Raw genomic sequence first — 64,583 nt, 5'->3', positions numbered from 1 at the left:
TGGGCTGCACTTTCGCCTTTGCTGCAGTGCCTGACATTTTAAACACTGTGAAAATGTCCAAAGTTGCAAGTTATTTCTGCTTTTCAGTCCTAACTTCTCTTCCCTTTTTCCAACAAAAGCAGGAAAAATTATCAGGCCAAGAAAATGATTAGAAATTAAAAATAATACAAAATAAATGAAATAAGCTTATACCTCAAAACGCTAGAAAAAGAAGAGCAAAACAAACCAGAAGTAAGAAGGAAAGAAATAATAAAGTTTAGAAAGGGAACCTAGGAAAGAGAAAAAAACAATAGAGAAGACCAACAAAACCAAAAACAAGTTTTTTAAACTCATGAATAATATTGATAAACCTCTATCAAGACTTAATTTAAAAATGAGAGGAAACACAATTGCTGAAATTAAGAGGAAAATTAGGGATAGCATCTCAGATCTACAGCAATTAAAAGAATAATTAAGGAGTATAATAAATGTCTTTTTTTCAATAAATTTGACAGCTTATAAAATTGACAAAATGAAAGATACAAACTTAACTAATATGTTAGGAAAAGTAATAAACACCTGAATCTCCTGATATTTTATAAAAAATTTTATTTGTAATTAAAAATTTTTCATCAAGAAAACTCTGCTCAGATAGCATTACGATGAATTTTATAGACACTTAAGAAAGACATAATTCCAAACTTGTATGAGTGGTATCAGCAAATAAAAGGCAGAACACCTCCCAGCTCATGAGTCTAGAATACCCTGCTTTTTTTTTTTTTTTTTTTTTTTTTTTTTTTTGAGATGGAGCCTTGCTCTGTTGCCCAGGCTGGAGTACAATGGCATGATCTAGGCTCACTGCAACCTCCCTCTTGCAGGTTCAAGCAATTCTCCTGCCTCAGTCTCCCAAGTAGCTGAGATTACAGGTGCATGCCACCACACCTGGCTAATTTTTGTATTTTTAGTAGAGACAGGTTCACCATGTTGACCAGGCTGGTCTCGAACTCCTGACCTCAAGTGATCCACCCGCCTTGGCCTCCCAAAGTGTTGTGATTACCAGGCATGACCCATCATGCCTGGCCTAGAATAACACTGCTTTCGACCCAAAGAGGACAATTACATTTTAAGAAAAGACAATTATAGGTCAATAGTACTCATTTAAATGTAGACAAAAAATTCTTAACCAAGTTATTAATATATATAATTTGTCAATAAATTAAAGGGATCATAAAAATCATAAAAGTTGGGTTTGTCTCAGGAATTCAAGGTTGAGTTAACATAAGGAAATCAATCAATGTCATTCTCCATATTATCCGAATGAAGAATAATAAAACAAATGATTGCCTAAATAAATTGGGGAAATGTGTTTGATGAAATTCAGCTCCTGTTCATGTTAAAAACTCTTAGCAAATAAGAACAAATAAAGAACTTCCTCAATTTGATTAGGAAACTTTACATCAAACTTACAGTAAATAGCATATTTAATGGTGAAGTAGTAAATGCTTTCCCTCTAAGATCAGGAAGGAGGCAAGGAAATGTACTCTTACCAGTTCTATTCACTATTGTACTAGAGATCCTACTTAGTGCAATAAATGATGAAAAATTACAAGGCATAAGAATTGGAAAGAAACAATGTGTTATTTGCAGATGATGTGATTATGAACATAGTACATTTTAAGAAAAAAACCCCAAACTACTAGAATCAGTAAGTTTCTTTGGTAAGGCCTAAGGATACAAAGTCAATTTTGGAAAAGAATCTGTATTTTATTTCTATTGCAATTTTTATAAACTTCAGTAAACATAAATACCTGTAGTAGACACATTCATCTTGGAAAAGAGGAAAAAGTTTGAAGACTTATATATAAAATCTGATTTAAAACTTCCTGATTTAAAAATTCCTGTAAAAGATATAATAATCAAGACATTATTATATTTGCTTAAGAATAATAAATAGTCAGTGACAGAGACTAGACAACCCAGAAGTAGATCCACACCTTACCAGTTAAATAAATTTCAACAGAGTGACCAATAGGAATCAATGGAGGAAAGGAATATCTTTTAAACATATGGCGCCAGACATTTATGTTGGTGAAAAAAACTCGCCTTGACTTCCATTTTAGTTCATATTTTAAAAAATAATATTTAAAGTAAATAATTATTCGTAATAAAATATGTACATGATTTTGAAACACACAACAATGTTGATAAATCTAGAAACATTATATTGAGAGAAAGAAATCAGACCCAAATGATTCTATTTATATGGATTTAAGAATAAGCAAATCAAATATATGATAATAATAACTGGAAGAGAGGTTGCTTGTGGAGTGAATTAGGAGATTTGAACTGTTGTGTTTTTTGGTAGACATTATTATGTCACATGCTTTTTTGAAATATAGCTTGTAGCACTTTTAGTATGAAGAAAGAATTGTGTTTGGCTGTATTCGTAATCTGAATTTTTTAGTAGGTAATTTAAGCTAGGTTTTTGTTTGTTTGTTTTTTGAGACATGGTCTCACTCCGTTGCCCAGCCTGAAGGGCAGTGGCAAGATCAAGGCTCACTGCAGCCTCCATCTCCTAGGCTCAGGCGATCTTCCCACCTCAGCCTCCCAAGTAGCTAGGATCACAGGTGCATGCCACCACACTCAGCTAATATTTTTATATGTATAATATATATTTTATTGTATATTTTATATATATTATATATTTATATGTATAATATATATTTTATTATATTATATAAAATTATTATATATAATATGTTTTATTTATTATATATAATATATATTTTATATATTATATTATATATTATATATATATATTTTTGTAGGATGGAGTTTCCCCATGTTGCTCTGGCTGGTCTCAAACCCTTGAGCTCAAGCAATCCACTTGCCTCAGCCTTCCCAAACTGCTGGGATTGCAGGTGTGAGCTACCAAGCCCAGCCAATTTTTAATCTAGTTTACATTTACTTAGTGATTTATATTTTTGGTCTCAGTTTGTTATTCTGTTTTACGATATATTTTCTATATGGCTCATTATTTCTACTTAAATTCTTTCAATTATGTGTTTGCCTTTGTTTCATCTTGCTATCAGTATTTCTTTTGGTGTTTAGGAAGTTTTGACTTTTAGATCTTGTAGTTTAATTTATACCGTTAAAAACGTTACTTAAACACCTCTTTTTAACGTACTCTGTGTTGACTTTCTTATTACAAATAAGACTAAAGTTAGTCCCTCACTTTTGCCCCTACCTTCCAAGTTTAATCACTAGCGTTATTTTAGTGTTCATCATTACATCACAAATTACTCATGCTTCTACCTCATTTATTAATTTACTATATATTGTTAACTGTTAGATGTATTTTAAGTCTTAAATATGCTTAAGCATGTACTACTTCATTTGTTAGCTTCAAGTAATATTTACCTCCCGTTAATGCACATGAGAAAAGTTTATTTCACTATCCATTATTCCTACCTTGTATTTTTGTTAGTGTTAATATTTGAACATATAAAAAGTACAGATTATTGTTTCACCAGTTTTCCATCTTATAACCTTAGTTCCACTAAGTTAAATATTTCCTAAACCTTTAACAGACGTGTGTTTGGTAGATTTTGGTTTTTTGGTAGATTTGTCAGGAAGTAATTATGAGAATGACATCCCTTGACGTCTTGCATATTTATAGCTGTTTGTCTGTGGCTTTTATTTTGAAGAAGACTTTGGCTGGACATAAAATTCTCATCTCATATTTTCTTCCCATTAAATTATTTTTTAAAAGGCTACATTCTTTTTCTAACAAATGTCGCTATTGAGAATTCTTACATCAATCTGATAGTTGTTTCCTCGTAAGTGATTTTAACTTCTTGTCTGGATACCACAGGGATTTTCCAACTCATTTTAAGAATATAATAATCATTGCTTAGAATATGACATGATGTTCATAATTTTGGTCAATTTTCTCAGGTACACAGTGTAAGGTACATGGATGTGCTTTGGTCAAGGAATAGGCCGAGGCGGATATCCAGGCCTACATGACTCAGCGAGTTTGGCGCACAGGCGCACACCTCCACTTGTTATATAACCTGTTTGTGTAAGTTCATACTTGGCTCTGAGCCACTGTTATACCTTATAAAAGGTATAATTGCCCTGCTAATGCTGTACAGGGGCTCTTCGGGCTCGGCTCAGCTCAACATGGCTTAACATGATGGGTGTGCTGGCATCCAGAGAAAGGGAGAGAGAGAACCAGAGCTGTCTGTCTTAGGGACAGAGGTGAGCCACAGCATGGCTTGCGCTGGTGCCAAGAGAGAGAAAGAGTGAAGCTGCTGACCCTGAAGGCGAGGGAGAGCTGGTCATGCAGCTGCAGGCGTGGGGGCAGCAGGTGCCACAGAGCCCGAGCAAACAGCCGAGATAAAGGCGAATAGTGTTGAGAGCTAGTGTGAGAAAGCTGCTGATGAGAGCTGCTGCTGAATAAAATCATCTTTTACCTGCCTACGGCCCCCAGAGTGTTCTTTCTGCTCATCCACCCGCTCCCCTCGGACTTCAGCATGGGCTGGACCTCGACCCTAGGATCTGACAATTGGCCATGAGGATGGGATGAGGTGAGTGGGTCTTCAGCCCCTGAGAGCTCCCGGGTCGGCTATGTGGCTGCAGTAGCCGGTGGTAGCCGGTAGCAGCGGAGCTGCTTGGATGGGCCCCAGTGGAAACGTGGGAGGTGGTGGAGCGGTCTCTCGTGAGTGTGGAGAAGGAGCTGAAGCACCTGGAAGTGCCCAGCACCGAGAAGTATGCCTTTGCCGCAGAGTCAGATGGGCGTTTGTGACTGTGCTGCGGGAAGTGCATGCCCAGTCCCCGCGGGACCCAGCACAGGAGGAAGAACCTCCGTTGCAGGCTCGCCCAGTGACCCGTCAGAAAGTAGAGCATGAGCAGCTGTTGGGCCCCAAGGGTGGGCCCAGAGCCCGTCTACTGTGGTGGAGCACACTTCCTATGATCCCTGTGCCCCCACTGAGTTGTAGGAGTGAAGTAAGTAACATCTGTAGTCATGTACAAACTTAATGCAAGTCATTGGGGAGGACATTGCTGAGCAACCCGGTCCTGCCCAAGAGTTCCAGTTCAAAAAGTACCTGCTGCAGTTGGCGGAAGTGTAAAGCCTTTTCTGGTTGATAAGAGAACTGGCCGAGATGCCTGGCTTGTGTGGGGAACCAGACAACCAGAGCCACATGCGGACTTCGCAATCTACTGGTCCCTGAATCTGGATAAGTTTTCAGGCGGAGCTGCGTTTATTAATGGCTATACAGGCTGGTCAGTGAAAGTGAAACCTACATCTCTGCATCTTGCCGTTGGCCGCTTGGCTCTCCGCTTACGCACTGTGTATGTCTCTCCCATAGCTGAGGACACTCTGGGGGCGGATGTTTTGCATGGCTTGGCAGCTGTGCTGTCTGTCAGGGACTTAATGGACCATTTGACAACTGAACTGAGACAATCCACCGAGTGCCTGAAACAGTTTGCCTTCATTTCAGGGCGTCTATGAACTTTTACAGTGTTGCTGCAGCAATGTGTAGCCCCATCATGTGTCATGATTTTGTTAATGACATTATGTTAACTTCTAATTCTCTTGCAGGTTGAGAAGTGGCAACACCTCTCTTGCCCGAGATTGGGATGATAAGGCTGAGACAGCCTTTCTAACCAAGGGTGCCCGTTTACACTAGAAGTACATGTAACCACAGATAGTTTGGGCTAGGGCCTACAGCAATGCATGGAACGCTTGGACGCTCCGGTGGGTTGTTAGTCCCCACTATGGAAGGGAGCTGAGCTCTGGTATTCCTTAAGAAAGAAACAGTTTAATAGCAGGATGGGTATGTTCATGGATAACCATCCCCTGGGACTGGGAACACGGTTAGTAACTGTATATGGTGCCTGTCAGTCTCATAAGAGTGTGGCGGGATGGGCTACAGTCGTCGTGCAGATGACTTACCTGACAGCAAGGTGGTGTGTTCACGGGTTACAACCCCTCAAACTGGGACGGTACAGACATCCACTTTAGCGAAGTGGGGCGCCTACTTAGAGCGGTAATGTACACTGAGTACAAGTCCCTTAGCAGCAGAGTTACAAGAGATTTTAGGGTCTATATCCTTAATGCAAGATAAGGCCATGGGGCCTGAGGCACCCCTAGACCCTGAGCCTTTACCGTAAGGAAGGGCATACCCTCACTCCTGGTGGGGCATGGTATACAGATAGAACTAGCCAGAGTACTTACTGCTGCTGCTGCAGTATTGACAACAGCCTAGTACTGACACCATATGGTTTAAAACCAGGTGTCGGCAAAGTAGCTAATAAGCTAAACTCAGGGCAGTGTGAATGGTAATCACCAAGCAGGTGACACCTATGGTAATCTGCATCAATAGCCGGACAGTTTATCAAAGCCTATGTATATGTATTGGGCCTGTGTGCCCAAACCTGTATATCAGGCTTGCATGCCCAGAGCTTATGTGTGAGGCTTATGTGTCAAGCCTATGTGTACGTATCAGGCCCAGAGTTTATATGTCAGGCCTTTGTGCCAAACCTGTGTATTAAACCTGTGTGTCCAAGGTCTATGTCTCCCTCGGCCTAGAGCGTGGAGTGTAAGGTACATGGATGTGCTTTGGTCAAGGAATAGGCCGAGGCAGATATCCAGGCTTGCCTGACTCAGTGAGTTTGGGGCACAGGTGCACACCTCCATTTGTTATATAACCTGTTTGTGTAAGTTCATACTTGGCTCTGAGCCACCATTGTCTGTAAAAGGTATAATTGCCTTGCTAACACCATACAGGGGCTCTTGAGGCTCGGCTTGGCTCAACATGGCTTAACATGGCAGGCTCACTGGCACCCAGAGAAAGAGAGAAAGAGAACCAGAGTTGTCCTTCTTGCAGATGGACAGAGGTGAGCCACAGCATGGCTTGTGCTGGTGCCCAGAGAGAGAAAGAGTGAAGCTGCTGACTCTGAAGGCAAGGGAGAGCTGGCCATGCCGCTGCAGGTGTGGGGGTGGCAGGAGCCACAGAGCCCGAGCAAACAGCCAAGATAAAGGCAGTGTAGAGAGCTAGTGTGAGAAAGCTGCTAATGAGAGCTGCTGCTGAATAAAATCATCTTTTACCTGCCTACGGCCCCCTGAGTGTTCTTGCTGCTCATCCACCCACTCCCCTCGGACTTCAGCATAGGCTGGACCCAGACCCCAAAATCTGACACACAGTGTGTTGTGCTTTTTAATATTTTATTTCAGGAAATATTTTTCAATTATAATTTTAAATATTTCTTTTTCATTATTTTTATTTTCTTCTTTGAAGACATCAATTTTATGTATGTTGGCCCTTAGGTTTCCTATGTCCTATGTCTCTCACATTGTATTCATTTCCTATTGCTGATGTTCGTAATAAATTATCACAAGCTTAGTGGCTTAAAACAACGCAAATTTATTTTCTTACAGTTCTGGAAGTCAGAAATCTAAAATGGGTTGGCAGCGCTGTGTTCCTTCTGCAGGCTCCAGGGAGAAATCAGTTTCATGCCTTTTCCAGCCTCTAGAAGCTGTCTCTATGACCTGACTCAAGGGCCTGTATTCCTAGAATCTTTCCTTCCATCGTCACCTCTCCTCTGACTCTAAACCTGCTGCCTCTAAGTACCCTGGTAATGATATTGCACCCACCTGGATAATCAAGAATAATCACTTCATTGGGACATCCTCAGTTTAACCACATAAAGTCCTTTTGCCTTCCAAGCAACTCTCATAGGCCTCAGGATTTAGGATGTAGACATCTTTGTGGGGTCATTATTCTGCCTATCAGGCAAATAATTCTCAAAACCTTTGTTTGAATCATTAAAAAAATGCGTTTCATTTCCCCTCAATTTTCTTCCTTCTTTGTTCTTATTTCCTTTACTGTACCTTTTATGGTGTCATTTTGCTTTTGTGTTTTTCTAATTTAGTCCTCTTTTGTGAAATTATTTTATTTTTTTCTTAATTTTTTTTTACTGATTATTCACTTGTTCTGAGCTTTTTCTATTGCTTGTTTGTGCTGTTTTTGTTAAAGCTCTCATTCTTCTCTAATACTTAAATGTTATATTACAGTTTTCATCTGTTTCATGACCTCATTTTACTGATGAATTCTTTCTTAATTTTATTAAGGCCTCATTTAACTTTTTATTGTAATAATTTGGTATGGTGCTAGAAAGTTTTTTTTTTTTTTTTCCCCACAATGTTTGAACGAGGAACAAAATAAGATGGAACTTTCTGGGTTAATAAGAGAAAGACAAGACAAGGTAGCTTTCTTTGTAGCACAGTTTAAGAATTTTTTTCTCTGTTTTTATCAGGGAAGGTTAAAAATATGTCCTCTCTCTACGAGTCGCTTTGTTTCTCTAAGCCGTATCTGGTTAAGAAAGGTTTCTCTGGCGGGGCGAGGTGGCTCATGCCTGTAATCCCAGCACTTTGGGAGGCTGAGGTGGGCAAATCATGAGGTCAGGGGTTCGAGACCAGCCTGGCCAACATGGTGAAACCCTGTCTCTACTAAAAATACAAAAAATTAACTGGGCGTTGTGGCCAGAGACTGTAATCCCAGCTACTCAGGAGGCTGAGGCAGGAGAATTGCTTGAATCCGGGAGGCGGAGTTTGCAGTGAGCCGAGATCGCGCCATTGCTGCACTCTAGCCCAGGCGACAGAGTGAGGCTCTGTCTCAAAAAAAAAAAAAAAAAAAAAAAAGAAAAGAAAAAAAAAAAAAGGAAAGAAAGGCTTCCCTGCCACTCATCTGTGAGGTCCACTGTCTTGTCATCCATGGCTGTGCTCTCAGCATCAGGTCTTGCATTTATTATTTTTGCTCTATTTTTATTTATCCATTAACAATGATAAATATTTTCCTATATGTTCTGAATTCTTTTTTAAAAAAATTGGATTGTGTATATTTGAAGATTACAGCATGATGTTATGTAGATAGTAAAATGGTTACTATAGTGAAGCAAATTAACATATCCATCATCTCACATAGCAACTTTTTTTTGTTGTTGTTGGCAAGAGCAGCTCAAAAGCATTTGCTCTTAAAGTAATTCCTGATACCTCCTTTCTCTGAGCTTCTCAAACATTCTCTCGTTCTGTCTCTCTCCTTTCATTCTCATGATTCTTTCCTTTTTCAGTTTTGCTATTTCCAGTGGAATGAGGCCTTGTCCTACTGGAGGGAAGTGTGTGAGATTTTATTGAAGGCCAGAACCACCATACCCATGTTAGTTTCCCCAACATCTGTGTCATTTTGGCGCTGATCTGCAATTCTGAGGCTGTGAGGACTTTTTCCAATATCATGAATTGTTTTTAGATATCTTTTTCTTCCCAGATTTCCTCTCAGGGCAAATTCTTTTTTTGTGTGTGTTTTGGGGGGGGGGGGGGGGGAGGGGGTCACATTTATTTCTTACCGACTTTTTGATTTTTATGACTTTTAAGCTATTTAGTGTCTTTCACTTCATGCTTTCTCACCACAACTGTTGATCGTGCATGTCCTGCGGCTGTAGCTACCTTGTCCCCAGGATATACCCACATTCTTGGGGCTGTTGTTCCCATCATCTCAGCTATACTAGCTTCTCTATTTGGTTTTCAAGACAAGTTTGGGACACTTAAAACAACTACACTGCTGACATAATCACGTTCCAGAAATTCCGCCATACATTACAAGAGAATCACTATGATTCCTGGGTTGAGATTAGACTATAGGAGAATGAGTAAGGAAGCAGGGAGAATAATTTTTAGACCATTGCAATAATCGAAGAGACAGATGATGACCACTTGGAAGATGTCTGTCAAAGTTAGATTCTGAATGTCTTCTGAAGGCAGAACCATAAGATTCTCTGATGGATTGGATGTTGGATGTTAAAGAAAAAGAGGAGGTGGAAAGAGCATCAAGTGTTTTATTTTAATATTTCAAGCGATGGAGTTGTCATTAGCTGGGATGTGGCCAATGTGGCTAAACCAGGTTGAGTGTCGTATTAGGTTAGGGTTAGCCTATACTGAGGTAACAAACACTAAACAATTTCTTGCATAACAAGTAAGAAGCAGGTGGGGAAGGGGTGGCCATCCTTTATCATTTAGCTCTGCCATCATGAATACATTTTCTTCGCTTTTGTTTTAGCAGAGGGAAAGCTAGCGGGAGGATCAGAGAGCGGAGTTGACAGTTGCTTCTACTTCTCTTCCTTCTTTTCCTTTCTGTTTTCCTCCTTCTCTTTGTCTACCCTCTCTTCTTCCTCTTACATTTTTTCTTTCTCCTCCTCCATTTTATTTCCTTCTTTTCCCAGAACCGTAAGTGGCATTCATCACTTCTGCCCATATCCCATTTTCCAAAACTCATTTATATGCACCCAATCTAATGGCCAATGAGATGGAAAATTTATTTGCTGCCCATTTGAGTTTCATTTTCAGTGAATTGCTGTTCAAATGCTCTACTAATTTTTCAATTTTTCATGTATGGGAGTTTTTTATATACTCTGAAAAAATTACTTATTGCATGTTATATATGTTTCAAACATCTTTATTGCTTATTTCTTAGCCTTGTTTATAATTATGTCATCATGGGGAATATGTTAATTTTGTAGTGTTTTCTTTATGATTTGAGTTTCCTACATCTTCTTTAAGAAATTTCTCCCTGTCTTAATGTCACAAAATATTCTTCTATTTTTTTTCTGAGTTTTGAACTACTGGCTTGTTTTATGTACTCGTTTATTTAATGCATGTAGGATTGTATTTTGTTTTATTTTTCCGTCTGACTTAATTCATGACGCTGTGCTTGTCATATATGGAGTTTTTGTTTATGTGCAAGTTTATTTTTGGTTCTTTGTTTCCATTGTTTCCAAAGTTGTCTCCATTGATATATTTGTTTCTCCCTGTGGAATAACAAAATGGTTTAGTTGCCATTATTATAAAATAAGTCTTGCTTCTTTATTTAGTATTTTGTCATTTAATTTATTGGTTATTCTTATACATGTACTTTTTCACATGCATTTTAGAATCAGCTTGTCAATGTTTAGCAAAAATGTTCTTGCTATGTTGATTTAGATTGCATTGAATTATATATATAAAGTTGGGGAGAAGTGAAATATGTATCATATTAAATTCTTTCTTCTAAGACATTGGCATATCTTGCCATTTGACCATTTATGTCTTTCAATGATATTTTCCAATTTTCTTCATATAGGCATTATCCATCATCTATTTGGTTATTCCTGGCTTTTTAATCCATTTATTTATTTTGGGAACTAGACTTTTTCTTTTAAAAAACGTTTTATTATTTAAAGGAACATTATTTTATTGTGTATGTTATGCACACATCCAAATACTTGCCAGACTTTAAAAAATTTACAATATTTTATCTAAAGAATCTATCTTTTTGATAAAAATGTAGTTTATGTTAATTTATTTTCATTAAGTTATTTAATATAGATAAACAGCTTAGTAAAGTGTCTGACATAATAAGGGCCTAATAAATGTTAAATGGTATTATAATTGTTTTCATTACTATTATTTTCTTGGTATGCAAATGTGTCACTTGAAAATGATGACACATTTTTTATTTAAATATTTATATCTCATTTCTTTTTCTTGATTTATTGTGTTAGTTTGGAATAGCATATATGATAATAGGAATGCCTTTATATTTCAACGTGAGGTGTGATTTTTTGCTACTGTGGTTGGTTAATTCTTCTATTGGGTTAGGGAAGTTAAATTCTATTTCTTGTTGGCTAAGAGCTTTTGAACAATCATGAATACAAGTTGGTTTTCACACAATGATACTGTTTGCATTTATTAAAATAAGGTTTATGCTCCTTTGGTATGTTAGTGTGCAAATTCCATTTCCAGTCACTGCAATATAGGAAGGAAAGCCCAAGAGAGGGATAGAATTGGTGTTGGGTGAGTCAATGTATCATCTGTGCCCCACTACATCCTTTGGACTTTGCAACATTTCATCCCTCTCCATCTTCTGATATTTGAAGTTCCAAATAAACTCATCATAACTTCAAAGTGCTACTGCCTAACATAATGCATCTATTCCTTGTACAAACAAAAACAAACCATCTCTTTGAAAGTGATGACACAGTCTCATCAGTTCTTGCATTAATTTCTGCTTTATGTGTATCCTCTTTTTAGTTTATAACTCAGCAGTATTTTGGTATCCTGTAATCTGTGCACTGAGATATTACCTACACATCCTGTATAAAATCACAGGTAGAAGGGAGAGTGGAAAATAAAAGGAATTATATAAAAATGAGAACATAACAGGCCAACGAAAAAGATAGGGGTCCTCATGATAGTTTTCATTTTTACAGCTTTTCATGAGGTCATGTTTGATATACAATAATTTCTGTTTTAACTACTCATTTCATATTTCCTTTGTTTTCAGCCAACACCTTTATTGGAAAGTTTCTTGAGCTGACAGTTCATTTGAAATTTATCCCTGAGAAGTTTGCACTGTGGATCCTGCCTTTATAAGATGCTGACTTATTTCCTTCACTCCTTCAACTGCATGTGGGCAGACTAGGAAGGAACTAGCAGGATTTCCTGAATGATAGACATTCTCCTCCTTATCTCCAGTCATACGTCAGCAATCCTACCTCTCTCCTTGATAGTAAGAATCATTTACCCTAGATAACACAATAGATAAGGAATATGGTAATTGAAGTTCTTCCCACTTGAAGGTGTTTCCATTCCCACTGACCTTCCAGACCACTCAAAATGGTAAAAGCAGAGCCGTAACGATCCAGTTTTGTGTAGTGCCAGGATGCCATGAAGAACCATCTGTAAGCCAGACTTGAGGTTTGTTTTTCATTTTTTTTCCTCAACTAGTCAGAGGGAATTCTGAATGAGGCCCAGGTATGTCCTGAGGGCTAACTATTAACATGCAGCAGGATTAGGCATTGACATGGTTTGGTTGTGTCTCCCCCCAAATCTCATCTTGAATTGTAGCTTCCATAATTCCCAGATGTTGTGGGAGGGTCCCGGTGGGAGATAACTGAATCACAGGAGGAGGGAGGGTGATTACCCCCATACTGTTCTTGTGGTAGTGAATAAGTCTCATGAGAGCTGATGGTTTTATAAGGGGAAAACCCTTTCGCTTGGTTCTCTCATTCTCTCTCTCGCCTGCTGCCATGTAAGACGTGCCTTTCACCTTCCACCATGATTGTGATGCCTTCCCAGCCATTTGGAACTGTGAGTCTATTAAACCTCTTTTTCTTTATAAATCACTCAGTCTCGGGTGTGTCTTTATTAGCAGCATGTAAATGGACTAATACAGACATTCTGGGAATGTGAAGATCCCACCCATGTTACTGTGAACACATTCAGGAGCTGCCAAAGCCTGATAAAGTACATATCTTTCCCACTTGGAAACAGAGGCTTATTTAGTCCTGCCTGTCTTCGGTAAGTCTATACTATATCAGATAACACCCACCTGATGTCATGCTCAGTTCACTTGATCACTTGGTGTCTGTATTCATGTGTTTCAACTGTATCGGGATTTTAACGACAAGCCAGGAGCTGTTTCTTCCATCCAAATACTAGCCAGGCCCCACCCTGCTTGGCTTCCAAGATCACATGAGTTCAGGTGTGTTCAGGGTGGTATGGCCATAGACAGGAACCATTTCTCAAAAAGAGAGCAGCTACTTGTTAAGGAGAGCCTGTAATCCCAGCACTTTGGGAGGCCAAGACCGGCTGATCATTTGAGCCCAGGAGTTCAAGACCAGCCTAGGCAACATGGTGGGACCCAATCTTCACAAAAAAATACAAAAATTAGCCGGGCCTGGTGACCCAGTGCCTGTAGTCCCAGCTATTCCAGAAGCTGAGGTGGGAGGATGGTGTGAGCCTGGGAGTTAGAGGCTACAGTGAGCCGAGATTGTGCCACTGCACTCCTGGCTAGGCAACAGAGCAAGACCCTGTCTTAAAAAAAAAAAAAAAAAAAAAAAAGGAGGCATGCCTTTGTCCACAGCTATGATTTTGAATTTAAGGCCTACCATAGGGTTGTTACAGAAACCTGTTCAGCCACAGGTAATTTGAGTGCTATTGGATCCATTGACTATCATAGATTAAAGATGGCTGCATAGTCTTTACAACACTCACTGAAAAGTTTCCTAATCCCTCTCTGCTTGAATCTGGTCTAGCTTATTAACTTGCTTAACCAATAAAGTATGGCAGAAGTGATGCATAGCCAGTTCTGAGGATAGCCTCTTAAAGGACCGGCAGATTCTACTTTTCCCGCTTAGAGCCCTGAGCATCCATATGGGAAATTCAAATATCCTAAAGGTGTCATGCTGTAGGGAAATGTAAGCAACATGGAAAGATCATAGGTAGAGACCACATGGAAAGATTCCAGTCCCCCAGCCATTTGAGTTAGCTCATCTGAGGCCCAGACATAGTAGAAGAGGAATGAGTCTTCTCCACAAAGCCCTGCCCAAATTTCAGATTTGTGAGTTAAAGACATGATTGTTGTGGTTTTAAATAATTATGATTTGGGGTTATTTGTTATGGCATAACAGATTACTGCACAATAGTTCATAGAGACTAGTTAACATGGCTTCTTACAATGGGGCCTGACCCAACTGAATCCAGTTTTAGTGTCTTTACTCGTACAGATTCCACTCAAAGCTGTCAGCCTCATGGGCTACCTGGTAAATAGAGCAGAATATCCAAATGCAGTATGGAGTGCCTCCAAAGTTCAAAGAGGCAACCAAGTGTTGTGACTTTCTCTTACAATGGGATGTACAAAATAAGGCAACATGCATTTCACTGTGGATCTGAGAGGAACAGTTCAAACATTAGATGCCTAAAATTTTGTTGTGGTTGCAGCTCCCTGGATTTCCTGGTACTTTATCATCTGTACTCTGGAATGCACATTTCTTAACAAGGTATTGAGGATACATACATGCTACTTCCTACTCACTAGGTCCCATCAGTGAGATGTCATAAATATGGTGAGCCGTGGTGATTTTCATAGACACCACACTGTTGTTCAGTGTTTAGTCAGCCTTCAATAAAGACAGAGGTCTAGGATAATTCCCTTTTCTGACCTAGACCCGGGGGAAGACAATGTTTATTTTGGTTTTGGATGGTCGTTAGGCATTTGTTTTGTGTTCCCTGGGCCATTCTTTGGGTTTGGAGATCACTGATTTTGCTAGAAAATAAGAGTAATAAAATTTTTTTGTTGAACGCCGCAGCCTTATTTTAACCATGCACTGAAGAATTAATAGCGTTGTTTATGCTCACTTGAGAAGTAAGAGTCTGGAAAAAGTTATTGTTAGACATTGGATGAAGACTTGAGAAAGGTGAAGCAGTGATTAAGTAGTCATTGTAGGTGAAAACTGGCTGCAAAGACAAATGTGAGATATCTCTTTTGAGTACCAGCAAGACTGTAGATTCCTAATGTGGAAAAAAATGGTCTTTGCATTTTTAATTTATATATTAAAAGGGAAGTTCTTTGCTCCTGAAACCTGGAGAAGATGGATTTAAATAAATCCTTGAATATTAGGTCTAGGGGTATTTATATGACAATATGGTTTAGGTCTGTATGCACCCAAATCTCACGTTGAATTGTAATAATCCTCAGATGTCAAGGTTGGGGCCAGGTGGAGATAATTGAATCATGGGGGAAGTTTCCCCCATACTGTTCTTGTGGTATCGAGTAAGTCTCACAAGATCTGATGGTTTTATAAATGGAAGTTCCCCGGCACACGCTCTCTTGCCTGGCACCATGTAAGACGTCCTTTTGCTCCTCCTTCACCTTCCTTCATGATTGTGAGGCCTCCCCAGCCATGTGGAACTGTGAGTCTATTAAACCTCTTTCCTTTATAATTGCCCAGTCTCAGGTATGTCTTTATTGGCGGCATGAGAACAGACTAATACCTATGAAATATAAAATTACAAAACTAAGTGTGGTATAGTAAAAGATATAGCATAGCATGCTCATTATTATACATGTTGTACCTAAAACAACTGAAAATACATTCCTGTTTGAGATATCTATGCCAGTTTATCAAGAGAAGATGGAAGTATTTGTGTATGTTTGATGTTTAGAAGCACCATTATTTTCATTTTCCTAATTACTGCAAATGAGAACTCCAGGTGATGTACTATGACTGATGAAAATATCCAAGCATTTCTTTTGGTCAAGATATTTAGCAGAGAACTAGTTCCTTATCTCACTCTCAGATATGCCTTTGAATATAGAGAGATAGGGAGAGAGAACTCATATATTCCTTAGGATTTCTCAGGTACTTAGCTAACAGCAGAACCCCTTTGATCACTTAAATGACCTCTTCTTTACAATTAAGAGAGAGTAAATTAGTGAAAAGCTCTTGCCTGAGAGTCTCCTGACTTCGCTCCTTAGGGCTTGTCCTGGAATTTGCAGTCATGTCTGAAAGAAAAACAAAGATGGAGCTCCCTCAATGACACATCCTTTTTTAAGCATTAGGGGGAATTGGGTGTTACAGTTCTCTTGGGCAAGCTGAAGTGCACCTGGTCAGTACTTTGCTCACTATGACCTTACAGAAACTTTGGGGCATTGCTGCAAGATGGTATTATGTTTTCTTATCCCACTTTGTAAGTTAAGTCCCTCAGAATCAGACATGATTTAGCAATTTCCTTTAGGAGCAAAGGCAAACATTCTAAGTTTATATTTTTGCCATTGGTTTTTTGTTTTATATATAATATATATTTATTTATTTTATTGTTGTTAAGATGACACATCCTAGCCAAGTGGTGAAGATGCTTACATACTGTCAAGATGTATTTTATCCTCTTTACTAGATGTAAGACTAGTTCAGACCAGTGTAAAACACTTGCCAGCTTTTTATTTTTAGGCCAGATCTTTCCATTTTCTGTCTTTTTGGTGAATATTCAGTCCATTGGTACACATTATTACTTAAAGAATTGCTAGTGAACGGCATTCATTAGGGGCTTCTGGACAATAGGTATTTTCAACTTACCAATAATCGTTTATGTTTTAAACTAGGATGATAGTAAGTAAAAGCCACCCTCCCCTTTTTAAAGTTAGGGCTGATAAAGGATCCTCCCCTGCTCACTACTACAATGATTTGTGTGTGAGCATATGTTTTGGGAAAGAAGCTTTTCTCTGTGTATTTTTCAGGATTAGTATCTGTTTAATCCTCCAGAAGGAGCGGGAAGTGAAGCAACCCACTCCTGTGTTCACATCATAGACCTACATCCTGCGCATTTGCAGCATGTCTATTTCAATGCTTTTGAGTGGGAGAGGTTTGTTGGTGAGTGTGGCTGTTGGAAACAGATAAAGAGGAAAACCTTAAAGATAAATTGGCAATCCTTTTCCTAAGTGAGTTTCATTTTTAAAAAGAGAAGACAGAAAAGCTTCCATTACTCCTTGCTTTAAAACTTTTAATGGAATGCCATTAAGAAATGAGATGTGTGTATTTCATAGTCACTGGACTACTGAATATAATTTAATCACAGTATGTTCAATCATTACTCATTTCTTTCTCCACACTAGTACAAATTAGGAAATTAGGAAATATTAAATTAATATGTACTTTAATGGAGAATAAATTATGAAAACAAAAAGTTCTTTGGAGGGAGCTATATGTTAATATCAGGAACGGGTAATCTGCATGTCTCTACACAGAGTACATAGTTTAATGCATTTAAATTACTGGATATCTAAATTATAGGTTAATTATGAAGTTATCTACATATCATAATCGTTGACTCACTTTGCTTATTTTAAAGTATGATAATTAATTCCGGGTTGTCATGCACAACAGTGCCTAAAAAATAAATTCCAATATTTACACTTCGAGAGAAATAAAATAATATGAACACAGGCATGAATTGGAAAGGGGATTAAGTTTAAAGACAGGCAATTTTTTTGTGTGTGTATTACAAAGTTTTAGGGACTAGATGACATTCTTAAGGTATTTTAAAATAAATTTACATTTTTAAATAATCAGGCATGTACTTTTAGTCAAGGAGGGAACAATAGAAGGAAAAAGTCCTTTATATAACCTTTGAAAGAGTCTCTCATAGAACTGTAACAGTGTTATATATTATTTAAATCAGGTGGATGAGAAGCTGTTATTAAAAAGTGTGACAGTATCTGGATTTGAAGGTGTTCTCTGCTGCTGTCAGTTTTGTTTGAAATGCCTCATGCGTATTTGTACTTTAAAAAGATTGCTTTTGCACCAACCTAATAAAACTATATTTTCATCACGATATTGCTGAATGTTGGCTCTAGAATATATTGCAAATTAAAAATGCCAATGAGTGTATTCTCTCTTATAAAACACATTTTAAAATATTTATCTAAGGATATAAAGTTTTAAAGGCAACCTAAGAAAATAAAATGTTAGTAATGAACATTTAGAAGCACAAAATATTAATTATTGTATTAAAGGTAGTTTTTGCAAATAAATTGGCATTAGTAATTATGGAAATGCAAATCAAAATCACAATGAACTATCACTTCACAGCTACTAGGATGGGTATAATTTAAAAAAAGCAAAATAAGAAGTGTTGGTAAGGATGTAGAGAGACTGAAACCTCCTTTACATTGTGAACAGGAATATAAAATGGTGCAACCATTGCGAAAATGTTTGGTAGTTTCTGAAAAAGTTAAACACAGAATACGATCCAGCAACTCCCATCATAGGCTTATATTCAAAATAATTGGAAAAAAAGACTCAAACAGATAGTTGTATGACAATGTTCACTGCATCAATTTTCACAATAATCAAAAGGTAGAAACAAGTGAAGTGTCCATCAACAGGAGAATGGGTAAATAAAATGTGGTACACACATATAATGAACTATTATTCAGCCATAAAAAGTAATCAAATTTTGATGCGTGCTATGACAAGGATGAACCTTGGAAACATTATGCTAAGTAAAACAAGCCAGATAAAAACTAATAAATATTGTATAACTTCCCTTTTATTAAATATCTAGATTAGACAACTAGACGCAGAAATTGGATTAGAGGTTACCAAGGGATAGGGAGAGGAGGGAATGGGGAGTTATTGTTTAATTGGTACTGTTACGGGTGCCAAGTTTTGAAAGAGATGGTGGTGATGATTGTGCAACATTGTAAATGTAATCAATGCAACTGAATGGTACACTTTAAAATGGCTAAAATGGCAAATACTATGATATATGTTTTGTCACAATAAAAATATTAAAAATAAATTGGCTACTTTTAAGATTAAATTATAATATTAAAACCTTTATATAAAAATCTGTATTTTATATTTATCTGTTTTTGTAATTTTTAGGGAAGGAAACAACATATGAGACGGTAGAAATAAAAAATAAGTGTTGATACCCGTTGAAGTTTAATTTCTGTAAAGCTCCTAGCCCCCTTTCTATGTGATAAGTGCTTTCCTTGACTATTCTATGTATGACACAAACTCCTTTGAAATGTTTAACTGGATTCTATCTAAATTTTAGTCTACACATGAAACTAAACTATGTACCTCTGAAGCTGTGCTCAAGACGTTCAAAATCCTTGCCATTTCCAAATTACTTTTAAAACATAAAAAAGCAATCATAGTGAGAACTTGTATCAACTAAGTCTAGTTTTAGTAACTTTAAAAATAAACATTATGATATTTATTTGATAATGAAATCCTAAATATTTGATACATTGTGAGTACATGAAAGTCAATAAAATATGAAAATAGAAAAGAAATGAGAGAAAGGTTTAGTCTATTCCAAATTGTCTGCGCAATTGGAGTAGGTGATGAAACAATCCTAACTAGACAATAATACAGAAACCTATTATTCTGATATTAGTTGCATTTTTAAACTTTCCTGTGAATATGGTCTGGTGGTCTGGGATCATTCAACCTTTGGAGCCAAATAGAAGCATGGGAAAGGTGTCCAACTTCCCCCATTCCACACCTGCATGCAGAATCATTGTGGCACTGTGCTTTGTTCTCCAGTACATCAAGCACTCACATTTGTGGTTGCTTCTCCACCACATTTGTAATGGGTCTTTCAGCCCGCAAGAATGCTTGCCTGTACTATTGCTTTTCAAGTTGGCCTCATCTCTCCCTGAGAGCTTCTTTTCTACCAGCAGCTGACAGCAGGATCTCCCTACTGCCTCCATTAAAAAGTGTTCATTGCGAGAACACATGGACACAGGGAGGGGAACACCACATACCAATGCCTGTTGGGGAATGGGAGGGCAAGGGGAGAGATAGCATTAGGACAAATATCTAATGCATGTGGGGCTTAAAACCTAGATGACAGGTTGATGGGTGCAGCAAACCACCATGGCACATGTATACCTATGTAACAAACCTGCACGTTCTGCACATGTATCCCAGAACTTAGAGTATATATACATAAAAATAACTGCTCATTGCTAAGTTCTGGCACTTCAGTCCTCTAACTCCTGCCTTTCTTTCCAAAATGTGATTTGGGGCTGGTCTTTTCTCTGCCCATCACCTTCCCTTGTTCCTGAGTTTTGACTCTAATTAGACACTTTGGATGACTACAATATTAGTCTGTTCTCATGATGCTAATAAAGACATACCCAAGTCTGGGTTATTTATAAAGGAAAGAAGTTTAATTGACTCACAGTTCCACGTGGCTGGGGAGGCCTCACAATCATGGTTGAAGATGAATGAGCAGCAAAATTATATCTTACATAGCAGCAGGCAAGAGAGCATGCGCAAGGGGAACTCCCCGTTTTCAAACCATCAGGTCTCGTGAGACTTATTCCTTATCATGAGAACAGCATGGGAAAGACCCACCCTTATGATTCAATTACCTCCCACTAGCTCCCTCTCATGACATGTGGGAATTATGGGAGCTACAATTCAAGATGAGATTTGGGTGGGGACACAGTCAAACCATATCAGCTACCTTAGCTGCAATGAATATTTACTTGGCTTTCACTTCAACTTTTACCAACAGTGGTGGATGAGTAAGGGGTGGTGGTGGGCTGGGGCACAGATCAAACAGATAAGAGTCCAGTCTTAGGCTGTTGCTTTCCCGAGTCCATTGAAATAGACTTTTAATTGATTTTATGCTCTTCAAACTCTTCAAATTGCTTCAAAGCAATATAGATTGCCTTTCAAAAATATTTTTCAAAATGCAGATGTGATAATGTCCTCTGCTTAAAAATATTTTATGAATTTCTGTAACAACATATTTTCTTTACAAATTCTATTTCATATAATAATGGAAGGATAGGAATTATCTATCTATGACACATCTGCTTTTCTAAATAAAACCACTTTTCAAGTTAAGCTTCCTGGTTCTAAGTATTTATATTGAATAATCAAATAGATATACAGATTATTATAAACCCACTGCTAGTATTAACTATGCTAAGCATCTCATGATTTCTGTCTTGTACAACCTCTATTTATTGGGCAATCAATGTAAATAGAGCAGGACAAGAAAGAGGAAGGTCCTACAGTTTAGGAGGACTCCCTATTTTAACTCACTAAGACTTGGTTTTAACAAAAATCAAGTAAATTTGCACGTTCTAGCGTGACTTCTCTAGAAGAGGGTTTTTAATAGGGCCACTGAAGTTCATAGTAGTACTCCTGCAACATAGTACTTTCTGAAATATTCCAATTGTTTTTTCTATGTCTATTGTTGTTAATTTTCTCCTGTCAGAGTTTCAGCAGGTCTTGTCACTAAGTGTGAGATCTGCAGAGGGATTGGCTGGCTCTAGCACTTCCCCAGTGTGACTTTTCAGAAAAGTGGCAGCCATTTTTGGTTGTGACAGTTCTTCAATTATGTGACATGGCCTTGCCTAATATTTCAGATTCTCATACACAGACTGCACTGGCTATATTCTGTAATCTTAAGCATCAGTCCCCAAAAAGGACTCTATTGGCTCAGTTTATATTCCTTTGCACACCACCCTAATAAAGCAAGGTTGGTTTTTGTTCTCAAGCAATGTTTTAATTATATAGTTTGCATTTATAAGAGTAATTATGACTTAAGTTGATATGAATGATAATCATTGGTTTCATTTCCAAATTAATCTGTCATCTCTCAACTTCATTGATTAGAACATACTAACTTATGAAAAAGTCCCCATGATCATGACTTGATACTCAAACAAACTGCCTTGAAAAGACGACCATGCAGCCTAATGTGAATAGAATGATTTATCAGAATAGTCTATAATCTTGCTAAGCATGCAGCCAACTTGGAAAATCTTTTCTGCTTCCTATCTTGTGAAACAAAGGGTCAAAAATCTGTGTGGCCCTGAAGGATTTGGGAATCACAGTAAAATGACCCCAGTGGATGAATGAGATCATTTTACTGAATGAATAAAATGATGAGTAATACAAAATTGTCCTGTTAAGCTGCTTGTTACCTAGAGTCCCTGCTAAGCTGCTAGAAGTCAGCATGAGTCCTTAGCCACCAGTGCTAAAAAATACTGATGACCTAAATCATTTTGTGGAGTAAATCTATACATAATTATAGGAGATTATTTAGAAATTATAGTAATTTGATATCATGTTGATTTTCATAAACATTAAAAAATTAATATAAATATCTTGTGCTATATGTTTGTTTTCCTGGAATGTACTTGTTAAAAATTAAGCACTGACTCACAGAAACATCTGGGCAAGAGTGTGGATGACTCAAGACAAACTCATCACTGTTATTGAAACACAGAGAGCATGGCTTCCTGAAAATGAGTTGTGAACATTATATTCTCAAACAGTGGGCAGTGGTCTCAACTATTTCTCCACCCTCATGCATCTCAGCCCTCCCCACATGATTTGGATAGATGTTCAGCCTTCACTGGTGGAATATTGGCAATAGAATGAAAGCATGCTGCTTTTATCATAAGCTTTTTGCTTGCATTGTTTAATGACTTTACACAGTAGCAACCACAGAAACGTAATTTCTTTTTACAAATGATACTGATAAAGTTGTGAAATAGGAGAATCATGAATAACATGGAATACTAATTTTTTTGGTTATTGCTCACCATGGAAATTCAAGAAAAAAACACAGAGGCAGTTTGCCACTTTCATGTAAACTAATCCTAATGATTAACCTTGCTTTAGATTGAGTAAAGTACAGAACTGCATAAATATGTCTTTTTAAAATTCTTGCCTGAAGTGTGTTTCTAATTGTACGATACTCCTGTGCTTACGGTATTTAGACCACATGTTTAAATCAAAGAGTTTTTAGTAAGGGATTAGAGCACTTCTATTCCAAAGAGTGCTGGCTTTCTTCTTTCCTTTCTTTGTAAAGCTTGCCACTGCTTGACACAGGCTGAATCTTTGATGTACATATAAGGTTTGATTTTTACTTTAATGTTTTCGTTTATGATCTATTTTGTAGATTGAGGATGACATTCTGCGGTTGAAAAAAAGGGTGAAGTTATTTCCAGAAAGAAAAAAAACCTCTTTCACCCTGGAGCAGCCATTTGGAAATTATTTAATCACACTAAGAGGAACCTTGAACACATTAGGTTATTTTCAGACGATCTTTCCAGAGGTAAGCAGCCAAATTCTCACTAAGAATAAGTTCATCTAGCATTGAGATTGCGTCAGTATCAGAAACACAAAATACTATTGAGCCATGACAGTCTCTCTTAACCAATGATTTTAGAGAAATCTGGCTGGTTTTCCATGTGCCGCCTGGTGCTGGGCAGGTTGGCTGTTGCATGTTTGTAAGGTTCAGCTGTGTCCAGAGAGAAATATAAAATAAATTAATTTAGCACTGTCTCTGAATTCTAATAACAGTGTACTATTTGTTCCTTAAAAATGTGAAAAAAAAGTTCCAGAAAGTTAGACCCTTGGACAAGTTTGCTATTAAGAGTATAAAAAAACAAATTAACTTGGTCAGAATTTTAAAAACAGTGATTTATTTAAAAATGAAACACAAAGAAAATTGCAGCTGAATTTTGCACATGGTCAGGATTTATTAGCAAATAAAACGTTATGCATATATACTAATTATGGGAATCCTCCTGCATTTGCTGGGGACTTACTATGTACCCACTGTTGCAGTACTTTTGCGGGTATACTTTCCCTTCCATTTTGTATTGGGAGCTTGGTCTTGTTAGTGGGTCTGTATTCTTCTACTCTTTACCTTTCATTCCCTAGTTGGTTTACCTAAATGCTTGCTGGGATCTAAGGATGTTGAAGGAGCAGCATCTCTGTGGCCTGGGGCACACAGATTACAGGGTTAATACTTGATAACTTGTTTACATCTTGGATCTCAGGGTCAATTTTTCAAGTTTTTATGGACTATGACCAGCTGAACCAAAATACTGAGATCATTGGCATATTTAATAACAATAATTTTGTTTAAGAGAAAAGCTATGGATGGACTCTAGGGTTGTAACTTTAGTAGCAATTATTTTTATTTATCCTAATATATAAAGTTTGCAGTTCACTTATTCATTAAACATTGACTTATTAGGCCTATGTGCCAGATACTGTGTTGGACCATGGGGACACAAAAATGAGTCCTAATAGACGTCATTTTTGTCATCACAGAGCTCAATGTTGGGAGGTGGGAGAAGATAAACACACAGAGAAAGACATAACCAAATAACACACACACTAATACAAAATTGCATCTCTGATAAATACCTGAAGGAGTGATTCACGTGCTTTCAGAGTTCTAATTGCAGGATGTAGCAGACAGAGGAAAGGATGCTCTGAGGAAATGATTTCTGAGCTAAGATCCAAGGAATTATTCAGAGTTAAGTGTTAAAGATGTGGGATGAATCCAGGGAGAAGAACATGTGCAAAGGTCCCGTGGCATGAGAGACAGTGGCAAGAAGAAGGATTGAAAGAAGGCTGGAGTAAATAGCAAAGGCAGAGAGGTTGGAACAACATGACGCTGGGTTGTTAGGTGGAATCCAGATTGAGATCTTCATACTTTACATAAAAACATCTTTAAAATAATGGGTCTTAAAAATGGGAGGGCTTTAATTAGAGGTGGGAAGGTGACACAGTTAGATGTAATTTTTTTCATAATCACATTTGAGAGAGACCAGAGTGGATGCTGGTAGACCTGGAGCAATTTCACATAGTTGTCTGGTTGAAAGATATAGTAGGTTTTACATCTGGTTCCTTAAAAGGTCCACACTTCTTTAAGCACAAATGTGAAGTGAAATCGTTTTATTTTCTCCCCTTACTTCTTTCAAGTAAACCTTGTCAGATCTCATTTTCTCATCCCTTAGTGACATCTGAACAGATCCATACCGCTTGCACACGTTTAATCATTTAGTCCAGTTCACGTTGGGCCCATTCAAAACTTCAGTCTCATGTTCACATTGGAATACTTCTCTCTTCTCTCAACTGCATCCAGCTTTGCTAAAGAACTTCCAAAAATGACAAAGTGCTATGTGTGCTTCCGTACCTTCTCCCCATTCCACTAGCCATTTCTCCTTTCGTATGTTGAGAACTTGGAGAAGAGATGAAGGGAGAAGGAGTCAGATGCTTTTTTCTCTTAGTGGTGATGATGATGCCATCCTCTCTTGACCATCATTGTTTTTCTGGTGAATTCCAATGGGCTTCAAGTGTCCCCTTTGGGACAGCTCCCCAGATGCCACCGTCTTCCATGGAGCACGTGTGGGTTCTTCCATAGCACATGGGGGGCTCCTTGCCGCCTTGTTGCGCCACTGCCCTTGCTCCCATCTCTCATGTCCTACTTGTGCCTTCTTACTGCTGGCTCTTCCTTGCCCAGCAGTCATCATCCTACATAAGTTGCTGGCAAGATGACTCCCACCCAAGGAACTTCCACAGTGTCTGCTGGACCCGTGGGACACTTACTCATCCTTGCCCAAGCAAAGGTAGGAAATCAGGCTGTTTCTGGGCTGCCTCTCTAAATTGACATCTCTTTCTCAGTTCTTTCTTTTCTTCACTTAAATAGTCACAAGTGTATTGTGACTACTTAAGTATATGTAAACTATATAAACAGATGTACCAGAAAAAGAGAAGCCAATGAAAATCCATCTTCCAATCTCTATAAGAGATTTTCGTGGAGCCCACTTCACCTGCACTTATGGGAGTAGGGATGCTGTCAGTGGGGCTGATGGTGGATCACAAAGCTGCAGACCGCTGCTGTAATCATAACTTCCACTATTGCCCTTGAGTCCCTTCCTTCCTCACAGTCATCTTCTTATGTAGGCTGGAGGAAGATGGTGGGATGATAGCTGCAGGTTGTAGCTGGTTTGGATATTTAATAAATCCCAAGGATGTATCTGGTCCCCAAATGCCTTCTGGGGTGTTTAGTATGTGAAGTAACTTTTACTTTATATTCTCAACTCTGGCTTCTGCTTTGATCTAGTGTGGCAAAAAGCAACTTCTTCAGAATCCTAAATGGTTTGGAACTGTAATGACATTAAAGGACATGGAAACGCTGGGCTAGGCCAGAAAAGTACCTGATAAAACACATATTACAGCTGGGTGTGGTGACTCACGCCTGTAATCCCAGCACTTTGGGAGGCCTAGGCCTGTGGATCTCCTGAGGTCGGGAGTTCGAGACCAGCCTGACCAATATGGTGAAACCCCGTCTCTACTAAAAATACGACAATTAGCTGGGCGTGGTGGCACACGCCTGTAGTCCCAGCTACTTGGGAGGCTGAGACAGGAGAATTGCTTGATCCTGGGAAATAGAGGTTGCAGTGAGCTGAGCTTGTGCCACTGCACTCCAGTCTGGGCAACAGAGTGAGACTCTGTCTCAAAACAAACAAACAAACAAACAAAAAACCAAACCAAACCAAAACAAAACACATATTACATGGTGATCGATTGAATATCGAGGGTGAGGAAGAAGAAGGAAACAGGGTGACTCTTAAGTGTCTATGTTTTATACTCTACATAGCCAGTGGATGCTGGTCCAATGAAAAACACTGAAAGAGGCCCAAGGTTCCCTGTAATCCCATCCTGCCCCATGGGAAGAGGGAGCAGCAGGATGGCATGATGTGTGTTCAGTGTGGACATTTTGAGAAGATATTGAATAGACAAGACTGGAGCTCAGAGGAATTATTTGGTCTGAAGATCTGTGAGTTCCTTTTTATTGGTGATAACTGAAGCTATGAGTATGGATGGCATTACCAGAGATAGTTTTTAGTGAGAAGAGTACGGTGTATACACGCACATGAATGTGAATGTGTGTGTGTGTACACTGTGAATATAGACACTGTGTGTGCAGTGTCTGTGTGTGTGTACACTGTGAATATAGACACCTACAGACACGCACACAGAAATTAGATTAATTTTAAAGGTTTGTAGACTTACTGTCATTATGAGTAGTCACATACTCTAACTCTCTATTTCTATATGTCTATGAAATGTGATATGGTTTATCCTATAATCCTAAGAAACTAATTGGTGAGCCCACTTATTGCTTCTAGATCCAAAAAGTGTGTAACTTCCTTTGATAACAAACACAACTTAATTATTTTTGAATACAGCATTCAGACAGGAATGGAGGAGCAGGGAATAGAGACGAGTCCCTTACAATATATGGCTGGGTTATAAATCCATCTTTTCTGCGATTCTACACTCCGTATTTTGTGGGGAGGCATTCGCACCCACCTTAGGACGGAGGTCCCGATGGGAACAGCATTGTGCCAGGCTCTGGGTGTGGTTGCATCCAGGCACAATGATCCCTCTAGGAGGGAGGAGCCCCATGGCAGAGAGTGGCAAGCAGAGGCTGCAGCTGCAGCAGATAGGATTTTGAACAAGACTGTGGACTCTGTTGGTGAACTTGGAGTGGAAGATTCAGGGATTTTGATAGAAGTGTTTCAGAACTGAGAATGGTTTTGTTTTGTTTTGCCATTATTAGTACACTTTTTCCTCCTGAAATAATGATTTTAAAAATTAGGATGGGATCTCTAAAATCACCTATTAAAGCTGCAAGAAGAGATGTAACGATAAATAATAATGGCAGCAATGCACACGATTAACATTGTTCACATCTTCCCTCATACTAAGTGAAAGCTTCCCTTTTGGTGCTTGGAGAATTGAGGCTGAACCTGCCTCCCAGATGCCTCCCAGATGGCTGTGATTGTCACATGGCTCTGCACTGGTGAAATCTCCTGTGACAGCAGGTTAGAGACTCTGCCGTGCAGCTCCACCTGTGATCTATTCAGAGGCTGGAAGCTGTTCACACACTAAAATGTAAATCCAAAATGCTCCAAGCACAGTCAGGTAATGGGAACTTTACTTTGAAAACCTGGCCCATCCAGAGAATGTGTCCTGATGCATTATTAATAATCCTGTCTTACTTGGGGAAAGAAACATTTATCCTAATTTAATTGGTATTGTGCTATAGTCATTTGAGGCTGTAAGAAAGCAGTACGTTTTACTTAAGAGCACAGTTACATTTTAATTGGCATGTTTGGGGTGATTTTAGGACTTTTAGGACATGGCTAACTTTGCAATAAAAATAGCTATTTACTCTAGTGATTTTCACAGTTTTTCATGAAGAGAAGCTTTTGAAAGAGGTCAATTAAATATTTTACCTAAAATATCCCAACTTATGGAAGAGATTTATTGTTAAGCCTTTGAGCTTTTTAATTTAATTTAATTTAATTTATTTTTTTTTGTCTTTTACATTGTTAATAAAATAATTTGATTTGGGCATGTAATAGTCTCATTAAGAGCTGTTTATGCTCTGAAAATTAGTTTTATTATGTGGCTTCATTTTCCTGGCTCCTAATTTATTCATTCATGAGAAAGGCTCTGCTGTTACAAAGATCCTTAAATGTCCAGCGGGGAGATGTGGGGAAGACTGTGCCAGAGTCTCAGCGGGGTAGCTTCTCCTGTGTGACAGTTTTCCAGGTAGCTTTGGTTGCTTAGGTGGCCAAGAAAGTGTGAATTGCGAACGATCCTCCATTGTGTTTCAGGTTATGTTACCTAGAATAGAAATGGGGTTCCTCTGGCTTTATGCATATGCAAAGGCCAGGGGTGAAGAAAGTAGGCTACCTTTGCAGAAATATAAATAGCTTTGTATAGAGGGGTGTAGAGATAGGGAGAGAAAGAGAAAAGATTATTTTATGTAAAGCAACATATTCCACACTGCATTCTGTGAACTATGGCATCCCTCCGCAAGCGTGAAGATGTCTCCCAGGAAGTAAAGGTAGACACTCAACAGAGAACAACAGCCCAGCACATCAACACTAATGAAGCAGTTTTTTTTTTTTTAACCTCCATGTTTACATTTGAGAGCTATGACATAGCATCATTTAAAAATGCTGCTTGCATGAATTTGAAAATCTCTGCGTGTGAGACAAGTAGAAGGTTTGAGGATTTTGGTGAATCATCTTTCGGTGATTTTTTAAAAAGAAGAAATGGAATATTTTATTAAAGAAGAATCTAAAATATTAATTATTGATATTTGAGACGTTCTCTAAGGCAAATGGGTGCTGCATGTCACTCATACTGATTGGTCATGAACGAGTTGTAGGTGTCCAGAGACACTGATTCCTTCTCTTCTCACGAAAGGCCAGGTGGGGCCCACAGCAGCTCCAGCTGCCAATACTCTGGTTGGTTTCATTCTTATGCTGTATGAATATTGTCCTTTTCTCTGAATGTCATGATGGGAAATGGATGAGAAGCACTGTGCTAAGGTCCTTTTCTTGATTTTATCACCAGTGTGTTTCCCTACTGTCTGTGGAATTTTGATCTGCAGATGTCAATGTGTCTTCTACTAAAGAGAGATTGTATCCTCTCACACTACAAAAATTCAGTCAGCATTTTTGAAATATAAACACCATAGCAAACTGTTATGAAATATTTGATATTCAGTTATTTCTGTTTCATGAAGCCTTAGGGGAAAATAACATTATCATGTAATTACTGAGCAGACACGCTATGCCAGGCACCCTGATAATCTGTGAGACTGGTCTATTATTTGCCATTGGAAGACACACGAGTGTAATGAGCAGGTTAAAATTCTAGCACCACCATTCACCAGCTTCGGCAAGTGACTTAACATCTCTCTCCCTCAGTTTCCTAATCTATGTAACGAGGCTCATCATAGGATGTGCCTCATTAGTTAGTTGATCAAAATGAACAGCCCTATTACTTACCTGATAAAAGTAAGTCATCCTTGTGTAATGTTGTGAGGATTATTATGTATGTGGGGTTTAGAATAGTGCCAGTCATGTGGCAATTGCTATAAAAATATTAACTATTATATTTACTTTCAGAGATTCCCAAGGTAGGTGGCAGGCGTGGTCATCAAGGTGTCCCTGCCTGGGAAAGAATTCAAAGATTCAATGGGTATGTCTGAACTGATTCCCTGAATCTAAGATGCCTGTGGTGCAGGCTCCAGAGATGTTGTCTTAAGCAGACTGTTCCTGTGTGTTATCTCACTTCCCCTGATTTCTGAGCCTTTTATGATCCTATAATGGGGCTACTCTTCAGGTTTTGAGCAACCCAGTAGCCTTCCAATACATTGCTTTCTGTTTAATTTAGTCTGAGTTGGCCTCTGCTGTTTGTAAACAAAAACTCGGACTAGTACATCCCCATTTGGATATTTAAGAAGAAGAGGCTCAGAAGGATTACAAGTCTTACTCAAGTTCTTGAAACTGGTGAAGAATAAAGAAGGAATTCAGCATGCATTATCCCTACTGCAATACCGTGAGCTCCTTTTACTAGAATAAATCCTTGGAAATGCTTCCTTTAAAGTAATGGCTGAGTTTTGTTAAGTTTTCTGTGAAAAGATCAATCAATATTTTAATTTAGTGAATAATTAAGTAGGGTTCTTTGATATTTGAAAGAAGGTTTTGTTTTGTTTTGAGCAATGTGAGGCAACTACCACTGGAATGCTGAGACATTTACTGAAACTTCATTTTGTGACACTTTTGTTGGTAAATGCTCTGCCCAATATTATTATGATCTTGATGCCTCTGTCTCTTGTTCTGGAGTACCCTCTGTTGTACAAAGCTTAGTGTAAAATAAGTAAATTTTGAGATACATTATCATGTGTGCAATAAAGATTAAGTGATGAAGTGTGAATTACAGAATTTTACCATATTAATTTAGTTAATTGGTAAAAGCGAACTCTAACCTAAATAGTTAACATAGTTACTAGAGAAATTTTAGGATATAGTATGAATGGAAGTGAGCCCTAGAAAGACCCTTCAGAGAATGATGATGCTATGAATTTGAATTAACCAGGTTTCTGGCTGGGTGACATTTCCCTAATCTGAACTATCCTGTATATAACTACTAAGTTATGACATCAATTCATGAGCCTCAGGGGCTGTCACTGCAATCTCTTCAGAATTGTATGGTGTCTTGTGGAAATGATTTGGTCTATGGCAGTCTCATGCTGTGGTGTTTAGGTTTTGATGATTATGGGGTCACCAAAGTAGTTTAGGAAAAAAATGCTGAACCCAAACGATAAATCCGGGGTATAAGTAGGAATTGGAATTGGGTTATTAAACCAGAGATAGATCTTGAGACAAGTCCAGGTTGAATGTCGTTAAAATAAAGGAGGCCACAATCTATGTCAAGAAAGGATGACAAACATGGAGAATCAGAAACAGGAAGAATTGGGGAGATGAGTAGTGGACAGAGCCAAGAGAAGAGGCAGTGAGCCTTGTGTCTGGACTGTCTAAATGACTGCTGCCCAAGACAGTGATTCTCCACCTTGGGCCACACACAACTGCTCTGTGACGATACATGTGGATTTTGGCTGGGAGTTTCTGGGTAAATGGATCTGACCTTTTCATATCCTTAAGGACTGTGTAGTCAACCCAATGCTTGCACCAATGAAGAAACTAACTCAGTAAGTTATGGCTCATGACATCTAAACATTGGAAATCTAGCCACTAGTCAGAGAAAATAATTCTCTCTTCCACTAATCTCCTTTAATACTTTAATGTTACTATTTTCAATCAATTTGTTTACAAGATACAAATGAAATAAAACAGAAAGATTTTTCTTTTATTTATTTATTTTTTTTGAGACAGAGTCTCACTCTGTTGTCCAGGCTGGAGTGCAGTGGTGCCATCTTGGCTCACTGCAATTTCTACCTCCTGGGTTTGAGCGATTCTCCTGCCTTAGCCTCCCGAGTAGCTGGGATTGCAGGTGCATGCCATCAAGCCTGGCTAAGTTTTGTATTTTTAGTAGAGATGGGGTTTCACCATATTGGCCAGGTTAGTCTTGAACTCCTGACCTCAAGTGATCCACCCACCTCGGCCTCCCAAAGTGCTAGGATTACAGGCGTAAGCCACTGCACCCAGCCAGAAAGATTTATTAGAATAGAAAAACAATAGTCCCCTGTATAACTTCGACATTTCCAGTTCCATTTTCCAGAGAAAACTAATATGAATAATTCATGTATTTTTTTGTTCTGGTAATTTACTCTCTTCTATCATTTGATTTGCTGATTTGTCTATTTGCTTAGATTCAAAAGAATAGGATTTAGCTTACTGTATGCTCTCCCCTCCTCTTATTACACTTTTTGATAAGGCCCTTCTTTAGTTACTCTAAGTAACAGACTGTATTTCTTATTCCATCAGATTTAAGCAATATTTCTTATTCCATCAGATTTAAGCAATATCACTTGAGACCCTTGACCACCTTGAAGGATGATGCTACCAGTGACTCTACCATTGTCATTGCTTCTGCTTCTCCCACCTCTCCCACCTTATATCAACTCTGCCTTTACTTTCACATTCTCAGGATTACATTTGTACTAAATTCACAACCACAAGAAGTATTTCATCTGTGCTCATAGGCTGATTCCAAAAAAATTAAAACTATACTATTTAGTCTGTTCCATGTGTTCTCTTGGAGGTTTTTCTTTCTTTTATTTTTTAGGGCTATTGCTTTTCTTCATGTGCCTGGTGATCTTTAGTCGTTTGTTCATGTCTAAGATTCAGGACTTGGTTGAATTTGAAGGAAGCTAGTCTGGGTTGCTCTCCCAGTGTTGTGTGTGTAGGGTGTTTTCCTACTAGGTCTTAATGAATAGGAAATATGACTGTGATCTCTGTGTCTGGGAAAGGGCTTATCAATGGCAGGCTTCACTTGAGGATGAGCAGGAAAGGAGTTGGTTTTTGGACTGGGACCTCCAACCTACCAGAATGGGAAAGGTTTTCCTGGAGCTCCAGAAATCTTTCCATCAGCTCTTCATTTCCATAGTTATTTGGTAGATTTATTTGGAGTTCTCAGGAGTTTTCCAGGGTAAAACCTGGACTGCCTTGGGAGTGTGAAATGAAGGAGATTTCAAGCTTAAGTCACTAGTTCTGAAGGTTTCAATATCATGCTGCCTTTGTTCTCGTGTCGTCCTGTTTGCTTGCTACCTGTGTCTGGAGCCTCTCTGGACTCTGCCTTAAAGATAAAATCTCTCCATTGCTATCATATTCCTGTGCATATTTTTCAATGCTGTTTTAAATCTGTCAACAGGCTTTTACTCTGTTTCTGTCTTTCAGAAATGTGTTAAAAACCTCTTGTCTTAGGATGGACCATTCTCTCTGATGTAATAAGCTTGTCTATGTGTGATTATTTTATTGGGGTCATTGGAAGTAATGGAGACAAGCATCTACTCTAAAAGCATCTACTCTAAGTCTGCATTCTTGGTGAGACTTGCTCAAACTTCATCAGACTTGATCCGAAAACTAACAATGACTTTTTGACACCTCTTTGGAAGGATCTTACAAACTCTCCTGAAATTAAAAGTAAAAGAAATTAAGTTGCTATATTTATAATGCTTTGAAATATGCATGAAGCTACTTACATTTTTAATATTATTCATCAAGGACATAGAGCTAGATCCTAATCTGATAATAATTGAGGCATCAGTTTTCTCCGTCAAGTGAACCCCTGAAAGTTTCCTGGAAGATGACAGTAAGATAGACATCTAAATCTTATAGCAAATTCTGATATCTTCCATGGTGACCGAGGTTGTTTTTGTTTGCCTAATACCTGTTATCTAGAGTGACAAACGATAACTGAAAAAAACCTCAAGGCAACTTTTACTGGAAGTCTTTAAAACCCAGCTTCTTTTGTTTCATGTTTCTTTGCTGGTTGACTTTGAAATTTCAATATGCCTTAGAGAAGAGTCAGATGACCATGAATTGAGAATAGAGCTGAGGCATTTCAGTTTACATGGTGAGGATGAGAGACCCAGGCTTCATCAACAAAAGGATTAAAATAAGCATGAGATCAAAGATTTCTAACAAATGGAAATTAGGGAAGGACTCTTAGATGCAACACAAAATGGAAGCTTAGGAATGTAGCATTATTGAACAATCTAGCTGCAGATTTCATGTTTCCAGGCATGGGGTAGGTTTGGGTCAAAAACTAAAAATCATTCGTTAAGAGTTAGTTTGTTCATTTATGTATTTAATCATCCTTTTATTCATTCTACAAATATTTATTGAGCAGTTATTAAGCTCTTATAATGAGAATTCTGGGTATCCAGTGGGGAAAATGTAGACTTGGTTTCTATTCATTGAAAGATTAAGGTCTAATGTGGGCTGTAACAATTAAAGAGACAATAGTCTTTGCTAAAATCTAGCTGGAGCCAAAGCACATGAGGGTAAGTCAACAATTACTGCCATGACAGATGTGTTTTTGTATGCCGAGTATAGTTAAGTAATTTATTAGATTTTTTTTCAAATATAGATATTGGCATTAATAAAGTAAATACATTCGACAGTGTGGGCAGCCTTAACCATCAGCTGAAAATTACCTCGGTAACGTAGTATTCTCAGCAATATTCATTTACAAATGATGTGGGTTCCCAAAAGTTTGTAAAGAGAAGCTACAGGTATTTTCCGAAGCCTAATGGCACTGAGGGGTTTTGATGGACACTTGACCTTCCAGATGAGGAAATGAAAATGTAACCACTGGTTCACTCTGGCCAGATTCCAAAATCAATGTGTTGGGTTTTTTTTTTTTTCTTTTTTTTCTTTTTTAGATGGAGTTTCACTCTTGTTGCCCAGGCTGGAGTGCAATGGCGCAATTTTGGTTCACTGCAAGCTCCACCTCCCGGGTTCAAGCAATTCTCCTGCCTCAGCCTCCCGAGTAGCTGGGATTACAGGCATGTACTACCATGCCTGGCTAATTTTGTATTTTTAGTAGAGACGGGATTTCTCCATGTTGGTTAGGTGGTCTTGAACTCCCGACCTCAGGTGATCTACCCACCTTGGCCTCCCAAAGTGCTGGGATGCTGGATGTGAGCCACCGTGCCCACCATGTATTGGGTTTTGATTGATGATTGCATTCCCCTTGTCCTTGCTGGTCCTTACCTGAATGTGTGCAATTCTGAGATTTGATAGGGCAAGTGGAAGAGTTACAGTTGGATCTGGAAATGCTGTCTACCTTTAGGAATCAGGCTGAGAAAAAGTTCGATAGGAATGAACTGAGCATGCATTTAACAAGCTAAATCTACATCAAAGGGACAGAAAGGAGCCACTTGATAATAAAAATCTTGCTTTGATTGAAACTGGGCAAAAAGCCAAAGGTACCGGAAGGAGACTCTTAAACATACTGAATTGTTTTTGATCAAACACTCCATAAATCTACGGTAAAATGTGAAATTTTTCCAGTAAATTGTGAGGCTACATCAAAATGGTCCTCTTGCTGAGCTCCAGAGTTGAGCTCTTGTTCATAAAGTTCTTTTCTTTCTAATTAAATAACAGATATAGATACATGCATTAATTCAAAATAGATTTACTGAATATCAATCATGTACAAGAATTTCTTATCAGGAATTATGATGAGAAGTGACAGGTTTCTCCCTTCACACATTTCTTTGATTATAAAGAAGTAATTTAACAGATTTCACCAAAAATTCTTATTAAAACAATGAAGCATTCTTAAAGTATAACAGTACTCATTGGTAAAGCAACTTTATTTGGACATAATAAAATTAACAACCCACTATATTGTATTTCAGGCTATTTTATTCACCACTTTGTCAGTGTTTGGGAGTAACTGTTTAAGATTTGTTTCCTTTATTGTACTGTAAAATGCTGGAACAGGAACTATGATTATTTTTTTTTCAGGACTAGCCCATAATAGGGAATCAATAAAATGTTACCAAATGAAGCTGTCATACATTGGGATATATTGAGAAAACTAATTTGTATGACTTGATATCATCTTTATATATAATCATGGTTTGTGTCTAAGTGGGAGAGAATTGATAAGATTTAGAGAATTTTCATATGAATCTATCTAGCTCACAATCAGAGACATTAGAGATAAAATGATGAAAATCTAATAAGCCAAAATTTAGTGCAGATCCAGATAGTTAGTTGGTGTCCTAGAGGTATCACAGCCTATGAAGCAGAAAAAAACTTTCTCCTGGGGAGGCTGAGTGTCAGGTAGCCAGGCAATTCTCCACTGGAGACTGTGATAACCCTGATATCCATAGTCATCAAGCATTTAGGAGCTCCAAAGGCAGGCTTGGTGCAGGGCAGGGTTAGAGAAAAATTAGTTTTACCTACAAATGTGTCTGCTTTCTGCAGCCCAAGTTACAATATCCAAGAAAACATACAAAATAAAGTTCTAGTGTAGCTGATGTCAATTTAAAGGGAACATGGTGAAACAAATTGCCCTTGCAAGGGTTTCTAAGAAAAAAAATAATCTTTTGTATTGGATGGATACCAGAGCCAGTTAGCAACAACAGGTAACATTTGTTGATACCTGGTAACAAATGTGTGATACAGGTAACATTATTTGAAAATGGTGCTTACTAATTGCAAACACATTATTAAATAGTGTGCATGCATCATCTATTTCAATCCTCACAAACTCTGTACACTCTACATTCATTAGGTCCATTTTACGTCTAAGAAAACTGAAGATAAGACGACTCAAATTGACCAGGAAGGGGCAGAGGGAGGACCCAGATTCAGGCTACTTGGCTCCAAATCTCACAACCTTGAGCTCTGTGTAACTTTGCCTCATCTTGTAGAAGAATGAGCATAAGGGCGAAAGAACAGAAACATACCCTGGGGAATGAGCCTGGCAGGTACTGTACAATGAGAATCAGAGTGGAACAGCTTTGAAGGAAGAGCCTGTAAACCAGTAAAGAAGGTTAAGAATAGTGGTTTAGTTAGGGAGACTGCCGCTTGATGTTCATGTGGATACCTCATAGGTTGTAGGTACAAGGTAGCAGAGAAGGCACTTCTGCTTAGTAAGGAAGGTGAGGTGGTTTCATTATAATGCCAAATCCATTATTGTCCTAGGAAACTGATAATCCATTGCTGTGCCCAGAAAGGTGGTGTCCCTGTTGCTCTTCATTATATGATGCCAAATCAAATCTTTTTTTTCTTTCTATTTTATAAGTATGATACAAACAACACAGAGAGTTTGGGTTGAGGAAAGTTGGTATTGTTTGAAGATATTCAGTTTATTAATAGATTTAATAAATACCTATTTATTAAATAGATAGAGAGGTATGTAAACAAATATCTCTCATGTGCCAGACATTGATCTGGAGGCATAAAATATACTATCAAACAAATAGTCATATGTTTTTACATACTTGGACCAGACAATAAATAATGAATATAATACAGCCATAAACTGTATAGAATATTAGAAGGTATTGTGGAAAAATTAATCAGGGTACAGGTGGGCTTGGTATTGGAAGTGCATTGTTATTCTAACTAGTTTGGGCAGACTAGAACTCTCAGAGAAGGTGACACTTGAGCAATTATTTGAAGGAGGGGAATACATTGGTCTTGGGGGTATCTCAAGGAAGAGTGCTTCAGCAATAGGAACAGCCAATGGAAAGGTTTCAGATGTCCTATATGTTCTATATTTGCTCCACATACATGCTGTATGTGTTCCTGGGTAGAAGTGGTGGTGGTGTCCATGGAGGTTCTTCTCTGATTGCTTTTATTTTCTCAGTGAAATAATAAGCAGGATTGTCAGCTGAGAGTGAGGATGGTGGAAGAGGGAAAGGGGGTTTGAAGGAAGATGAGAGTGGGTGATAAGGTCCTCTATCAGTACGGGAGACAGAATGGATGTATTAGTCTACTAGGGCTGCCATAACAGAGTACCATACTGGTGCTTAAACAACAGAAATTTATTTTCTCACAGTCCGGGAGGCTGGAAGTGTGAGAGAGCTTAAGGCAAAGGTCTGTTCCAAGCCCCTCTCCTTCGTTTGTCAATGGCTGCCTTCTCCTTGAGTCTTCACGTTGTCTGTCCTCTGTACCCAACTGTGTTTACATTTCCTTTTATTCAAAGGACCTCAGTCATGTTTGATTAGGGCTCATTTTTATGATCTCATTTTAACTCAATTACCTCTTTAATAGACCTTGTCTCCAAAAACAGTGACATTTGAGGTACCAGGAGTTTGGACTCAATATATAAATTTTGGGAGGACACAATTCATTCCATAACAATGGACAATATGCAGCTAGAAGAGTCAGGACTTAAGAATTAGTGAGAAAGAACTTCACTAGGGGTGAGAACTGAGGGTTTATGTTTAATTTTTAAATAACCTCCACTCAGAAGCTCTAGATATAGCACTTTTAAATTTCTCACCAATATCTGAGAAGACACAGACAAATGTGAAAGCTCAAATGGCAACATAAAAATAAACAAAACAATAACTGACCTAACAATTAACAAGACATAGAGGACAAAAGAAAAAAAGACACACACACACAAAAAAAACATGGAACAAGCCTGGCAAAAGTGGATTCTGTGTATAAGGTTTATTTATTTATTTTTAACTCAGAGAAATGAAATAATGAATAGAAGAAAAGAATCAACCCCAGTGAAGCAAAACTGCACCAGATAAATTATCATTGGAGACTAGATACTGACCTTGGGATCCTGCACAGTAACCTGTTCTCTAGCTGTAAACCCAAGAACACAACTGAACTGTCACTCACATAAGATTAGCAGTGTCATGGGCAAATCACATAACAGATCTGTTGGCAAACGCTTCATCTCTATACGTTCTGCTTTATTGGAAAAAGAGAAAAGTAATAAAATCCTGTGAAGAAACAGTGCAGGACCAGGATAAGAAACATCTTCATGAAGACGCAGAGGGAGAAGGTGAATTTAAAAATTATTAGTAAAGCATTGACTAGAACACATTAGGTAGATAACAAAAAATCCCAGTAGAATGCAGCAATACATCATTCCAGTGAAACAGAATCGAAAAACCCTAAAGGGAGATATAGGATGTGATGACAAAAAATATATCTGAGACAAAGAAGGACAGCAAGTAAAATAGAATAATAATCCACCCTGGATTGGGTAACTGTCAGAATTAAAAAGTGAGAAATGGGAAGAGTTGTTTGGAGGATAACATTTAGAAGTTTTTTGAGAATGCGGAGGTAAATGACAGTAATAAGAAAATAAAAAAACTGATCTTATTGCTGAAAAAATATTAAAAATGAATGAGAGAAATAATAGTTAAAGCTATAACCAATTAAAACTACCTTGCATGTGCAAATTGAAAGGCTCATTAATAATGAGAACAGATTCACACTATGACATAGCCTGAGTCTGTACAAAGAAAGCAAAATTAAAAAATCAAATGACCAACCCCTTTCAGTATAACAAGCTCCTTATAAACAACCATGGAGAAAAAAACATCATCTACTAAAATGTTTGATGCAATCTAAAATGCCAAAAATATAGAGCATATTTTGCAAAATTATAATTTGATCTAATAATTGTATAATTAGCCAACTTGTCTTTTGTTTGTTAAGGGAGATAAAAATATATTCAGATATAGAAATGGTACATAAAAGTGCCACCTCTATGATATTCTTTTAAAAAATCACTTAATAACACCAGTTCACAGAAGTGAAATGGAAATCAGAAGTTGAATGACAGGCTGAGGAGATAAAAAAAGGAATAACATTAACTATAGTATATTGTGATTCAGTGGAATGATGAAGAATATTGAAATGCAATATTTTATTTTCTAAAATGTATAATTGACATATAATAATTCTGCACATTTACAGGAAACAAGATGATGTTTTCATACATGTATACATTATGTAATGACCAAGTCAGGATAATTAGCATATCCATCACTTTGAACATTTATCATTTCTTTGTGATGCAAATATTCAAAAATCTCTTTTCTAACTATTTTGAAATATACAGTATACATTATTGTTAACTCTAGCCATCCTACTATAGATGCAATAGACCACCAGAACTTATTTCTCCTAACTGTAGCTTTGTACCCATTGACCAAACTCTCACAAAACCTCTTTTCCCCATTCTCTGGTTATCATTATTCTACTCTCTACCTCTATGAAAACAACTCTGTATATTTCACTTATGAGTGAGATCATGCAATATTTCTCTTTCTGGAGATTGAAGATAATCTCCAGATTCATCCAAAAAGATTGCATTCTGTTTTTGTGGCCAAATAATACTCCTTTGTATATATCTACCACTTTTTTTTCCATTCATCTGTTGATGGATGTTTTGGTTTATTCCATATCTTGGCTATTGGAATAATGCTGCAATAAACATAGAGTGCAGATAACTTCTTTGACATACTGATTTCATTTGTTTTGGATATATACCCAGTAGGGGCATTGCTGGATCACATAGTAGTTCTATTTTTAATATTTTGAGCAACATTTATAATGTTTTCCATAATAACTATATTAATTTGCATTCCCACAAGCAGTGTGTAAAGGGTATAAAGGCTCCAACACTTGTTATCTTTTGATTTTTTGATAGCCATTGTTCTAATTGGATAGTGCCTAATCTCCTTGTAGTTTTGATTTGCATGTCCTTGATAATTACAGTCACTGAGCATTTTTAAACTTATCTGTTGGCTATTTGTCTTGTTTTGATAAATATCTATTTAGGTCTTTTGCCCATTTTAAAATTGGGTTACTTGCTTTGTTGTTGTTGAGTTGTTTCAATTCCTTGTAATTTTGGATATTGGTTGCAAATAAATTCTTTCATTTTGTAGGTTGTTTCTTTGCTCTGTTGATTGTTTCCTTTGCTGTGCAGAAGCTTTTTAGCTTGACACAGTCCCATTTGCCTGTATTTGCTTTTGTTGCTCATGCTTTGAGGTTTTATCCAAAAAATCCTTGCTTAAACCAGTTTCAGGGATCTTTTCTCCTATGTTTTCTTCTAGTAGCTTCACAGTTTCAGGTCTTATGTTTAAATTTTTAGTTGATATTGAGTAATTTTTTTATAGTGAGAGATAAGAGTCTAGTTTCATTCTTCTGTATGTGGATTTCTACTTTTCCCAGCACCATTTATTAAAGAGGCTGTTCTTTCTCCATGGTGTACTTAGCACCTTTGTTGAAAATCAATTGGCTGTAGTTGTGTGTGTTTATTTGTAGGCTTTCTATTCAGTATCATTTTGCTATGTCGCTGTTTTTATGCCAGTTCCATGCTGTTTTGGTTACTATAGCTTTGTGGTATGTTTTGAAGTCAGGTGGAGTGATGCCATCCAAAAACAAACAAACCCAAAATAAGTGGAAGGGAAAAAAATAATAAATATTGAAGCAAAAATAAATAAAATACAGACAAAAAACCCCTAAAAAACAAAAAAGTTGGTTTTTGGGAAGATAAACAAAATTGGCAAACTTTTAGCTAGACTGAAAAAAAAAAAGAGAAGACTCAAATAAATGAAGTCAGAGATGAAAAAGGAGTCTACTAATAACAATTAAATAAAAGTGCAATTGATATGTACCTATGCATAGAACTATTTGCTATAACTTGGGTACATTGTATGTTTCTAAAGAAACTAAAGAATCTACCAAACTCTAAAAAAAAAAAAAAAAGAAAAAAGAAAAAGAAAAGAAAAGAAAATGGAGTCTGGCACCACAAGATACAAAAGATCATTAGATACTATTATGAACAATTGTATACCAACAAATGGGAAATCCTAGAAGAAATGGACAAACTCCTGGGCATATACAATTTATTCAGACTGAATAATGAAGTAATACAAAATCTTAGTATACCAATAAGTAACAAAATTAAATCAGTGATTAAAAAGTCTTTCATCAAAGAAAATCCCAGGATCAGGTGGCTTCACAGCTAAATTCTACAAAACACTTAAAGTGGAACTTAAACCAATTCTTCTTAAATTATTGCAAAAAAATCAAAGTGGAGTAAATTCTTCCAAATTCATTCTATGAGGCCAGCATCGGCCTGACACCAAAACCAGAAAATACAACACCACAACAGAAAAAGACAACTATAGGACAATATTTCCAGTGAAAATATATGCAAAATTTCTTAACAAAATACTAGCAAATCGAATCCAACAGTATATAAAAAATTGTTCACCATGATCAAATGGATTTAATCCCAGGGATATGCGGATGGTTCAACATATGCAAATCAATAAACATGATACAATATATCAATACAATGAAGGACAAAAACCCTCTGATCATCTCAATGGAAGCAAAAACAACAAAAAAGGCATCTGATAACATTTAACATCACTTCCTGGTAAAAACTCTCGACAAAGTAAGTATAGAAGGCACATAATAAAGCACATACATAAACAATCCATAGCTATTTTCATACTACATGGGGGAAAGCTAAAAGCTTTCTTTCTAAGATCTGGAACAAGACAAGGATGCTCACTTTCACCACTTTCATTCAACATAGTACTGAAAGTTCCATCCAGAATAATCAGGCAAGAGAAAGAAAGGGCATCCAAATTAGTAAGGAGAAAGTCAAATTATCTCTGTTTGCAGACAACATGATCTAATATACAGAAAACCCCAAAGACTCTACCCCCACCCAAAATGAAACTAATAAATTTAATAAAGTTGTAGGATACAAAAATCAACATACAAAAATTAGTAGCATTTCTATATGCCAATATAGAGTTACCTGAAAAAGAAATCACAAAGCAATCCCTTTTACAACAAGTACAAAAAAAACACTAGAAATAAATTTAACCAAAGAGGCAAAAGATCTTTACATCAAGAACTATAAAACATTTATCAAATAAATTGAAGAAGACACACAAAAAATGGGAAGATATCCCCTGCTCATGGGATGAAATGGCCATTGTTAAAATATCCATACTAACCAAAGCAATCTATAAATTCAATGCATTCCCTATCAAAACACAAATGACATTTTTCACACCATTAGAAAAAAAAAGTTCCTAAAATCTGTGTGGAACCCCAAAAGACCCTGAACAGCTAAAGCAATCTTGAGCAAAAAGAACAAAATAAAAATATTTTCTAAATTAAATTAAGATATTTAAAACATATAACATTAACAGCCATTGCTGTATAATTGCTGATGTAATATTACATTAACAAAGACCAGTATGGGAATTAGAAAAACTCAAAAAACTTAAAGGCTAACACAGTAGAATAGAATGTATGTCTTCTGAAACACTGTGGATCCTATAAGTAAAATAAAACTTCTAAAAAGCCTATATAGCAAAGAAAACAAAAGAAGCAGCAAGACCCTGAAACAAGAAAACAGAAGCTAGAGCAGATATATGGGCTAAAACTGAGGTAGGAAAAAAAATATTTGTGTGTTCTGTTTGAGAGGAATGAGTTATTATAAGCAATAGCATTAAAAAGACACCCATTCTAAATATTTTGTGGCAATTTTTAAAATCACAAAGGTAAAGAAAAATATTCTAAAATCATATAAAATATTTCAGAAGGCTGTTTTAATTTAAAGATGGAGCTCTTTGGTAAGGTAAAAACAAAAATCTTATTTATTAAGAGTATCATAAAAAAGTACAAAATGATTTCCAAATAAAAGAATAGGCCAAGATTTATCAGGCAAATGAAAGGTTTACAATATTAGTGTTAGAGATTCAGAATTCCAGGTAAAAGTCATTTAATAGTTGGAAATCATTAAGTGGGGCAAAGAAAAATTAAAATAAATCAATGATAAAATTAAAAGGCAAAGGCAAATCTGGGAAATATTTGCAGTGTTTACTACAGTCAATAAGCTTTCAGCATTTTAAAAAAAGTCTTAAAGGCAACATAAATAGTTGAGGAAAAAAATAAAAGAAGTGGAAGGAGTAAGTAAGTGTGAAAATGTTTAACCCAATTAGAGATCAAAGAAATGCAAAATGAAGTGACAATCTGTTTTTCACCTACTAATATGACAAGTGTGGGTTTTTTGTTTTTTTGTTTTTTGTTTTTTTTTGGTCATTTTGTTTTTAAAGTAATAATGGCAACTTTGAGTTTGTAGGTAATTGAAAATTCTAATACATTGTTGACAGACCCATAAATTACCAGTCTTTTTCAAAGGGAGTTTAGTTACTTGTATCAAAAGCCTTAAAATATTCATTTCCTTTGATTCAGTAATTTCACTTCTCAGCATTTATTTTAGGGGAAAAATGCATGTATTCACTCAATAATATGTTGTAAGAGAGTTCATCATAGTTGTGTTTGTGCTACTAAAAAACGAAAACAGGTTTTTCTTTCCTATTATATTTTACTAAAGACAAATTTTAAAGTAGATTATGTTGTAACCACTTAGAGTTGTGTTTCTGAAATATATGTGATGACAGAGACAATCCCCATAGTTAAAAATGTTAAATAATAAAGAGCAGGTTAATAAATTTTCATTTCAAATTCTATTTTTAAAGTATCTTTATAGAAAAAAACCCAAAATATAAAAATAGAAGCAGATATTTAAGAATGCTAGAATTCTGAGTGATTTTTGTTTTACTTTTTATTTGGTGTATTTCCAAAATTAACTGTAATCGTAAATCAATGTTATAATAAAATATGATTTAAAAATACTTGCCCAGTGCTGAAAATAAAATAATGTGAATTTTTTCCTTACCTTGAATCATTTGACTATTTTTCAAACTCAAAAGTTATTTCTGATTCCTCAGGTGGAATTATCTTTTGTGTAAACTACAGTATCCTTTATGCATTTCTCTGAAGATACCTAAACTGTGGGGTTATTTGGACTCAGTTGATAATATATTTGTCTCTATCTTTAGGACTATGACTATATTAGTCTGTTCTCACACTGCTGTAAAGAACTACCTGAGACTGGGGGAATTTATAAAGAAAAGAGGTTTAATTGGGTCATGTTTCCACAGGCTGTACAGGAAGCATGGCAGCATCTGCTTCTGCGGGGGAAGAGGGGGGGCCTCAGGGAGCTTTTACTCGTGATGGAAGGCAAGGAGGGAGCAGGTGTCTTACGTGGCAGGAGCTGGAGGTGCCACAGGCTTTTAAACAACCAGATCTCACTCACTCACTATGATGAGAACAGCACCAGGAGATAGTACTAAACCATTCCTGAGAATTCTGCCCCCATCATCCAATCACCTCCCACCTAACTGCTTCTCCAACATTGAGGAGTACAGTGGGACATGAGATTTGGCTGGGGACACAGATCCAAACCATATCAGGGACTATAAGCCCCCTCAGTTTTAGGTATCCTATTCTATTAATATTTTAATACAAAATACCTCAACAATGGCCTGTTTCCCACATATGGATAATGCTTATTAAATATTGGCTGAATTGAATGAATTTATTCAACTTTGCTTATGGAGACAGAAACTTACAGGCAGAATAAACGGTTTATAAAATCAGTTAATAATACAAAGCACTTTGGATGTGGGTTTTCTAATGTTGTATTCTCCTAATTTACCAACTTAACCTATTTCCTGTTTACCCTGAGAAATGAGCTCTGGCAACAAGTTGCACTTTTCTGCCTTTCTTTCTTTCTTTCTTTCTTTTTTTCCTAAATGGGAAACAGATGAAATATTTATGTGTTCAGGTAATTTGGTCCCATCAAATTTTCTTATTTATCTTCTCTATTTCATAGATACGATATAGTTCTAAGTAACCTACATAAAAATCCTTTTACTTACTTACACATTTTCAGTAAATACTGGGCTTGAAAAAATGTATAATTTAAAAATCTCATAGTTACATAATTAAAAAGCCATCATGCTTGAATTGAAGACTGTTCTACTAAAAAGTACAGTGATTTCCCACAAATTGAAATGCCTAGAGTCAGTACAATTTACTAATTTTCATATATATTACTTTTCTCCTTTACACAAAGAAGTAATATTTTTTTCTTTCTTTGGAAATTTAAAAGAGGGAAAATAATCGGGTAGTGTGTATCAGGGAAACTAGCTGGATGACCTCACGGTATCATTGATGTGTAAGGGCACAAACGGCAAGTATGCCTCGGGAAGAGTGTAATAAATATGAACTGGAAAAAAGTTACCTGAAAGGATATCGCAGCTATAATTAGTGAATCCTCTGTATAAAGAGTCTTTTATATTTATCATTTTACTCCAGTCAATCAAGTGATATTTTTAAGGTCTCTTTGGTAGTGGTTTGTGATACATGGAGACTTAGAATTTAATTGGGTAGAGTAAACAAACAGAAAAAAAAATGATAAAACTATCTGAATGTATGATTATGTGGTTCATGCCTATTTTCCCAGTGTAATTATTAATAGCATTTATTTTTACTCATATATGTGTCAAGGATAATTTTTATGGTCACCTTAGTTAGTGTGATGGTTAATATTAAGTGTCAACTTGATTGGACTGAAGAATGCAAAGTACTGTTCCTGGGTGTGTCTGTGAGAGTGTTGCTAAAGGAGATTAACATTTGAGTCAGTGGAGTGGGAGAAGCAGACACACCCTCAGTATGTGTGGGCACCACCCAATCAACTGCCAGCATGGCTAGGACAAAGCAGGCAGAAGAAGGTGGGGAAACAGACTTGCTGAGGCTTCTGACTTTCATCTGTCTCCTCTGCTGAATGCTTCCTGTCCTTGAACATCAGACGCCAAAGTTTTCGACTTTTGGACTCTCGGACTTACTCCAGTGGCTCTCGGGCCTTCTGAAGGCTACACGGTTGGCTTCCCTATTTTTGAGGTTTTGGGACTTGGACTAAGCCACTACTGGCTTCCTTGCTCCTCACCTCGCAGATGGCCTGTTGTGGGACTTCGCCTTGTGAGCATATGAGTCAATTCTCCTTAATAAGCTCCCTTTCATATAGACATCTAGTCTATTGGTTCTGCCCCTCTAGAGAACCCTGACTGATAGGGTACATTTAAAAAAGACAAATGGTGGATAGATAAATGTAAAACTGAAGGACTTGAGACTGAGATTTTTCCACTATGGCCTTCACATGCCCGTCCCTGGCAGCTGTTCCAGCCTCTCTTGCATGTAACATAAACCCTAACTATTTCTCTTCACTCTTTTGATCAAATCCAGGCTACCCAAACAATGGCTGCTAATCCACATGAAAAATCCCTCTGGAAAGAAGAAGCATTTCCAGAAAGAGTTGAACTTTGACCAACCTCAAAACTTCCTAAAATATTCCACTCCCTTCTCCGATTTAGAGTGTTTCTACCCTCCTTCACAGTCTTGTCTTCTCCTGCCAGAGAGTTTTGAATAAAGTCCTGTGGGAATGGTGCTCTGGTGGATTTTCTTCTCCAAGCAGAAAATACTACAGGAACTCAGAGGTGAGGCGGGTGAGATTATTTTGAGCTTTTTTGATCAATGGAGATTGAGGGAGTGAGGAAATATTTGAATTTAGCTTAAATGAGTGAAGTATTTACAGATTAAACAATAGATTTTATATATTTAGAGTCTATTATTAGAGATAAGTTTTTACTCTGTGTTCCTACATATATCAAGGCTAAAAATATGTGTAAGACAAAATTAGAACCTGTAAAACTCCATGGGAAGGTAAGCATATGAAGATATGCACCAATTAAAATGTAAATAAAGCCAGGAACTGTCAGAGAGTACTTTAGTTTCTGCTATGTTTTTGAGTATTAATATGGATTTCTAAAACCCGCATACATTCTAATCCACAGAGTCTCAAAAATTTCACTGCAAAAGGAGCTTTTAAATGAAAAACCATTTACTTGGCATGGCAAAAGAGCCAGAGCTTTCAAAGAAATTTTTTTAAAACCCTTTGATTTATTATAATGTGACAAGCACATTATCACTAAAAACAAATATAAATGTGTTATTTAAGGTATGAATGCAGAAACAATATAATCATCAAAATATTTATGTTAAGTTCTGAGCTACTCATAACAGCCAGGTTAAACATGTGTTCATTCCCACAAATTTCAATTGCCCCTAAATGTGTTCTTTTGTCCTAGTCATTATGCGTTTCAGTGCTGAGTACTGTTCTTTTCAGATATGGAAGAAATAAAGTGGGACCTTTTTCTCTGTCTTTCAAGTGGGATTTGAGTGGAGTTACTCTGTGTTTACCTCGTCTACCCTTTGGGTATCTATGGTCTGAATGTTCATGGTCCTCAATGCAATAGTATTAAAGTGTGGGGCCTTAGGAGATACTTAGGTCATGATGGCAGAACCCTCATGAATGGGATTAGCGACCTTAGAGAAAAGGCCCAGAGAGCTGCCTCTTCCTTCTACCAAGTGAGAAGGCACCATCTCTGAACTAGAGAGTGAGCCTTCAACAGACATCAAATCTGCTGGTGTTTTGACTATAGCTCCCCAGGCTTTAGAACTGCAAGGAATAAATTTGTCATTTATAAATTACCTACTTTATGGTATTTTTGTTATAGGAGTCAGAATGGACTAAGGTAATATTTTAGATTAAAGGACCGAGGCTCTGCTTATGGACCAGTGGTGTGCTGGCAAATGTTTTCACAACAGGCTGTTTGAAAAAAAAGTAGGGAACTGATTTGTAGTGTTTGCCAATTTTCGTGCTATAAATACTACCACTGTGGCCATTTCTGACTACCAATGCAATGTCACCGAAATACAGCTGGAAAGAGATGTACTGAGGGACACCATTACAAATATTTTCATCGCACAGGCATGATAGACGTGAATAACTTCAAGGGCATAGGTCAAAGTAAATGTAGGAAATTAATTAGGACATGATAAGTTTTGCATATTTATTTCCTTTGCTTTAGTATTATTTATTTAATTAGAAGTTCATATAATTTAACTTTAAATAACCACTATGTTTAACAACCAGCTTGCAAAATGCCTGAAAATTTAACAACAGGCTTCCATAAACTGATAAAAGCATGCTCCAGAAAAGCACATGTTTTGTGTGTTTACTCCTTTGTTTTCGAAATATGGTCCTACAGACTGGCATTTCATCATCAACGCCACTTAGGAATTTGTTATAAATGCAGAATCTCAAGTTCCATGCCAGATATACCTAATCAGATTCTTCATTTTAATAATATGTTCAGATAATTTCTACTCAAATTACAGTTTTAGAAGTCCTGGAAATTTCACTCTAAGTCCATGCCAGGCTCAAGGATGGGACAGTTCTTGAGTAACTGAAAAGTGCACTGCTAACACAAGTTTTTAAATTTGGAGGGATATATTTTTAAAGGCTGTAACTGAAAACCTCAATCAGATTTTAAATCTTGAAAGCTAGGGGGAACATGGAATTGGGACACAGGTTAAAGTAGTGGTCTACATGTATAATCCACATGACTTTAGCTATAACCCGATTAAAAGTAAATACCCACTTAATTGTCACAGCCACAGGAAATGCCTAATGATATAGCAAAGAGTGTGTCACGGCACTATGTCTTCCATGATGAAAACATCTAATTTTAAGTTGGATGTCAACAATCACATTTTTCTTCCTAAAAATGAGTATTTAAAATTCTATTCATAATGAACAGAACTGCACATGAAAAAGAGAAACAATGGAAAAGACAAAAATGCAGAGATGGACTGAAAGTACTCCTGATTGTAGCATTCCAGAGACAGGCAAAATAGGAGTCCTGAATTTTGCAGAGGATTTTGGAGAAAGGTGTTCTTCTCTTTTTTCTCTCTCTCTCTTTTCTTTCTTTCTTTCTTTCTTTCTTTCTTTCTTTCTTTCTTTCTTTCTTTCTTTCTTTCTTTCTTTCTTTCTTTCTTTCTTTCTTTTCTTTTTCTTTCTTTCTTTTCTTTTCTTTTTTTTTCTTTCACTTTCTTTCTTTCTCTTTCTTTCTTTTTCTTTCTTTCTTTCTCTTTCCTTCCTTCATTCCCTCCTTCCCTCCTTCCTTTCTTTTCTTTCTTTCTTTCTTTCTTTCTTTCTTTCTTTCTTTCTTTCTTTCTTTCTTTCTTTCTTTCTTTCTTTCTTTCTTTCTTTCTTTCTTTCTTTCTTTCTTTCTTTCTTTTTCTTTCTTTCTTTCTTTCTTTCTTTCTTTCCTTCTTTCTTTCCTTCTTTCTTCCTTCCTTCCCTCCCTTCCTCCCTCCCTCCCTCCCTCCCTGCCTTCCTTCCTTCTCTCTTTCTTTTTCTTTCTTTCCTTCTCTTCTTCTCTTTTTTTTTGTTTTTTTGAGATGGAATCTCGCTCTTATCACCCAGACTAGAGTGCAGTGACATGATGGCTCACTGCAACCTCTACCTTCCCCGGGTTCAAGCAATTCTCCTGCCTCAGCCTCCCAAGAAGCTGGGATTACAGGCACCTGCCACCACACCTGGCTAATTTTTTTGTATTTTTAGAAGAGACAGGGTTTCACCATGTTGGCCAGGTTGGTCTCAAACTCCTGACCTCAGGTGATCTGCCCACCTTGGCCTCTCAAAATGCTGGGATTACAGGTGTGAACCACCGCGCCCGGCCTGAAAGCTGTTCTTCTTAACAATCTCAATAATCAGATGGATAACTTTAGGTGGAGATCAATCTGCCTCTTCCTGCACCCCCTCAGTGCTTGATTTTCGATGACCTCAGAACAGAGAGACCGTGATGACAGAGATGAAGTGTCTCTATGAGCAGAACAACAGAGGCTTTCCCTTAAAATAGGCTGCTGTGGCTACTGATTATTGCTGAGTACTCAGCCTCCCCAAAAGAGAGAGTAAGGCTGGATCCTCAATGTAGCACTGAAGCCTGGGGGATCCAGTCCCAGGCATGGTGGCTGAGAGGTTACACCAAACTGTTTCCATCACGGTGGGTGCACAGCCACCTTCACTGGATAAGGTGTGTATTCTGCATATAAATTTATCTTCCCTGACTGTGACATTTTCGCCAGTACCACTGTCCACAAACTCACAAAATACTCTATCTACAGTCATGAGATCCTGCTCAGCATTGCTTCTCATTCTTCTTCTTTTATTTTGAGACAAAGTTTCACTCTTGTTGTCCAGGCTGGAGTGCAGTGGCGCAATCTTGGCTCACTCCAGCCTCTGCCTCCTGGGTTCAAGCGATTCTCCTGCCTCAGCCTCCTGAGTAGCTGGGATTACAGGTGCCTGCCTCCACACCCGGCTAATTTTGTATTTTTAGTAGACACGGGATTTTACCATGTTGGCCAAGCTGGTCACCAGCTCCTGACCTCATGTGATCCGCCTCCTGCCTCGGCCTCCCAGAGTACTGGGATTACGGGCCTGAGCCACCACGCCACTGATCAAGGAACTCATTCATAGTGAAGGAAGTGCAGCAGTGTCTCATGCCCAGGGAATTCCCTGGTCTTCAGACATCCACTATCAACTGGTCTACTGGAAAGGTGGAATGGCTTCCTGAGGTCTCAGTGACAATGCTACTTAGAAGACTACACCTTGAGAGGAGGGGCTTTTATCTTACAGGACACAGTATATTCTTTGAATCAGCACTACGGGATGTTTTCTCCCCCATAGTCATAAGACCTGGGTCTGGGAATCAAGAAGTAGAAGCGGGGGTGGCTGTAATATCATCGATGTCGATATAGATATGTAGATACGGCAGATATAAAGGAGGAGACTATGCCAGTTATTAATGTATTGCCTCTCAACTCCCAACTCACCCTTGTTTGCCTTGCTTTGTGATGTTGCAATTAGATCCTGAAGATTGCAGGTGCCTGCGCCAGCTGGCTTGAGGTTAGGCTCTCTTGAGAAGACATTGGAGTGCTGGAAGAGGAGGGAGAACATTTTGCCTTTTTAAAAATCCAATGTTTTAGACAACGTATTGGTGGCAATAAGTAGTGGTAGAATGGGAAAGGAAATTCTGGCTTGATTGCAGACTCAAGTATTCGAATCAGGCTCTGGGATAACTGATTGGGTTGTAGAGATGAACAATTGTCTAGAATTGTGGTAGGAGTTTGGGGAGTCAGGGCGAGATTTTTTCTTGTTCCACATGACTCAAAAATTAAGGACTGACACAAATACACAAATATGGGTGTGGCCAACTTGCTGTTGTCTGTGCTAAAATTGTCTCAGAGTGACCAAATTAAACCTAAAGGACTAGACACGAAGAAGTCTCTGCAATCTGTCTCTTGTAACTGATGTTAAACCATAAATAAAGTCTATGCACTTATGTCTCTCTCTTGCAGTATTTCCAGAAAAAAGTTATTTGAGGAGTTGTTCCAAAGTGATATGAGAGTCATGGCCAATGCAGGCATTTACTTTTTGATTTGTGGATTCTAAATCTCTGTGGCTTCTGATTTGAATTTCTATCCTTCTAAATGATTCCCTCTAAATAAAGGAAGGCTTAGTGAAGAGGTATTTTGGTTGTAAAGCAGGATAAAACACTACAACTCTCAGCATAAAAGTCAATGCAAATAATATTAATCCCCATATCTGGCATATTTGGCAAGAGTTCACTGGGAATTAACATAGGTAGTTTTCAGACATCAAAAAAAGGGCCCTTGGATAGTTTTTTAAAAATACTTCAGCATAAGGAAAGCATAGTTATGGAGTTTGGCTAAAGACTAAAATAAGTTGGGCAAGTAAATATCTGGGCTACTTCCCCAAATTTGCTTGGTGTGGTCCATATAGCATCTGGATACTTTCTAGGGAAATTTCAGGGGACATTCCTTAACTGCTTTTGGTATTCCTTCATAAAGAGTTGAAGCTTAAGATGTCAGGAAATAAAGTAGTGAGTTAAAGTTGGTTTACCTAGATGGTATCTACCCAATTCATTTCTCTCTGGAGACTCAACTCTCTCACACACCACAGGTCACAGGTCAAGTCTTATCACTTAGTAGCCAGTTTAATGATATGTCACTTTGCTCCCTTGGCCAGAGACACTCGGACTAAGGTTGAATACTTGATCCAAATTGGGCATAGTCTATTTGGCAGTCAATTTGGATTGCTCAGTAAGAGACTGTAGTCTTTGCTTTGCTGGTCTCTATCTACAAAACCTTGAGATCATTTCAGAAATGTTTGTCACTATATAACAGTGTAAAAATGAGCAGAATTCCATGAAATCCATTCAAATACAATCAATTTATTTTAAATGGATTTCTTCAGGTAATTAATTAATTAAGTACAAAGAGGGTTACCAGAATTTTGTATACTTTCCTAGCGCCTTTATATTAAGTTGGTGCAAAAGTAACTGGTTTTGCCATTAAAAAGGGCAAAAAAATGCAGACTTTTATCATTCAGGGACTTCCAAAAACTTGTGCATTTCAGCTCCAGTCAAGTCGAAATGTCATCTCTTCTCTTCCCTGTGGTTGACCCAAACTTCATTGCAGGCCACATTGTTGTCTGCTATGCTCATCGTCCATCTGAGGTCTGCTTATTGAAACTTTCTCCATTGTCACCATCTCAGAATTGAATTTTTTTTTTTGCTGATGTTTTCCATTCTTCATTTAGCAAAAGTGTATTAAGTACCTGCTTTCTGCTGGAAGCTGGGTGTGGAACTGGCAAGTTGTAGTGACAAGAAAATCTTCTGTTCTCATTGAGCTCACATCATGGAGAATAGAAACATTAATAAAATATGTATTTATTTTTTCAAATTGAAAAACATAAACCCTATATATTTATAGTGGACAACAGGATGTTTTGAAGTAATTATACATTGGAGAATGGCTAAATTAAGCTAATTAACATATGCATTACTTCACGTATTTATTTTCGTGTGTATGGTGAGAACACTTAAAAGTCTACCCTCTTAGCAAATCTTGAAAATCAAGCATACAATACATTGTTATTAACTATGGCACCAAGAATCTAAATCAGTTTGTTTAACAAATTTAGTAAATACTTATTATTTCCTATGTATTCCTCACTGTTCTAGATGTTACTAATAAAGTGTGAAGAAAAATGATAAAATACCTGTTCTCAAGGAGGTTACCTTGTAGTTGATATAAAATTATAAACACTGATACAAATGTGAAGAAATATTACAGAGTTCAGTTATGAAATATGCCAGGGAGATATACATCTGAATGACAGTTTGAGAAACGATCTCCTGAGTTGTGATGTCTAAGCTGAGCCCTGAAAGCTAAAGAGTCAGCTAGGCAAAGAGGATGAGCAGTGGAAAATATTTCAAATAGGGAAAAAACATTAAGAATCTGAGCTAGTTACCAAAGAATCATGAGAAAAGTGCTGAAATATAGAAATTCAAAGGTAATTAAAAGTACTAGTAATTAGTCCTAAATCCCTGACCAATTAAAATTTGTTAAGTGACCATGGAGCTAGTTTCTCTTGAGACTATTTCCAATATCCAGTTTATGTTAAAAAACAAAACAAAACAAAACAATTGCTGTATTTGAAAATGAATATTCATTAGGGAATTCTTTTCAAGGATAGGAAATTATAGAAGATTAGATTTAGGATAAACTCAGTTATGTAGAAATATGTTAAAATTGGATTGCCAAGACACAAGCACAAATTCATCGACTAGTTTTGAACTTAGTGTACTTAAGATAGTTATTTGTGCACTATTGGCATATTTATTTATTTATTTTACAAAAGAAACTAGCAGCATTGAAAGATTTCTTTTTTCTATTGTTGGGCTTAAATGATTATTGCAGGTTAGGAAATCGGAAAGTTATATTCTAAGTCTGTAACTTTATTTTGTTGAATACATATTGATATGAATTTTCATGATGTAAACAATTATGAAGTGAAATAAATTTTCTAGTATTCTGATTATTCTTGAGGATAATACAAAATATAATAGTCTAATATAAAATATTCATAATGCTTTATAGGTATGGGATTTAATAGAATTAGCTAACGAGGATGGTAACAATTGTTAGATTAAAATGTGTTTGATTATCCTCTCTCTGTTTATGTATTCTAACTTCTTAGTTTTTCATATTACTTTTACTATAGTAATTTGTTCTTCCCTAATTACACAGGTTCATTTTTTTTCTTCTAAAAAAATCCAATGGCCTAGGATAAAACAAGGAATACTTACAATACAGATATAATCATTGATAGGGTGGAAAGTAAAATTTTCACCAAGGACAGTGTAGAAGATGACTTATTAACAAGGTTTCACATGCACTAAATGTCCTATCCACAGGTAGGTTTGTGACTTGGGTGCATTCAATCCTATTTCTTCACCTCGTTTTCCAGGATGGCCCAGGTGATTGTTGTCATTCAAACAAGTTCAGCCAAGGTTATTACTACATGTATAGATGTGGAGTGGGAAAGGGTCATTTTTTTTTTTTTTTTCTCTGTAGGTATCAGAAGCCTGGAGCTTCTCTTGACCATGTTTTTTTCTACTACATGAAGTGCGTCTGCCTAAGAATAAGGTAATCACAAAAGAAGGCAGAGCTGAGTTAGTGAAGAATGATATAGAGGCTGCAAGACTACATCTGAGCACTTGAAGCCAGAAGGGTTCAAAGTCAATTATGTCACTTTGGACTTGTCAATTCTGTAAGCCAACACAAATGTATGTATTATATGTTTGTGCTTTATCTAGTTTAGATTGGGCTTCTGATAATGAAAAGCAAGCTGAAGAGATGTGACAGGTGATATCCATCAAATTTTACAGAAACAGATAATTTATATATTATTTAAGATCCTTGGGGACATAGATGTCTTCCCAATCCAACTCGACAGCAAAACTGCTGTAGTTTTCTCCACACATACACCATATTACGGAGATATTTTGCTTATAAATATAGACAAAAATATTAAAAATATTAAATATGAGTAAATAAAGCCAAATACCACAAAATAATTAAATAGTGCTAATGAATTTTTTCAGGAATTCATCAATAAGAATCTTATTAACATAGTTTTTCATATTCATATCCAAGGGAGACTTTTTGATCATCTTGATCAATATCAAGTTATATAAAATGCAACTTCATTCTAGATTATAAAATAGAATGAAAATATTTTCATTTTATAAGAAATATCTTTAATAGCTAACTTTATATTACATTTTAAAAAATTAGAAACATCTACAATCTATTTTGGAACAAGATATTATTTTATAAGTTATAGCACACTGAATTAGACACAAAACCATAAGTAGTAGAAAACATGAGAATGGGTACTGTTATTTTCAGACCACGTCATTACATAGATGAAAAGTATAAAATGGCCAAATCAAATAATATTTGTTTGATTGAAAAAGAAATACATAAATGAAAAGAGTCATCATTAAATAGTTGAAAAGTAGAATAAAAAAGATACAGCATTCACAATGAAATCTACTTCATGAATTTCTCAGGAATAAGATTTAAAAAAAATTTTCTGCTAGGTTGACTATTTCTACCTTACATTAAACTCCTTTATGGAACTTTCATCCCTGAACACAGATCATGGTAGACTAATTTTACTAATGACTTATGTTGATGGCCTCCCTCTATTCCATTGTATTTTGCACTATAACTTAGCAGTCGCCTTCCATCCTGACTTGGCTCAGTCATGTGTCTTGCTTGGGCCAAGAAGAAGTTAGTCAGTATGATATAACGTAGACTTGAGGGATTCTTACACATTAGAACTTATCCTTTTGTATCCTTGCTCTCTTTCTTCTCTTTGGTTCCAACCAAAGCCATCCTAGGCTATTCTAGGGTCATCTGACCCCCGGTACATGAAAGAACTCACCCAAGATCCTAGAGTTTTCCACCCACTTTGAAGCTAGCTGTAGGTATGTGATTGAGCTCAGCAGTGAGCAGAAAGCACTCTGACTTTCAGGCTCCTAAGTATAAGACTGAATTCTCAGTGTTTGGGTCACTGGGCTTTGTGGTGTTTTCTTATGCAGCAAGGGTTAATTTAAACACAGATAAATAGATTAGAAAACACAAACCTTTGGGTCCTTAGAGGAAAAGAGTGATTCTTTAATACGTGATAACTGGGGAACGTTTTTGAAAATAAATTGGCATGCTAATCAATCAAGTTAGAAACACATCTCACATCTTAAGCCATACTGAACTTCAGAAGAATAAAAAACATTGTAAATAGAAAGAACATTCATTGTAAGCATGACCTTACATAGAAATTTTAATTAAAACTATTATATTTCATTAAGTAATGAAATAAAAAATCTTTTGCTTCATGAAATTCTCCTTAGGAAAAAACTTACCTGTGTTTTGGAGGACGCTCTGTGTAAAGCACTTTACCCACTAGACCTGAATATTCAGCCTGGCAAACACATTCCTAAGAATGAAGGAACTTGCCTTGCAGTAGTGTAGATAGCCTGAAAGATTACACAACACATGTTAATTGATTAGTTTTGGATGGTACAATTAAGATTTAATTTCTTTACATGGCTTTGTGCGTTTCTTGCTTTTTTTTCCTGTATTTTTTTCTTTCTATTTTTTCATAATCATGCAGTTCTAAATATTTTGTACAGTACATTGTCATTTTCTCCTTAACCCACAGGTTATTTGTGAGTGAATTCTTTTTTTAGTTTCTTAACTTATGTTTTTTTGATAGGAAGAGCTTATTGACTTGTAAGTTTTTTAGAATGGGTTAGAGAACAATATGTATGATAATAACTTTGGGCCTCATTGAGACATGTAGTTGACTTAAAGCACATTATTACTATTTCTTTTTTTGGAAAGAGAGGTTATATAGGAGACTAGATCTCTATTAGCTCAAACTTATTAATCACACTCCTCAAAACTTCCTTACCTTCTCTGTTTTTGTCTGCTTGGTCCAGGAGTTTCTGAGAGCCATGTGCCAATATATCCTGATAATGATTTTGGAGATGTCAAACTCCCATTAAAGTTTTATCTATTTTAGCTATGTTTTTAGGGACATATGGATAATTGTTATATAGTCAACTTTCTCAGAAACTATGCAACACGTCCTCCTCTTTCCTCAACTCTTCAATACCCACTTCCTTATTCTCAGCTAATAGCTTACTGAGAAAATAGAGACAACCAGAAGAGGCTTTCCACATTCTTTCTCCATCAAATCTGCCAAACTAGCTGCTACCTGATGTCCATATTGTCATGATGAGTGATTGCCCATCTCTTCAAGAGCATAGTCATCCTTCTAGAGAACACAAAGATTTGCCCCTGCAATTGTCTCTTTCTCTCATCATTAATTTCTTCTTATAGTTCTATTTTCTTTACAACCTTCCATCTCCTGTTATTCTTCACATAAATTGCCTTCATTCAAATGAAACCAGTATGGCAGCCCCTCCTTTCTTGACCACATTGTATGAGATATCATGGGATCTTCCTTGGATTAGCCTTTTGCTGATTCCAAGAGCTGGGGTAGTTTGGACAGGGGTGAAGAGTAAAAATGCATCTGGTTTTTCACTTTCAGTTATTCCATGGCAGCGATCTTTCCTAAAACACAAAAAGGTAAACATACTTTGTCAATACAGGAATTAATTTTGTTTCTGCTGAAGACTGCTGGTTTATGTGAGGGATGCACATTCTTTCTGCGAATATAACTTCCTTGCAAAAATGGTGTAGTTGACCCTGCTATGTAAATACACATTCTTTCTTGGCTTGATTTTTATTATAAAGGCTTATCATCTTAATTAACAAAGACACGACTGCCACGAAGGAAAGTTTTCTATTTCTATCTTAATAGAAGGATAGTCCCCATATGTATATGTGGGACTGGGAGCTGGGTGAAGAAAACGGGAGTTGAGGAATTTTCAGCTTACTTTGTCCTAACAGTAGGCTTATACATCTGTCTATTTCTAAAGGATTCAAGCTGCTTTTATAGTCTCACAGAAGCTGTTCTTCATCTCATCTGTTTTGAAGACCGTGGTCACTGTTGATTTCTCCTCTCTGACTGATTATAAAGCAATGGGAGACTCATTAATCTGATGAGTTTTTGGGGTTCACCCAGTTCTCCTAGAAGTCCTGGTTGGATATAATGATGGAATTTCAGGTCATGCAGAATTGGGTACAAAATTTTATTTCTCCACTTACTGTCTGTGTGATTCGAGCAAAGTTATTTAGTCTCTGTCTCTGTTTATAAAAACAGGAAAATCTCATGGCTTGTAGGAGCATGATATTCCATAGGGTTTTTGTTAGGGATTACATGAAATAACAGACATAAAGTGCCTAGCACGGTGCTTGTCATGTACCCTATAGATGTTTCATTTTCTCCTGCTGAGTGTCTGTAGAGAGAAGAGCTGGAGCCCTCCCCCCACAGAATTATGTTAAGACCCCATTCGGGGGACTTGAAAAACATCTTAGCTTTTTCTATTTTTATTGTCCCCACACCGCCCTTGATATTCACGTCCCCTTTCACAAGTGATACAGTCAAGCCACACTTTTGTACAGCATATATAAAGTCTGTAACTTTATCCCAGTCCTTAAGCTAGCGGGGTGGGAATTACACTGGACACCCCACTCAGCGCTTAGGGGATGTCTTTAAGACACTCACTTGAGTAGGACAACCTGCAAGACTGCACTAGGAGAGGAAGTTCTGTTTTGCATTTCCCTCAAGCAGACCCTGCCACGGTCTCATCTGTACATGATCTATATCCAAATTGTAACAGGGTACCTTTCCAGAAAATCCTTTTTTTCCCCTTTCCTTTAGAAAGGCTCATTTATCCCAAATTCCATCCCACATGCTTAGGCAACACTTGACTTGACTCGCAAGCCTGAAGAGACACTTGCACATAGTCATTGCATGTTCTCAGTTGACAGCTGGAGAGCCTCTCCTGCACAGCTGTTCCTTCTGTCACAGCCAATCCAGCTGGCAGGGGACAGCATGGCCCTTTCCTCCATCAAGTGCAGCACAGGGGCTGTCTTTCCTAGTTGCTTGCCCTACATAGGACTGCTTGTCTGCTAACCAGAGACAAAGGATAAAGTGATTTCACTCCATCTTAGACACAGAAAGGATTTTACAGAGAAAATGAAGACAGCCAATATTCTTTCATGTCTGCTTTGGAAGTAGTCACTAATTTCAGCAGTTAATATTAACAGGAATATCTTAACAGCTAGTAACCATTATTGGTTACAGCACAGAATATTGTTAGGGTTATAATTGCTTTTTTAGAGCAGAGGTGTGGGTTGACTTCCAGTCTTAAGAATTAGCAATATACTTTTCTGACAATATCTGCGACTCCCAACCCAACAGAGATTCCAATTATTAATAGTTATGGTGTGCTCATTTTCACTAGACTTCTGGCATGTGATAACACTTATATTTTATGCCTGTTTGGGAAAGGATATTAACACTTTTTAATTATTTTTGTTGTATTAGTTTTCTGTGGCTATTATAACAAGTTATCACAGGCTTGGTGGGTTAAAATAACAAAAATTTATTCTCTCACAGTTTTGGAGGCCAGAAGTCTGAAGTGAAGGTGTTGGCAGGGCCATGCCCCTTCCAGAGGCTTTAGAGGAGGATCCTTCCTTGTCTCTTCCAGTTTCTGGGGGCTGCTGGCATTCCTTGGCTTCTGGCCACGTCACTGGAATCTCTGTTTCCATTTTCACAATGCTTGTGTGTGTGTGAGAGAGATCCCCCTTTCTTTCCTATAAGAATGTGTGTAATAGCATTTAGGGATCTCCCAGGTAATCTAACACAGCATCTCAACATCTTTATGTTAACTGCATCTGCATAGTCCAAATTTCTAAATAAGGTGACATCATTTCCAGGTTTCAGGGATTAGGACTTAACATTTTGGAGACCACTGTTCAGTCAGTATACTTGGTAAGCAACACTGTCAATTGATGGTAAATATGATATGTATGATTTTAAATACGGTGGTATTTGAAGAAAAGGGATTTAAAAATTAATTTATTTACTTATTTTGGACACTTTTTAAATTTAATTTTTTCCTTGTCGCTGACACATAATAATTGTACATATTTATGGGGTACAAGGTAATGTTTCACTGCATATATACATAGGACAATTGTCAAATTATGATGGTTACCATACATAAATAAATTTAAAATATATCCTAAGGTAAATAGCAAAAATGTGTACAAGAGCAAGAGAAAAATAAATTTGTGAATGAGGTTGTGAGGAATGGCAAGGCGAACAGACAGAAGAGAAAGGAGAAGCCAAGAAACTGGCTTCTGAAAGCATTCGAATAATTCTCATTGCTAAGGAAACCACAATTTCCTGTCTCTATCTCAGCTCTGAACAGCTGCTTTACTTATAATTTGGCTTCACTGAAGGACTTTAATTGCTAGGTGAAGAAAAGCCAGAGTACCAAAGTTAGAATGGAAAGAAAAATTATGGTGATACAAAATGACAAAAAAACAAATTATTTAAGATAATTCGTAAAGCTGGTGCTTTTAAAAAGGAGGTTATTGCTCCTCTCTTTCTTCCTACAAGTACCCTAAGGATGGTGACAAAGTTATTGAAAGTGATTGCTTAAAAGCAGTGCTTTTAACCTTTCTACAGATGAAAAAACATGAGGTGATAATGTTAACTCATTTTCATCAGCTGGAACTGTCTGTATCAAATGAATATTTTGCTTCTTCACCCTCTTTCCCTTCTGTTAAGTATTTTATTAAAGGAAGTCAAAATGAATGGATTGCTGAGGAACCTCAAAGTGCCTCCATGAATGAGAAGAAAGCCTCAAAGTTTGCTAGCGCTAGCTCTACGGGAATGTAGTTTTATCTTGGGCTTTTTCATGTAGAGTTCTATCAAGAGAATCTTCTCTTCCATTCTCCTTTTTCATTTTCCTCTTTGATTGCACAGAAGAGACCAACAGCTTTCCTCCTCCTCCGCTGCTCCAACACCAGTGGGAAGTTTGAGCCTCTCTTTTCCATTCTATTTTTCTGCCAAAAATTATTTTTTCTATTTAAATAATTGTTACAAAATAGAGGGTAGTTATGGAAATTAATAATTGCAAGTTATTTAAGTATGTTTTTGTGCATAGATAATACCAAACAAAAATTCAGAATTACTTTATCTTTTACTTAGTGAAAATGCAGGATGCTCTGGCAGAAATAATCATCAAGTAATACTTTCAGCATCAACTTAAAAATGTCTCTAGATCAATAGCATCCAATAGAATCTATAATAAGAGAAATGCTCACATTCTGTGTTGCCCTATATGGTAGCTACAAGCTGCCAGTTGCGATTAAGCACTTGAAATGTGGCTGATGTGACTGAGAAAAGGAATTCTGAATTTCATTTAATTTTAGCACATTAAATTTAAATAGCCATGTGTAGCTAGTGGTTACTGTATTGGACTGTGAGGCTGTAGATGGCTTGCACTGGCATTATTTTCCTCATTCTTATTCCACAATATTTCTGGCTATGTTGCTGCTTTTCACCCAGTGAGGGTAAGCTACATCAAAAGATAGTTTTGCACTTAGAAAAAAAATGTTAAATCCTGAACAAACTCAAAATGCATTTGGAAAGAACACTAGGATAATTCTGTGCACATACTTGACTTGGTAGTAATTTAGGTGATACGTGGTGGGGAAAATGTTGTAACAATATTATAGACACAATGTTATCATTTTATTTCAGTTAATACCTGCCTACTCATATACAATTCATACATCCTGAAGATTAAAGTTGGCTTTTCAGTATCTCAAGTTTGTCCTTGACTGTGGGTTACCTAAATCGCAACCCTTAGGAAAAGGACAGATATAGGCTAAACACATAATCTTAAGTCATGCTCTTGCGTAAGAGGGTAGGATGGAAGTAAGTGCTAGAATATTTGGAAAATTACATGCCCTAGGAAAAACACGTCTCTATCTCATCATTTCAAGAGCTACTGAAATCTCATTCTGTTGCAAAATCTGCCCAGATCTGCTGGAAATCCAGACAAGAAGTGTGCCAATTTAACCTGTACTTGCCCTCAGCCCCCAGTCCCTATGTAGATATTCATCTGATTAGGAATCGTTCTCCTTCAAAGTTACTAAAAACTGCCTTTGATATTGAAATGTTATTGCCCTTCTGGTATTATGAAGAATAACAGTATAATACAAGAAGGGCAATAACATATGAATATGTTCTTTATAAGTAAAACAAACTGATATATCATAGACTGCAAACTTCTAGGGGGCAGGGATTTTGTCTTCCTCATTATTGAACTTCATTATCAACTTTAGCATCACAAAGGTTTACACACTAAAAAAAAATCCTTTCTGCTCTTGCTGCCGTATGAATGAATAGAGCTCCAAGCTGCAGCAGAAACATCATTTCTTCTTTTACAACTGATATCCATTCAATAATCGAGTCCAGCATGACTCGGAAAAATGTTAAATATTTTGGAAGTTGAGAGTGAGGAAAATAAAAGAAAGAATCTGGTGTACAGCAAGGAGCGCAGTTGCTTCTGGAAACTCGCAGAGCCTGGAAACGGGGTGTACTTTGCAGAGAGGTGAATGGGGAGAGGGGGACAACAGAGGAGAAAATGTGGCCCCTTCATGTTTTTCCTTTCAAATCATCTTGCTGTTAAGCAATAAAAAAAATCTAAATTTCCTAATCTGAGTTCAATGGCTTACCATGGTATATTCCTGCTTGGTTCATTTTCACTGTGTATTATAAAATGGACACTGCGTGTTGGTTATTTTAAATTGTGAATATGATGCTGGAGAGTGAAAAATAAGAACAACCGGCGTGCCTGGTTTTCCAAACCAAACAGAGCTCCTACCCCCTTTTTAATATCTGATAAGTCACTCCGGTGTCCCCTCGTCCCCATCCACTCTGTGATGGAATCCCTGTGTCTGACTATGGAAATCCTAAGATTTGAGGTGCCATATATCAGGATGCTTGAGCTTTGGCAATTAGCTGTTGGTTCCCACGTGTTGATTATTAAAAGAAGTGAAAATGAGTGTTAATTGCCACTCCATTTAAGAGTTCTAAAAATAACTAATGAAAGTCTTTTCCATAAAGAATATAATGAGATTACCAATTAATTTTATGAAAGCCCTACAGAGGCTGCCATATGATTCCTTGAACTGTTTTGTCCTGGTAATGAGGGTGATTTCTCTTTAAAACTCAGCATTTGTGTCAGAAAAAAAAAAAAAAAAGACAATATCCTGAGTTTATTTAAAAAGTAAAGAATGCTAATATCCAAGTGAATTAATAGAAATCCTGAAGAAAAGGTTCATTTCCAATTAGTACAGCAGAGAAAAGCCACAAAGTCCAATTAAACTCAGCTTTCGATTTTTCATTACCGCATATATGTATGTTTATGTAAATATCTGTGTGTGTGTGTGTGTGTGTGTGTATGTGTGTGTGTAATACTAGTTTTCTAGGGCTGCCGTAACCAAATACCACAGAGTGAGTGACTTAAAAAACAGAAATTTGTTTTCTCACAATTCTGGCAGCTGAAAGTTCCAGATAAAAGTGTTGACTGGGTTGGTTTCTGAAGCCTCTTGCCTTAGCTTGTAGATAGCTGTCTTCTCCCTTTGTTTCCAACATGGTCTTCTCTCTGTTCGTGTCTGTGTTCTAATCTCCTCCTGTTGTAATGACACCCAGTCACAATGGATTAGGATTCATCCTGAGGACCTCGTTTTAACTTAATCACCTTTATAAAGACCTTGTCTCCGAATATAGTCGCACTCTGAGGTCCTGGGGATTAAGACTTCAAGGTATACATTTTAGGGAGATGCAGTTCAGCCCATAACATAAAGATCCTCAAAACTCACTTATCTTGAATTCTTTTTGCTTCCTTAAGAACTTGCTTATTATTTTGTAAGGTGCAATATAAGTAAATGGGA

At 37.1% G+C, this 64,583-nt stretch overlaps 1 long non-coding RNA gene across 1 annotated transcript; it reads left to right on the top strand.

The window, feature by feature from the left end:
* Positions 1-4,147: 4,147 nt before the first annotated feature.
* On the top strand, positions 4,148-47,363 carry LOC126951973 (uncharacterized). Its single transcript, XR_007724751.1, has 3 exons — positions 4,148-4,571; positions 23,300-23,455; positions 47,097-47,363. It is a non-coding gene; the product is annotated as an uncharacterized LOC126951973 (long non-coding RNA).
* The last annotated feature ends 17,220 nt before the right edge of the window (positions 47,364-64,583 follow it).

The sequence above is a fragment of the Macaca thibetana genome, chromosome 4, assembly GCF_024542745.1.
Source record: "Macaca thibetana thibetana isolate TM-01 chromosome 4, ASM2454274v1, whole genome shotgun sequence".
NCBI classification, from domain to species: domain Eukaryota; kingdom Metazoa; phylum Chordata; class Mammalia; order Primates; family Cercopithecidae; genus Macaca; species Macaca thibetana.
This window is presented reverse-complemented; position numbering and strand designations above follow the sequence as displayed.